This window comes from Oncorhynchus nerka, linkage group LG21 (genome assembly GCF_034236695.1).
Source record: "Oncorhynchus nerka isolate Pitt River linkage group LG21, Oner_Uvic_2.0, whole genome shotgun sequence".
In the NCBI taxonomy this organism is placed as follows: domain Eukaryota; kingdom Metazoa; phylum Chordata; class Actinopteri; order Salmoniformes; family Salmonidae; genus Oncorhynchus; species Oncorhynchus nerka.
In genome coordinates this window covers 34,160,995-34,233,083 of record NC_088416.1, presented here as the reverse complement: position 1 = coordinate 34,233,083, position 72,089 = coordinate 34,160,995, and the positions used below count along the sequence as shown (strand labels likewise).

Here is a 72,089-nt window from a genome sequence, read left to right as displayed (position 1 = left end):
GAAGTTGCACTTGGACACAAGGATAAACCTTCCCCTCAGACTGACATTCAAAAAGCATTTGAAAATAAAAATACATCCACTTACAAATCTATTTAGAGAAGCCATTGTGACAGAGGCCATGTGTTCAATATATACCAAAATGTTGCAAATTCCCTTTAAAAGCAATACTTTAGAGTGAAAACTTTATATTACTTTCTACATACTAACACAGGTATTTTTCTAACAGTTCCCTGTTAATGTAAATTCTGCTAGGCTAAATACCCCACAGAGAATACTAACAGGTAACAGTCTAGCTGCCATATTGGATTTTAAGCATGAGGCAAAATAGGCCTCCTTTGTCTTTATTAGGCTTCAACATCTGCACTGCCTTAGCCACCAAGCTGTCATTGAAGGTTAGCCCTGACTAAACTCAGAGCACTCCGTGCCCCTTTTGGTGCATACAAGTCATCGAGGCCTGTAAGAATGAGGAGGGATGGTAGAGCACTTTCCCATGAGAACGAGGGACCTTCTCCACAATGCTGATGGGCATGTTGGATCAATACCATCGACTGGACCCACCGCTCACAGGGGGATTAGCATTTCAAAAGCTTCTATAGTTACGGCTGGGGGGGGGGGGCACAGTTTACAGTGTCGAGACAAACAACCCCTCCTCCCCACACGGTTGGTAATATACTGTACCCTTTGACCTCTAGTGTCACAGGCAGACCTTTCCTCACTTCATGGGAATCCTTCAAGAGTATAAAACTACAGCACTGGCATGATAAAGTGTTGTTGGTCAGAGAACAGAGATATTTACAGGCAGAGATACGTACTTCTGTGTTGCCTGCACCTTGTTTATCTCTTTGACCCCTTATCGATTGCTCTTATTTCCCATGGCTCAGGAGGGTCTGACCCTTTGATACCATTAGCCTTTCTCTTAATACCTGGAATTAGAGGTCAGATTCTCATGAAGCACAATCATTAACTTGCAGTATATTGCTTTACCCGACGTGGACAGCTTGCAACCTCTGAATGAAACTCTCTCAACCCCACTTTGGTGCTGACACCATACCGGCTTTATTGCTTTTAAGGGGATTACATAGAGCAGAAAGGATGGCAGACAATAAAAGTTTGTTAACCACCAAAGGCCATTCAATCTTTTTGTTTGGGACTCAGAGTGGACTGAGGTCTGTGTGAACGGGAGTTGGATGTATGGCAGTCCTCTAAAATCGTATTGTCTTTGCTAAATTCATTTTCAAGTGTAAGGCTGCAGAGAACATCGGCATCGGCACTCTTGAAAGCGTCTTGACCTCAAATGACATCTAAGGGATGCTGACAGTAGCATAGGTTGAGCTGACTAGAGCTTCTCAGCCTCTTGCTCCACATGTCCACCAACACTGGGGCCAAGTGGTGCAACTGACAGTAGGAGTATATCCATGGCCCATCTCAACCACTATGGAAGATGTCGAGTCACCACCGACTAATTAAATGAAAATATTTTGAATCTTCTAACTTTAGAATCTTCCGGAGTGAGTTCATCTAGGACTCTGATGGTGCCATACGGGCATAGCCTCTGCCATAAAGAAAGTCTTCTGTTCTGCCTGAATGGTTGTATTTCTCATTGAAAGAACTGCACTCATGCAGAACAGCAGTGACAGAGTTTAAACTGAGATGACACCTACAGGGCACGTCCCAAAAAGTTACCTAAGAAACTCACTTTCAAAAAGGCTATTTAGAGTCCCTGGAACTCAAAACTGACTATGACCTGGAATCAAACCTTTTTCATAACTCTGTTTGCATAATGATTCTTATCTTCTCTGTCGAAGATCCATTCAGGGTTTGGTTTTACCCATGATAGTAACCACTCAGCTAGAGAGAGAGAAAAAAATGCACTGACAAAGATGTAGAGATGGGTCTGATCCTTCACCATTACTAATAGATAAGGCCAGGCTCGTAAGAGATTTAAAGATTCAAAGAGGATATAACGAAAGACAGCTTTCTTAAACTTAATCCTCAGTGAGCCCCCATACTTTAATATAGAGCCAAACCATGTGGCCAGTCTCAGTTCAATCGGAAGCCATCAACAACCTTCAATGAACAATCCAAGGCAGACATCAGCGCAGAAGGCAAACAGAGCACCTTGAGATCATCCAGGGAGTGTGGCGGGCTCCATCCCTGCCAATTACCAGACTGAGAAAACAAATCTGTCAGAAATAAGACCTGCCTGAGCTATTGATCTGTTTATACAATTCACACCTTCCCAACTGCATGCATTTAGTGCTCTCTCTCCCTCTCTGTTACTCCCTCTGTCTCTCTTTCTTTCTCTCTCTTTGTCTATCTATCTCCCTGACACACTTTAGCAGGGGTGGCACAGTGCAAGACATTGACTTCACAATAGCATGGGAGCCAGGAACAAGAATCATCAGGAAACTACATGTGCCCTCCTTTGAGTGCAACCTGGTCTTAAAGCATTTTGCATTATTCCTTACGTAAACCCATGATAATCCATTTAGTATGATATGTTACATTTAGTATGGTATGTATTCATTTGTGGATGTCCATCACCCATTTCGTATGATATGCTATGAATTACAATTTGTATTATATGTTACGAATTTGCTAAACTTATGATATGTTATGAATTCTAGCTAGGTCGATAACGTCAGGGTTAGGGCTAAGGTTAGGGTTAAGTTTAGGAGTTAGGTTGAAGGGTTAGGGTTAGGGGAAGGGTTAGCTAAAAGGGTTAAGGTTAGGGGAAGGGTTAACTAACATGCTAAGTAGTTTCAAAGTAGCAAGTAGTTGAAAAGTTGCTAATTAGCTCAAATGCTAAAGTTGTCCATGATGAGATTTCAACATGCAACCTTTGGGTTGCTAGATGTTTGTGTTATACACTTACCCATCCACCCCGACAAACCACCCACCTTAAGTTTTTGCCTTCAGTAACCATCTGTCTTGTGTAACCATACCAAACGTAACCTATCATACTAAATGGAGTGTCCCAGATTTACATACACAATAATACGAGACTGTTGAGTGGTGTGCTACGTGTTTCTCTTCAGTAGCGATTAATACATACGAAGGCCTTGTCAAAGGATATGGGAGAGAATTAGAGTATAAGTAAATCCAGCCTACCAAATAAATGTAATATGATCTATTTCCTTTGAGGAGAAGGTGAGACAGAGGGGACATGCCGAGTTTGGATCAAATAAGTATAGGTGAATAAGAGACAAATGAATCTTCAAAACCTGAAGGGTCTCCTCCCATGCAGCTTCTCTCAGCAGTCGAGTGGACAAGTTGAATTAATGCTGCGGCTGTTGTTTGCCATCAACCAGGGTGCATGGCTCCTCCTGTGGGCCTTTCTAGCAAATGATGCAAACTTGCCATAGAGAATAATTAGTCACCTGGGTCTGCAGTGATAGTGAGACAAATCAATGTATTCTTCTGAATGCTATTTATGTCTGAGGCTGAGTAGATGTAGCTGACTCTGGAGGGTTCATCGATATTTAATGATGAGCTGTTTAGGATCAAGAGTCAGTGTTACTTTATTCATCCAAATGTATTTTTCTCTTTCATCCTCCCTCCGCAAAAAAACAGGGAGTCTTACCATGTATCTTTGATGCGCATGTCTGCAAATAGTGTACACACTACAATTGACCAGTCAACAGTCATGTCTTTTCTCTCTTCATCCATTTATTAACTAAGTTTATTGATAGAATATGAGGTAATAATAAATGACTGTCCGTGTGTGACTACTCTAGGTGTCTAAGACCAAAGTAAATGGACCATTCAAGATAGATTTAACACATCATAAGCAGAAGCTGGCACATTAGAGGCTAATACATGTCTCACATATAGAGGTGCACAAAACTGTTACATTCTGAGTAGTAATTCTGCTAGGTAGAGGACGCAAGTATGAATCCTGGTGCACAATCTCTAATGCAGAGCCGAGATAGCAAAACCTAGTAAAGACCAGCATTGCCCTCTAGTGGGAAATATTGCCTACTGCACCACAAATACATTATTGTATTATTGTACAATATGGTATTTTTGCTTAACATTGTAAGAACACACCCAGCACGAGTCATTCACATGGTGCAGTCACGACTCACGACAGAGAAACATGAGAATAATTCAATGGAGAGCACTTGTGCAAATTGAGCTTTTCTATAGCAAATTCTAGCCAATTCGAATGAGCCCTTTTCCCTGCCAAGGAGCTCTTTGTGAATCCTGATTGGATTAAACAAAGGGATTATGTTGCAAAAATCAATCGTCACCAACTGTCACCAAGTTTTTTCCCAAGTCAACATACAATGTGCCAATCTAAACTAACTGTAAGCGATGAGATCATAACTTCAATGGAACACCAATGAGGAAAGAATGTATACGACTCAACAACCTGACGAAAGTCAATTGTTAGCTATAGATGGGTGCATTGCAAAGAGTTTAGACAATGATCAAGTATTGAAAATAACATTACCTACACTCTAACAGAAAACTGGCATTTATACCCTAATTTTTGTTATTATCGACAGTAAAAAAAAACTGAAACATTTTACTGCATCATACTCTAAATGATGGTGCATTGTGGGAGGCAAAAAACGTCTGACCACTAGTGGGTGCACGGTATTGTTGTTTCTGGCTCATTAACACATTATGAGGCGGGTCTTGTAAGAGGCTATATTTATTGCACCCACGACTGAGAATGCTGTACCAATATAACTCGTATGTGGTTATAATGCCCTATGAACTTAAAATGTTTAGGGGACAGATTGGAGTCTTAAACCGAGTGACTGTGGAATCAATCAATCACATTTTTATTTGTAGTGGGTGAGACTATTTTTACAGAAACCTATGGAAACTTCCACCTTCTCAAGAGCAGTAGTTTGCCCAAGGTCTAAACTAGATCGTTTTTGTTGTAGACTGGTGGCAAGATGGCAAGATGCAGTAGATGATATCCTTTGATGGAGTCACTGTTGTTGTTTTTGGTGATAGTGTGATAGTGATGGCGTTAGGCTACCATAGATTGTGTAAGAAGTGTGGTAGTTGTGGCTGGTAACGTTAGTGTGGGTGCTGTCTCTGTGTTTTTCTTTATTTTTTTGTTTAGTACAATGTTTTGGAAGATTTTTTCCCCAACTGAAGGCCCAATAGCGACAGTTTACCGCTGGCATTATGCTCTTGTGTTGAGTGTACACGCTGACTACTTCCTAGTGACCTCTTGCCAGGTCCCCCCTGCCAAAGAGGTTTCTAACCTCAAGGGTATTTTCCTGGTTAAATATAATAAAATAAGAACTACTAGCTGATTTCCATACAGAAGCATTGAGAAGTCACAGTGGTGGGTGATGTCAGCCATTTCCAGTGCCCTGCCCTGCTTTCCCCTCTCATCTCTAATAGTCTTCCTGTACATTGATTTCTTCTCTCTCGCTCTCTCTCTTCTGGTCAGTTATAAAGGCTTTCAGACATTCAGATCAACAAACACTACCCTGTGGATCTGGGGAAGAGGTTTCTCTAACCACGACATGCATCTTCACATGAATTCTGAAGGCTCAACTCAATACTTGGGAGACTGGATGAAATCTCTCTAGGGACAGCAAGGCAAGCCCCTAGCCAAGGCAGGAAGCATCATCAGTACTAATTTAATACCAGCCATGGCAGATGCTGTGAGGGCTAGCATGAATAGGAGTCAGAAGGGTCTGTTGAGGAGGTGGAGAAACCATAAGTGGGGGGAGGGGGGGGGGTTGTTTTCTGGAGGTTATCTGCAGTGCATTCAGCTGGCCACACTGGGCTTGCGGTCCACAAACATCCACACCCAAAGCTTTTTATTAATTTTTTTCTCTCTTTTGGAATGGTCTCTAAGATCACTGAGATACTGTTACCACCGCAGGGATAACATCAAAGCTGCAAGTTCCTCAGCATCTCAAAGGTAGGTCTTTATCTGATCTCTTTAGATTTTGGCCTTGAGTTGTATTTTCTCAAGACTTGCCAAGAGCAAATACATTCTAAAAGTTGGTCATATGCTCTGTGCTCAATTTATGGCTTGGAAAGCAAGACGCAAACTTGAATTTGCAATCTGTTGTATCGTATTATCTCGCCCCTTTATCATGACATTGAAGTATTAAGTGAAAGTGATATGATACACTGATGTGTATCACTGAGGTGATATGATATCGGCTTCATGTTGAACTCAGAGGAGAGATCCAAGATAAAATAGGGTGCGTCCAAGAAGCACAAGAGGCCATTTCCTCTTAATGGATGCATTCTAACGCACTGGTGCCGTTCACATTTTTATTAGATTTTTTTTTACATACCTTTTATTTGAAACAACAAGGAATGCAATGTGAAATGCAGACTTCGAAAATATGACACCATATTATTGTTTAGAGTAGAAGCTATTCCAACCTGGATCCCTTATCCTTTAGGTAATAATTAATTAATTAATTCCACTCTAAATTCCAGCATCAGGTAAAAATAGACAGAAAGAGATAGGGATGTATGGGTCATTGTTGAACCTTCACCTTCTTCCACTGACTCCCAGGTGAGGAAGGGTAAGGCTAAAGGCTATGCCTGGACTACCAGAGAACATCCCCCTTGGGGAGTGCACCCTGCACTCCCAGTCCCAGGAGCAGCTCACTCCCCAGACAGAAAGCACCGTGTTCAGCCTGTCCCGTAGCGAGTCCCTCTGGACCAACGAGTCGGCCCGCAGCACATGTGAGATCTACTGGTTCCCATTCCACCTCATGTCCACTGGGGGCAGCATCTTTGCCTGCGGCTTCATCCTGAGTGGCCTGTATTTTGCTGGCTACTGCAGGAAGGCCACCAACATCCTGGGCCCGGCCTTGGTATCCATTGGCCTGATGGTGCTGGTGGTGGGCGTGGTGCTGATCCCCATCACCAAGGAGAACAGGAAGCAGCCCACCATGAAGAAGCCCTTCAGCTACTACAGGCAACCAGTCTTTAAATTATGAAGTGGGCCGGGCGGGGTATCCCTGTCTTGTATGCTGTGATCCTGGATAGTCCTCAGGCTCAAAGTCTGGTTGTCAGACCATTTAGTTTCCCAAAAGCACAATGGAGGATTTGATACTTACCTGTTGAGCATGGCTACACGTTCACATGATGCATGTTTGCTCTAAAGACAATTAACTTGTAGGGGAACATGAACCATTCTACCTTCTTCCACCACTACGGATGTATACAGTATTTTAATATCTGCATGACAAAGTATACATTATAACCAAGTTACAGGTGGTTCTTTGGCATTTGTTCTTAAGCATTTGAAAGTACTAGAAAATTACCATGCTGCCAAATAACACAATTATCAATGTAGTCCACTGCTTTTATGCATAATTGAGAAGAAAGGTGTGTGCATGTACATTGATGAGAGCAGGATTGAGTATTGACCGCATGCCTTTGTGGTAGGCTACTGATTCATGAATAATTAAATAAATAACACAAGTGCTTATTTTGGTTGGCCTAGTGGTTAGAGTGTTGGACTAGTAACCGAAAGGTTGTAAGATCGAATCCCTGAGCTGACAAGGTCAAAATCTGTCGTTCTGCCCCTAAACAAGGCAGTTAACCCACTGTTCCTAGGCTGTCATTGAAAATAAGAATTTGTTCTTAACTGACTTGCCTAGTTAAATAAAGGTAAAATAAATAACATTTGGTGATGGATGCATTTTCTTTTCAGCTGCAGGCTATACTCATCACATCCACAGCCATGACAGACTTCCAGTGATGTGTGTGTGTTAGATGTCATCTCTGTGATGCCAGTGTGACACTTGACTGGCCCAACAAATGTAATGTTTTTAGTGCCAAGAGGAAGTGAAGACATCGCACTTTTCATAGCATTTGAATGTCCTTCTCGTGACTGGACTGAAACTTTGATTTTACACAACCTCAATTTTAGAGTGACTATAAAATACCATTAGAATAATTGTGTTTCTGTTTCTGTTCAGAATGCCGTATGTGACTGACTAGGTTTGTCTAAATGTGGCAAATGATATCGACGTGGTCAATTTTGTTTATGTATAGGGTAGGCAGATTATTATTTCCACAACATTCCCTTATGTATTTTCACTTGTAGGTGAATACTCATTTGACTGGCAAATTACATTACGTCGAAAGAACTGAGTTGGCCTGCACACAAGCTGCATCATTTGCATCAAGCAACAACACCATATGCAAGACAACCACTTCTGGTGAATAGGCTACTGTAAAATAAGTGCGCCATAAGAAAGTATAGCTCTTTTTGTTTGTTTATTTTATGTGTTTACTGCTCAATTAAATTATAGTCTGTTATCGTGACAAAATAACTTTTTTTTTAAAGAAGAAGAAAATAATTGGTGTTCTGTCTACCTTCCGTTCTGAACACGTCACGTTGGGGCGGCTCTCACAGCAGGTGTGCTCTCTGGGTGCGAGAAGAATAGAAGGAACAGAATAGACGCACCTTCCGTTATTTTCAGGGTGTATCGACACAATGATGGACTTTAGACGCATAGGCGGGTGTGTGCCGTTATTTTTTCTGGCTATTGGTTTTGATGTTATTGGTTTTATTATCCTGTTCATTGGAATTTTTGCCAATTTGCGTATCGATGGCAGGTTTTATGGCGATTTCTTGATTTACAGTGGTTCAATTATAATTTTCATAAGTTTGGCTTGGTGGATTATGTGGTACGTGGGAAATATACAGGTCTCAGAAGACAGCTTTGGAACAAGCTTAATGAAAAATAAACAGAGTTTTGTACAGTTGGCCAGAAAGTTGTCAGAGAGGCTTTCCAAAAAATGCAAACATGAACATGTAACCACAAAGTATGCCGAGGAAAACAAGGTTAAAGCTGTGACGCCTTCACCTGTCCACGTCGCCTCTCGAATAACCTGGGGGAAATATCAGAATGGCGGCTATGACTCCAGCTTGGACTCCTTTCAGATGGAGAAGGAAAAACAGACACCAGATATACAGAACTTGGATGTGCAGACCCTCTCTAGGGGTAATGTTGAAAGGCTGTTCTGATTGTAAGTTTTGGGATAAGATGTAGGTTTCTAATAAATTGTGCATAATTTCAGGAAAATAAACGATGTTTCATTTTCAATAATGAAAAAGAAGTCCTCTCTGATAAACACACAAATCTCATTCAGCTATTTTGCTCAAAAAACATCATAAAACCGGTAGGCCTAGGTAACAATATTAGCTTTACTACAGGTAACTCATATTAGGGCAAGGGTTCCCAAACTCGGTCCTGGGGCCACCCAGGTGCACGTTTTGGTTTTTGCCCTAGCACTACACAGCTGATTCAAATAACCAACTATTCCTCGAGCTTTGATTATTTGAATCAGCTGCTTAGTGCTTGGGCAAAAAAACAAAACGTGTGTGTGTGTGGTGAGGGGGACCCTGAATTAGGGGACTGTATTGCCTAATTGTAAAATGTAAAGTAAAATGATAATCTGGAAAATGTATACACCTGTATTCGGGATGAAACATTTTCAGTCTATTGATTTGGTATTTTCTCATTTGAATTTCAAGGTTCTCCGTAACACTTTCTGATCCCAAGACTACCTTCAACACTGTACACTTCACGGAATGGGACTACAGACAATTCAGGACATTAATCAGTACTGGTCTGGACGTTAGTTCTTGACAACAAAGACTCATCATTATGGGGTGAAATGACCCATAGTCCTAGGGATATAGGCCTACTGTAGATATTGCTCTAAATGCATGTTACATTGTTTTCGTTTTTTATTTATATATGAATTATTAATGTAATCTCCATGTGATGTTATGTGAACTTTTTATGTTCAAGGATCAATATTATGTGGAAAGGCTATATTTTGTCATATAAACATATCGACATGTTAAGGTTCATCGTAGCCATTTTCTAGAATAGTCTCCGACGGAAATCCTAGAGGCCCCTGTCTGAACGGCAGGTATTTGAACACAGACTCTCCCCAAGCCAGACCCAGAAATGCAATCACCTGCATTTACAATTGTTTTACATAAAAACAGTAGTCAGGCAGGTTTGCCTGTGCCACAACAATTATATTGCCAAAGCAGGCCGTAAACAAAACGTTGTGTGGCCTGGGGCACTGAGCTTGGTTTCACCTGTATGTTGACATTACATGGACATTTGGGCTATACTCTTTTAACTGTTCACTGAGTAGGCTGATTTAGTTTTTATTCATGTGCGTAAACTCCTAAAATGTATATTCCACCAGACTGCATTTTTTTTAATGTTGTGAATGATTTTATATTTTATTTCTTAATATTCTTTAGATTTCAGTTGCCTTAACAACATATAGCTTTTGTCTAACATGACTGATAATGAGCGTGTGCATATCAAGTCATTGTACTCAGGGCGTTGCCTGTCTGTATGCTAAGTATGACCTAATCCTGGCCTGTTGACTCTGCTTTGCGGTCCGTGGTTGAATAGGTGTTGCACAGAGGTAAACCAAACTCCCACGACTGTCTGACTGGTCAAACCAGGTACTTAAAGGGTGAGGTTTTTCACTGCAGTTCCTCTTTCTGTCATGATGTAGGAAGCATGAAATAATAAATAATTGTGGAATGCGTCCAGTAGGCCTTCTGCAGGCTAAATATAAACTGCTGATAAAATCACTGAAATATATCTTCCCAACATACAGTATCTTTTCCCACACTGTTCATAATGTTAGATGTTATACATATATGCTGATGTCATAATATTCATATGAAATGCATTATTATTTTATACACAGAGGCATGGTGCATTAGTTATGTATTTTAAATATACATCCAATGATCTTGATAAGCATACAAAATAAAAATAGTTATCTAATGAGATCATCCATTTTAAGCACTGTCATTACATTGCTGCAAGTCAGGGATTGCTAAGGAATGAGGTTGGACCATTTGGCCTTTAAGTTTTAATGGATCATTCAGAGTAGTACAACCTGTTGTGGTTGGATACCAGTTCTGCTGCTGTTTCCTACAATGGAAGAATTTGAAGGCTTGCTGAAAATCCGAAGAATGCGACTTGCGTTTTAAAAAGGTTGTGGCTGTAAAGGCCTCTCCTCATTCTTGTAAAGTCCTCAGCCGGCAGGAACCCAGACTGCGTTCATGTCCCTGCTATGGATACCTCTTCTATGGGTCGCTGTGTTTTCTTTCTCATCCTGGCTTTGGTCTTTGATGTTGTCGGTCTGATCCTATTTTTCCTGGGGATCTTTGCTCCTCTGAGTTTCTGGGACTTCTTTGTGCTGTCGGGGCCCCTGCTCATCTTCCTCAGCCTGGTCTTCTGGATATTCTGGTACCTGGGGAGTCTCACAGTGCCTTACGAAGAGCTCATCTTGCCAAAGTGACACCCAAACATGGTCAAAGGTGACCCACCTGACCAATGGCTGGTCCCCTGGACTGACAGCTTGACCCTCACAACTTTAAGGAGTTGACAGAATTCTGGATTATGGGTGTTTGACCATGTTTCTCATTGGACTGTGAACCGGAGACCCTTGTTTTCTTTAAAGAAGGTTAGAGCTTTAGTTCAAGCGGTGTGTGTTTGTTTCTAATGATGATGAATAATGATGAAGACATGGCTGTTGTTTCAAAAAATACATATACTTTCCTCTGTCCAGGAACCTGTTGGACCCTGGAACAACTCCAGTTGGAAGTGAAGAATGGCATATGCACCCTATTCTACCCCTATGATGAAGAATGACAAGATGTCATGTACAGACAGCCAGGATTTCATCTGTGCTGGGTTGAAGTGGGACATGAGCTCGAAAGCACTTGTGTCCATCCTTAAAGACTGCATCAGCACATATAACTCATTTTATAGTATGTGTAAAATAATAAATATTTGTTCAAATAAATGTTTATTTTTTAATGTTTTATCCTCAAAAATAATATCAGAACGAGAGGCTTCAAAATGTGACAGACTCAACATTTTGAATGACTCATTGATTCATGAAGTGCCTTGAGAGACTAGTCAAGGATCATATCACCTCCACCTTACCGGCCACCCTAGACCCACTTCAACATGTCCACAGACGACGCAATCATCATCACACTGCACAATGCCCTATCCCACGGCTGCCCCAGGTGGTGAAGATAGGAAACAACATCTCCACTTTGCTGACCCTCACTGGGGCCCCACAAGGTGCGTGCTCACTGCACAATGCCCTATCCCATCTGGACAAAAGGAATACGTACGGTAACTGCACCACCATCAACCGCAAGGCTCTCCAGAGGGTGGTGTGGTCTGCACAATGCATCACCGGGGGTAAACTACCTGCCCTCCATGACACCTACAGCACCCAATGTCACAGGAAGGCCAAAAAGATCATCAAGGACAACAACCACTTGAGCCACTGCCTGTTCACACTGCTACCATCCAGAAGGCGAGGTCAGTACAAGTGCATCAAAGCTGGGACCGAGAGACTGAAAAACAGCTTCTATCTTAAGGCCGCCAGACTACTAAACAGCAATCATTAACTCAGAGAGGCTGCTGCCTACATTGAGACTCACTCACTGGCCACTTTAATAAATGGATCACTAGTCACTTTATACAATGCACTCTAAATAATGCCACTTTAATAATGTTTACATATCTTACATTACTCATATCACATGTATATACTGTATTTTATACCATCTATTGCACCTTGCCTATGCTGCTCGGACATCGCTCATCCATATACTTACATGTACATATTCTCATTCACCCCTTTAGATTTGTGTGTATTAGGTAGTTGTTGGGGAATTGTTAGATTACTTGTTAGATATTGCTGCACTGTCGGAACTAGCACAAGCATTTCGCTACACTCACATTAACATCTGCATGTGACCAATAACATTTGATTTGATTTTGATTTATTTGAAGAAGATTAGTGCTAAATGTACACCCTCCTACATATTTATTCATTGTAGTTAAAACTTTTAGTTTGGCTTTATACTACAGATTTTTGGATCAAATGTTTTATATGAGGCGACAGTATAGAATGTCATCTTTTATTTGAGGATATTTTCATGCATATCTGTTTGACCATTTAGTAAATGAAAGAACTTTATGTATCTAGTTACCCCATTTGAAGGTTTCATAACTATTTGGACAAATCCACATTAATGTAAAAGTGTTTAAAAAACATATTATATTCTTATTTACAATAAAAGTGACTCCAAAATGACACAATACAGTACATTACTTACCAGTCATTTCTATTGGGCACAACATTATCTGAAACACATCCAAAACAATCTGCATTTAAATCCAACAAGTTCGCAGAGTCACAAGCTTAATGTAGTCATTGTGTGCTAGGAATATGGGACCAAATACTAAAGTTTTGACTAAATGTAAAACACTATAAATCAGGGGTAGACAACTAGATTCAGCCGCGGGACAAATTTTGTCGGTCGGGGGGTGAAACATAAATATAATCATTTGTCAAATTCTAATTGATTACAAGAAGGCCCAAAAAGAGATTGTATTTTCAAATACAATCATTTCATACCTTGGTTATATTGAGACACGATCACATATGTCTCTCTTTTTAGGGGAATAATTGGAAACAGATAATAATTGGAAACAGATAATTGGAAACAGATTTCTACTTTAAACACGTTTTTATTTATTTTTTAACTTGGGGGGGGGGATAAATCACTTGTGGGCCAGTTTTGGCACACGGGTCCGCCTGTTGCCGACCCCTGCTACACATTAATTTGTCCAAGTACTAATGACAACTCCTAATGGGGGAACTAGGCACAACCTCTTTCTTTCGTCTAATCGGTAAAACAGATATGTATGAAGATACCCTCAAATAAAAGGTGGCATTTTCTGTCACCTCATATAAAACATTTGATCTCTAATCCAAAATGTTGGAGTATAGAATCAAATTAAAAGTTTTAGCTTCACTGTCTAAGTAAATACATACGGGAGTGTATTAGTAGTGAGGCTGTCTGAAACTAGTCTAACTAGCAATGTAGGTTCTGCTTTAGGATGTGACAGTAGATCCACCCAACCAAGAGACAAACAAAAAGAGTAAACATCATTCTCCAGCAATGACTAAGGATTTCTAAAAGGACGGCGACAGAGACAAGTCTAGCTGAATAAAGCAGGGAGACTACAGAATCGTTTGACTGACATATCAACCCTAGTGTGCACTGTTTTTAGTGACATAAAAGTATATTTGTGTGACATGACAGAGACCACAAAATAGTGTTATAGTCAAACTTATTATCTCAAAATGATATTGAAAAAAATATATAAACACAACATGGAACATTTCAACGATTTTACTGAGTCACAGTTCATATAAGGAAATCAGTCAATTGAAATAAATAAATTAGGCCCTAATCTATGAATTTCAATTGACTGGGCAGGGCTTCAGTCATGGGTGGGCCTGGGAGGGCATAGGCCCACCCACTGGGGAGCCAGGCCAAGCCAATCAGAATGAGTTTTATTACAGACAGAAATACTCCTCAGTTTCATCTGAGTGGGTGGCTGGTCTCAGACAATCCCACAGGTGAAGAAGCTGGAATGGAGGTCCTGAGCTGGAGTGGTTACATGTGGTTGTGAGGCCGGTTGGACGTTCTGCCAAATTCTCAAAACGACTTTCTAGGCGGCTTATGGTAGAGAATTGAACATTAAATTATCTGGGAATAGCTCTGGTGGACATTCTTGCAGTCAGCATGCCAATTGCACGCTCCCTCAAAACTTGATACATCTTTGGCCTAATGATCATGCTGTTTAATCAGCTTCACACCTGTCAGGTGGATGGATTATCTTGGCAAAGGAGGAATGCTTACTAACAGGGATATAAACAAATTTGTGCACAACATTTGAGAGAAATAAGCTTTTTGTGCACATGGAACATTTCTGGGATCTTTTATTTCAGCTCATGAAACATGGAAGGTACACGTTGCGTTTATATTTTTGTTCAGTATAGTAGCATCTATTTTAAGTACAGAATATTACGCAATAGACGGTATACAAACATTCAGAATATTGATTCAGTCAAACTCAAACAAGTAACAATTACATGTGTGCTTGTGTTAGTTCTTGTATGTGTGTATACAATGTGTGTTCCCTTTATTCACTCTGAGTTGAAGTTTGACTAAGGAGAGGAAGTTTTCATTATGCCTATCCTCTGCTTCTCGCCCCCTGGGATTCCCCTTGCCCTAATCAGCACTCTGGGCAGCATTAGCTCCCTCTGACGCCCTCATGGAGAGTGTTATTAATGAGTCCATTTGGCTGTCGCCCCGGCCAGAGGAAATGGAGGAGAGGCATTAGAGCAGCTTCTCCCCAGGAGCAGTGGTATGGAGTCCACGCTGCTCAGAGCCTCGCGGGACCCTGGGTTTCCTGCTAATGCTCGATTTCAGGTTGTCATGGTGGCGTGAGTCATAAACATCAGTAGCACATTATCACTTCACACTCCAGTGGCAGAATATTATAAGGCCTTGACATGTTGGAGAGGTGAGGCAAGAGTTATGTTGCCTGTTTTACACATTGTTTACAATTGTTTACAATTATGGGCTTGTCCATCAACCTACCACAAATACATACTCTAGCATATTCTCACACAGGTGAGGCAGTCTTTTAATACACCTGCGTATCACTCTTTGGTATACAAGCAGTTTGTATACAAATAAGTACAAGCTGTTACATACGAACCATAACAAAACAGAATAATCCTTTCACAAATATTTGCTCTTGTACAATGAAATATCAAATCATTTCGATGGTATGATTGCCAAATCTATTGAAAGGGTTACTGCCTACTGTATGTTGCTAGCATGTAAGAGATCCATATAGGAAAAATAAACATGTGTTGTAATGATCAACATTGTTCATATGGCTTCTGACTCAAACACAAACAGTTAAAATGGAGAGTGCACGTCACATTCTATGGCCTTCTAAAACAAACAGGTTTTTAGCTAAACACTAGCTGATGCAATAATGTTGTGTTTTTCATGTTACAAAAACAGTAACATAAGTCTTCAAAGCATTTCATGTTCATAAATAATGTTATGAAATGACTGAACATGATTTATCAAATCAGTTATTATGCCAGGATATGCATTATTCCTGTAAACCTCTGGTACAGTTTACCAGCATTCTGCTGCGGTTCTCCCATCTTGTGAATATTGTTAAGGAAGGTGCATGCCTCCCTCCAGTGGTAGCTGGATATTCATATAGTTTATTGGTGCATGCATCTAGAAAGAATAGTTTCTGTGGTGGTCTGTCCAGAAACAACCACTCACCCCTACCCCTTGGCACTTGTGTAGCTCTTAAAGAATTTAGGCATTTGTCAAATAAGAGACTTTCTCTGCATCTTGGAAAAACAGAATCCATCGGATTTGGTTCCAGAGTAAAGATTTCAAGGTTCCCTGGTTTAAGTGTCAAAGGGGGCTACTCGTGGTCTGCTACCACGGGTTTGAATTGGATAGGTAGGACTGGTGATACTATGGACATGAAAGCTTTAACAAAGATAAACCAAAAAAGTACATTCCTAGCTCAGACCTAAAAATGACTTTATAGTGACTGTGGCATGTACACCGGTTCAGTGTCACCTTAATTATGCATGCACATAATGGTTCACCAGCATCCAGAAACATCTAAAGAATAAGCTACAGACCAGCCAAAACAACCATGTAAGAATTGTTCTTAACCCAGAGCCTCTGATATTGATTGTTTAAAACGAAAGCGTCTATACATAAGAATACCTTTCTATATATGGAGCTGTGGAGTGGAACAAACTACCACAACAACTTAAAGCCATACTGACCATAACTTAATTTAAAAAGAACCTCAGGCCTCCTGGGTGGCGCAGTGGTCTGCATCGCAGTGTTAGCAGTGCCACTAGAGACTCTGGGTTTGAGCCCAGGCTCTGTCGCAGCCGGCTGCGATCGGGAGGTCCGTGGGGCGATGCACAATTGGCCTAGCGTTGTCTGGGTTAGGGAGGGTTTGACCGGTAGGGATATCCTTGTCTCATTGTGCACTAGCGACTCCTGTGGCAGGCCGGGTGCAGTGCACGCTGACCAGGTCGCTAGGTGCACGGCGTTTCCTCTGACACATTGGTGCGGCTGACTTCCGGGTTGGATGCGTGCTGTGTTAAGAAGCAGTGCGGCTCAAGGTCATCTGTGGCCAATGACCTTGAGCCTTCTTGGATGGGCACTTATTATGTAACTCTATGGCAGCACACAAGGGGCTTGAATTTTCAAGCTCTCCCCGTGGATTTTGTGGTTACGTAGTGTCCCCATGAGTGACAGAAGACTGAGCCAATCACGGCGCAACTAGAGAACATTACCAACCCCTACGCCATGTATTTTCCGCGGACTGTTCCACCACCACAGAAGCACTGAGCTAGGTTGAAACACCTGCTTTTTGGAGCTGCCTTACTCAAGAAAGCAAAAAAGAGACAATGTTTGAATGTGGCTTTATTAACTACATTTAAAAAATTGTTTTAATTTAAAAATATATATTTTTAGCTAAACAGGTGGGGCTCAAAACAGGTGACCTGCAATGAGTGACGGGTCGTCACTGATTCAGAATATAGGATAAGTGGAAGCAATATGGCAGAGACCCACCCAGGGGATTTGCTTTGTGGTTCTTCAATATCAATGCTCTAAAGGCAAAGATAATTTGCCTCTTTATCTCTGCTAAAGGTGAGGAATAAGGCTTAGGCCTGGTCCAAAAACAACCCCTAGCCCCATACCTTAGGCACATACCTTAGGCACTCTTGACCTTCGTCTCTCCCAAGCCCGTACGGGAGTTGTAGCGATGAGACAAGACAATTGGATACTATGAAATTAGGGGGTAAAAAAAAAGAACCTCAAAAGCTAGCTGATGATTGAACAATAGAACGATCTTAATGTCTGTACCTATGTATTTATGTCTACCTATTGTATGCAAGAATGTTTCTATGTCTGTATCTACTGGTTGTAATGTTTTTGCACCATGCACTTTAGGGACCTCAATGGAAATAAGGCATTGACTTTTTAAAATTTTATTTAACCTTTATTTAACTAGGCAAGTCAGTTAAGAACAAATTATGTGCCTAAGGTATGGGGCTAGGGGTTGTTTTTGGACCAGGTCTGTCTGTTGCCAGTTTGTCAAGCTTAACAGTGTTTGTTCTGTCAGTTTCTGTCTTTTTCACTGCCTTGCTTTTGATCGTCCTCCTGGTTTTTGACCCTTGCTTGTCCTGACCTTGTACTCGCCAGCCTGACCACTCTGCCCGTCCCTGAGCCTGCCTGCCGTCCTGTACCCTTGTCCCACCTCCGGATTATTGACCTCTGCCTGACCCTGAGTCTGCCTGCCTTGACCTGTCATTGCCTACCCCTGGTGTTACAATAAACATTGTTACTTCACACGGTCTGCACTTGGGTCTTACCTTGATTCCTGATATCATGTCAACATCACACTTTCAAAATCTTAGCTAGCAAGCTATACAAGCAGTCCTCATCATGAATCACGTTGACAATCTACCAGCAGATCCTTTTCAATCCTTGTTATATGAAGAGAAAGTATATATAAAATATATTGGTGCTCAGCGGCCATTGGACATAAACATTACACAACAAAAAAGTGTGGTTTGGAAGGAATCAGTGGCTAACTGCAAGCACTGCAAAGCAATCAATAGCCTGCTATTCAGTGGAGTGGGTGAGTGGTCCAAGTCTGGGTTTAAAGGTATCTTTTCCAAGCTTAAAATTATAAACATTGAACATCATGGGCCAGATAAATTTGAATACATTGGCAATGTTGTCAATCCTGTCGCGTTCAAAATTGGAAATTCAGAACTGGGTAATCTCAGACTTCAGTGAGTTCAAGACAACTGGTAACTCTGGATAAAAACAGGCTCCGACTGGGAAAATACGTTTTGAACGGCCATCCAACACAAAATTCCAAGTCAGGAACTCTGGCCTCTTTCTAGAGCTCCGACCTGAAGATCACCGACATCATGATTCGACTTCGTTTTCTTTTCAGTGTTCCCAGTTGTCTTGAAAGCACCATAAATCCAGAGAATTCCTGTACGAAAGACTATTAAGAGTAAATATTAGTAGGACATAGGAGAACTGTAGCTCCGCCCACCGGTAATGTGGAGCAGAGTTTGCTGGGCAATCTCTAACAGAGGAGAAGGAAGTAACTAGAGAAAGTACACAAGCCAAGTGATAAGTTCCAGCCATCTCCTCTGATTGCCTATAGTTAGCATTCTTTGTTTTAGCCAATGCCATTGTGTGTCTTTCAGAAATAACCACACACACTCTTGGTTAACACAATTGTCAAGCCATACACTGTGCTGTGCCATTCCTGCTCTATGTGAATCAGTGTCATTAAATGACTTCAACTGGAATATTACCGGTATGTCATCTGTGCCCTTACAAGCACCTGGCACAGTGCTAAGAAAACACTAAGAATAAACAGTCCAACACTACAATGCCAGACTTTGATGACAACATTTTCCCACAAGAACCACAGCGCCACCTTCCTGTTTTTTAAATTGTACCTTTATTTAACTAGGCAAGTCAGTTAAGACTAGTCCAACAGTTAAGACTAGTCCAACACTCTAACCACTAGGCTACCATGTACATTTCAAAAGTACTGAACAAATAGTTATATTGACTACGTCCGCCCTAGCTCGCTCATTTATGTCTTAATCGGAATTAAGGATGGCCCTTTATCAACTCGTCGTCCCTTTATGTTTGTACATCTCAATTGTCAGTAGAAACCACATTTGTTTAAGGAAGTCAGCCATATCAGCTATGTCTTTAAAAAAGGCAGTAAATGAGGTTGAATTAACTGTTTTGCTGCCAGACAAGTCTCTGCTGAAGGCCAGGTGTAGCAGTGGTATGGATTCACTCCATGGTGCTGAAAAGAAAACAGTTTGTGGGAACCGTTTGTCACCGTTATAATGCAATTAATGTATTGTTTAGTGTTGTGTAGTGGCTTTGCTGGCCTGTATCTAATAACAAATTTGGGAGTTTGCCCCACCAAGATTTACATGCTAAAATCGACACTGTTTTGAACAATTAAGGAGAGGAGAGATGAGGAAAGCCACTATAGTATACTCCGATAGACCCCAGGAATGGTGTTCCAAGGCGATCATGTAAAATGCCCGTTAAGAAAGATATATGTTACACAAGGTATAATTCAGTATAAAGCAGGGGTGGGCAATAATTTAGGCTCCAGGGCCACAATTGGAGGTCAAAATTCAACGGAGGGTCGCACATATTTATTTTTGGCCCAATTGGTTTGTCAAAAGAAATTCGGGGGCCAGAAAGAAAGGCACTTAGGCCTATTTGAAAAGAAATAAATCCATTACAATTCCTACATACTTTCTATCTAGTTTTAAATGTTTTAGAGTGTGCAGGAGTGTTTTTGTTTTAAATATATAAACAAATTATTATCCCCCTCCATTAATTTGTACAAAGAGCCAAGAAATTGTGTGTAGGGTTGTCTGAAAAATCAAACATTATTTCTGATGTAATCTGATTCTTCATGAAAAATATATTTGTCTCTTATTTGGACTGGTGAAGGACAAGTTAGATTTTTTTTTCTTTTGGAAAAGTTGTATTAACACATTTCCTTTAAAAACAGCTCATATTTTTTTGAACATAATTTCATACACATAAAAACGGCAATAAAGCATAAAACACAGCATTTGAAAGTTACATTTAAATTAGTTAAAAAGTACATGTTGTTAAAATCAATAAAAACAACCATGAATAACAGTACTTTCCTTGTAGACATCAAATCTGTAAAAGCCATTTAAAATGTGTACTAATGATCTAACAAAGGTAAAACATTTTTAAGACATGAAAAACATGTTAAAAAGTCACTTTGTTAAAAGGCTGTCTTCGGTCCCTTGCACAGGAGAGGGTTGAGTCCTTATCAAACTCGCCTCATCCTGCTCCTCTGAATAAATTACCGTCCCGTCTGACAAGGTAGATATGCAATCCAAAGCCATACTGATAGATATGCAATCCAAACCACTATCAGTACTTGTCACTAGAGGTGTGATCATGGTCTTCTTGCAAAGAGGTGTTGATGTCTTCACCCTCCCCTCCACCACCATCCTCTGTTTACAAACAACCCTGGATTGGGCGGGGCATTGATTCCAATTGGTGACGTCATCATGAAACGCACATGTTTTCATGCTGCAAGGCCACAGCGAGTCCCAAAAGACGTTGTAAAATAAACGAGCATTCGGTCCAGTATTCTTACCTGGTGTTTGGGTCGAAATTATATACTGTATTTTCGTAATGAATGTTTCTAAAATGATGTTAAAGCTTTCAGACTGCTTTGACCTCTATAATTTACGAGAGGGGTCTCAGGGCATTCTGGGTACCATAACACAAATGGGCAAACTGCTGCAAACGGTGTCCTATCCAATACCAGGCATGGAATCCGTAGTAATCCTGGTGGTGGATCATAATGTATAGGCGTTGGATAGTGACTATTGTGGAAATTGTCTCAGTGTTTATTCTCGTCCTATACCAGCCATTCTTCCGATTGGCAATTTGTTCATCCAAAATGTCAAGCTTGTTCATACTTTCGGTTATATGGGACATGTTGCTTTGAATATGTAAACATGCAGTGCAAAATCACAACGTCATCATCAACATAAATGTTGTTTTACGAATAATCCAATTATATGGTAACAAAAAGAACACTCAAAAAGCATGGAATCGTTGTCATCTTGGCAATGGCATCGTTTTAATTTTCTTTTAAAAACGATAGTGCGGGGACTTTACATCTCGCCACGCATAATACAAGTCGTCACTACATACCACAGCCACAAAGTCATAAGCCCCGCCCGTTTCTACAATTTATCTTTTTTTAAATGTGATTTTAAACCTAACCACATTGTTAACCGTATGCCTAACCGTAACATTAAATTAAGACCAAAAATTACATTTTAGTTTTCATGAATTTTTAACATATAGACAATTTTGACTATATGTGGTAATTATTGACAATACAACGCGCGTACGCTACAGTTCAACCAACCTTGAGTCAATGATCAGCGGTTTCTTGTGTCTGATTGGTCTTCTCTTTGTAGCGTCAAGTGCCTGTTAATTCTTTATTGGGTTATTGGATTGTCAATCGTGGTATATCCACATGTTGTGTTGTTTGGTTGGAGCCTTCTCCTACCCTTTCTCTCTGTGTCGCGGCGCTGGGTTGGAGCCGCTGTCCCTGGTCTGGCACGTTCCCTTAAATTTTTGTGTTAAATTTGATGCCCCCCTTTTTTTGATTCGACAATTTGCGACGGCATTTGAAATACCTACACGGGCATCTCCATACCGTTGTTTTTTTAATAAGCATTTGTCAAATATACCCTTTATCTTGTAAAATGGCGGTGTTAAGCGGGTCGTCTGGGCCGGTTGCCCGGCTTGAGGGCCGTGAATTCGAATACTTGATGAAAAAGCGCTCGGTGACTATCGGTAGGAACTCGTCTCAGGGCTCGGTGGATGTGAGCATGGGTCATTCCAGTTTTATTTCTCGAAGACATCTCGAAATATTCACTGTTAGTGACGATAGCACTGGTGGTGGAGACTTCTACTTGCGATGCCTCGGCAAAAATGGGGTGTTCGTGGATGGAGTGTTCCTCAGACGGGGTGCCCCTCCTCTACAACTACCACGAATGTAAGTTCAACATGTATCTGTGTTTAGAATAACTAGCTAGTTATCTTTGTTTTGAATTACCACAAAGCACGTGCTGTTGCAGCAAGACTAAGGGGTGGTGTTTGCCATGTAGGTTCATCTTTGCTAGTTAATTAACGTCAGCTAGATAGTGTTTGTCAGATACTAGTAGCTACATGTTATGAACTGCCCTCCCATTGTTATAAAATATCTTCTGAATTAAGACAGACAAATGTAACTAGCGATATTCGAACTTGATTCTACAGCACATTGTCTGTCGGCCAGCTTTCAGTTGATTTGGGTTATTATTGTAACTAACTAGCGGTGTACTTGGTCATACAGGTAAACAATGTCATATAGTTCTGTGCAAGTGTTTTGTTAGTCAGGTAGATATGATCGATGGTTTGTGGATGGCTACGTTGCTTGTAGGCCTGTATCTTTATAACATGTGTGATGTGCATCACTAGGCCATCACTCAATTGAACATTTCTGATCCGGGCCATTACGGGTCAGCTTTGCACAACTCGGAAGATATATGTTTTGGTTTAGTTTGCTCCATTCACAAAATTATAATGGCAGGTCACAAAGGCTAACGTTACAATACATAACAAATGGTCTCCTCAAAATATTCACTGTTTTCCTCTTGCCATCACGGTAACATTACTCTATTCTCTTAGACCGATTTGAATTCCATAATACTAAAATGAGATTCTATTTCTATGCCAAATTCCCGGTATGCATAGATTGTTTTGTCAGATTTGCCCCATTTTATTCTGAAGAAACTTGCAAGAAACTTGTAAAATACACTCCAATCCAACTCAACCATTAAATCTGAAGACAACCCTGTATTTAATTAGGAAAAGTCATTATTGTGCCATAATCCACTTTTGAATGTTTGATGCATAATTCGCAACAAAATTTAGTGGGCTGCTGGGGCTCATTCATTCATTGGTCAGTTGCATACAAACACAAAGCTGCATTCTTAAAGCAGCAGTCAGCAGTAGAAACAATAACAAAGCGGCCTCCGCAACCCTGTTTCGGTAAAAAGCTACGGGATGGGGCTGGAGAAATCTAAACACTCTCAAATTCATATATAGAGCTATGGATGCAAGGACTGACAATCCAAAATTATAGTTTTAAACATGTTTTGAGGGTATGGGTGTGTTCGTATATTCACCCTGGATTGCCAGAGTGCGCACAAATTCAGAGTGTTGTCAGCGCACACTGGACGCTCTGCCCGAGGAGTAGGGCTGATCCAAGCGTTCTGACCTCACATCAGTCAATCACCCAAACTAACTGGCTAAAGTTGGCTAACTTGCTAGCTACTTCCAGATACAAATGAGAGAACACATCACTCTGACCATTTCTAGCGCCCTAGCAGATTTAGAGCGTTGGTGACTGTAACCGCTGCTGTCAACAATTTTAATATTTTTATTGCCAACGTTTACTGACAGGTCATATTCAACTGATGTTGCACTGTTTGTAAATTCTTCAGTTATTCTGCACTCTGGTACACTACAATGAGCGTGCTCTAAAATTGGTGTAAAAAGCCAGAGTGAACACCCTATATAGTGTTTGCTTGCATTTACTTTGACAAACATGAGTAAAACATGTTTATATTTTGGGTTGTGATGGAGTACGACATGAGACAAGTTATATTATTAAAGAATCAGTGGGGTACATATAATTCATTTATACGTTCAAAAAGGGATGTAGCAACTGCTCATTGCCCCTTTAACTGACCACCCAGTCTTCTTACCCATTCATACACTGTATCACAGCATTTTAGACTGAAGAGATGTTGATTCCTAACTAAGAAGCACAGTGGGCTCAAATTCCCTTATCGATCAGGTTGATGTGATTTAAAGAGCTTTAAATCAGGGGTGTGTTTTATACGCTCACATCTACAGCTTCAAGAAAACCTTGTGATGTCCTTATTTTGGAATTGGGCTGTATGTGTATAATGACTATAGTAGCCCACCCTACCTAAGGCAAAGAATGATCAGGGAAGTGGACAGACAGTCTTGGCTTGGAGAGCTCTGGACTGGGGTTCTTTATGTCCGCTAGATTCCAACAGAATGACAAATTGCCAGAATGAAGCAGTCACTGCTGCCCAGCCCTCCATGTTGTTGCTCTCACACGCCTACATAATTACTCCATGGCATAGTCTTGCCATGACTGTTTACATCCTAACTGAATCTGTGTAAAGTGGTTATATTAGTTTGATGCTCATTGTTTTGTCTCATTGGGATGTTGTGTGTTTTTAGGATAATCTGCAGGGATGATTATTTTGGGGGTAAAAAAGGGAAAGTAATAGAGAATAATTATTCTCTCTGCTGCCCTGAGCTTGGATATTTTTTTAATCTTTTGAGGGTCCATTGTGTTCTACCTCCTGGCATAACATAGCAACTGCATTTGCTTTTACAAAATGTTTGGTCTCATTGAGCAAGGAGGGATATTGGCAAAGGAGCCTGAATGTTAAAAAGCATTGAGGCTGTGGGAAAACTCAGCTCTTTGCAAAATGACTTTGGATTTCCATGCAAGCTTATCATCTTAACCAAGCTTCTTTTGTTGTTGAAAACATTTAAGTATGAAATCATTGAAGCAGATAGTAGACTATATAATAACATTAATTGTCTGGTAGGGGGGTGGGTTTTGTGGTCTAGTGGAATTCTTTACCTCAGGTAGTACAGATTGGGGGTCTGGTGGCAAAAGGAATTCTGTTTGTTGTTTTGTATGCGTCTGTGCCTGACTGATAGAGGATCAGTGAGCCCCCAACACACACACACACACAAACCGAACGTTGTAAAAGCAATGTGTGTTGCCTTTGGTCACACACAGCACTCTGTGAGGAATGTGATGTCTCAGAGCTCAGCATTCCTGTATCAAAGACACCCTGATGGTTGCCATGTGAGTGTGCTGTGCTGAGCACAATGTTGATGGTGCTGTTCTTGCTATTAGGTGATTTTCCCCCTCCCTCAATAGCAGGAACAACACCAACAGTGGTCAGAACCAAGTAATATCAGGATGTAAGATGGCACATAAACCCAACAACTTAAACAACTAATTTCTCTGAACTAGAGGTCGACCGATTATGATTTTTCAACGCCGATACCGATTACTGGAGGACCAAAAAAAAGCTGATGCCGATTTTCGTGTGTGTAATAAATGACAATTACAACAATACTGAATGAACAATGAACGCTTTTATTTTAACTTAATATAATACGTCAAATCAATTTAGTCTCAAACAAATAATGAAACTTATTCAATTTGTTTTAAATAATGTAAAAACAGTGTTGGAGAAGAAAGTATGTGCGATGTAAAAAAGCTAACGTTTAAATTCAAGAACATATGAAAGCTGGTGGTTCCTTTTATCATGAGTTTTCAATATTCCCAGTTAAGAAGTTTTAGGTTGTAGTTATTATTGGACTACTACTGCCTATACCATTTGTATTTCATATACCTTTGACTATTGGATGTTCTTAAAGATAGTTTAGTATTGCCAGCCTAATCTCAGGAGTTGATAGGCTTGAATTCATAAACAGCGCTGTGCTTCAAGCATTGCTAAGAGCTGCTGTTTGAATGAATACTTACGTGCAGTGCTTGCTGCTGCCTACCACCGCTCAGTCAGAATGCTCTATGAAATATCAAATCATAGACTTAATTATAATAAACACACACCAATACGAGCCTTAGGTCATTAATGTGGTCAAATCCGGAAACTATCACTTCGAAAACAGAACGTTTATTCTTTCAGTGAAATACGGAACCGTTCTGTATTTTATCGAACGGGTGGCAACCCTAAGTCTAAATATTACTGTTACATTGCACAACCTTCAATGTTATGTCATAATTATGAACAATTCTGGCAAGGTAATTACTGTCCTTGTTAGGAATAAATGGACATTCAACAGTTCGCAACGAGCCAGCCGGCCCAAACAGCTGCATATACCCTGACTCGCTTGCACTGAACGTAAGAGAAGTAACACAATTTCCTAGTTAATATTGCCTGCTAAACATGAATTTATTTTAACTATGCAGGCTTAAAAATATATACTTGTGTATTGATGTTAAGAAAGGCATTGATGGTTAGGTATGTTATTGCAACGATTGTGTTTTTTTTTTCGCGAATGCACTTTTGTTAAATCATCACTTGTTTGGCGAAGTTGAAGTAGGCTGTGATTCGATGATAAATTAACAGGCATCGCATTGATTATATGCAACGCAGAGCAAGCTAGTTAACTACACATGGTTGATGATATTACTAGTTTAACTAGTGATTATGTGAAGGTTGATTTAAAAAAAAAATTTTTTTTAAAAGATGTTTAATGCTAGCTAGCAACATATCCTGCAGCCACAACGTCCTTTCGATGCTGCGCTCTCGTAACAGCTGGTTACCCCGCCACGCAGCCTCCTCGTGGATTGCAATGTAATCGGCGTCCAAAAAGGCATATTACCGATTGTTATGAACACTTGAAATTGGCCCTAATTAATCGTCCATGCCTCTACTCTGAACATCACCAAATTCACTGAGGATACATTACATAGGATGAAGAAACAATACACCGACCTCAGCCCCTTACTACATGGGGAACGAATACTGTATACTCGTTGTTGCGTGGGATCTGCATGGTGTGTGTGTGTGTGTGGGGGGGGGGGGGGGTACTTGGTGACTTTACACCATTTCTTTGGATTCCTCATGTCTAACTCATTGTTAGAAAAAGTTTGATCCGAATCAAATCTTAGGTGCTATATTTATTGAATATTATATGAATCCTCTAAATTAAAATGGCCAGTTGGGTTCAATCGATTAGCTCAATGTTGCAGGAATGCTAATCTTCTTTTTTCAACTTTATTTAACCAGGTAGGCAAGTTGATGCCAAGATAAAGCAAAGCAGTTGGACACATGGAATAAAACAAACATACTGTCAATAATACAGTAGAAAAATAAGTCGATATACAATGTGAGCAAATGAGGTGAGATAAGGGAGGTAAAGGCAATAAATAGGCCATGGTGGCGAAGCAAATACAATATAGCAATTAAAACACTGGAATGGTAGATTTGACAGATGAGTGTGCAAAGTAGAAATACTGGGGGTGCAAAATAAATAAATACAGTAGGGGAAGAGGTAGTTGTTTGGGCTATTTATACATGGGATATGTGCAGTGATCTGTGAGCTGCTCTGACAGCTGGTGCATAAAGCTAGTGAGTGAGATAAGTGTTTCCAGTTTCAGAGATTTTTGTAGTTCGTTCCAGTCATTGGCAGCAGAGAACTGGAAAGAGAGGCGGCCAAAGGAGGAATTGGCTTTGGGGGTGACAAGTGAGATATACCTGCTGCAACGCGTGCTACAGGTGGGTGCAGCTATGGTGACCAGCGAGCAGAGATAAGGCAGGACTTTACCTAGCAGGGTCTTGTAGATGACCTGGAGCCAGTGGGTTTGGCGACGAGTATGAAGCGAGGGCCAGCCAACGAGAGCGTACAGGTCGCAATGGTGGGTAGTATATGGGGCTTTGTCGACAAAACGGATGCCACTGTGATAGACTGCATCCAATTTGTTGAAGTAGGGTGTTGGAGGCTATTTTGTAAATGACATCGCCAAAGTTGAGGATCGGTAAGATGGTCAGTTTTACGAGGGTATGTTTGGCAGCATGAGTGAAGGATGCTTTGTTGCGAAATAGAACGCCGATTCTAGATTTCATTTTGGATTGGAGATGTTTTATGTGAGTCTGGAAGGAGAGTTTAGTCTAACCAGACACCTATGTAGTTGTCCACATATTCTAAGTCAGAACTGTCCAGAGTAGTGATGCTGTACGGGTGGACAGGTGCGGGCAGCGATCGGTTGAAGAGCATGCATTTAGTTTTACTTGTATTTAAGAGCAGTTGGAGGCCACGGAAGGAGAGTTGTAATTGCATTGAAGCTCGTCTGGAGGGTTGTGTCCAAAGAAGGGCCAGAAGTATACAGAATGGTATCGTCTGCGTAGTCGGAATAGAGACTCACCAGCAGCAAGGGCGACATCATTGATATTTTCAGAGAAAAGAGTCGGCCCAAGAATTGAACCCTGTGGCACCCCCATAGAGATGGCCAGAGGCCCGGACAACAGGCCCTCCGATTTGACACACTGAACTCTGTCGGAGAAGTAGTTGGTGAACCAGGCAAGGCAATAATTTGAGAAACCAAGGCTGTTGAGTCTGCCAATGAGGATGTGGTGATTGACAGAGTCAAAATCCTTGGCCAGGTCAATGAATACGGCTGCACAGTATTGTTTCTTATCGATGGCGGTTAATATATAATTTAGAACCTTGAGCGTGGCTGAGGTGCACCCATGACCAGCTCTGAAACCAGATTGCATAGCGGAGAAGGTACAGTGGGATTCGAAATGGTCGGTGATCTGTTTGTTGACTTGGCCTTCGAAGACCTTAGAAAGAAGGCTAGGATCAATATAGGTCTGTAGCAGTTTGGGTCAAGAGTGTCTCCCCCCTTTTGAAGAGGGCGATGACCGCAGCTGCTTTCCAATCTTTGTGAATCTCAGATGACACAACAGAGGTTGAACAGGCTAGTAATAGGGGTTGCAACAATTTCGGCAGATAATTTTAGAAAGAGCGGGTCCAGATTGTCTAGCCCGGCTGATATGTGGGGTCCAGATTTTGCAGCTCTTTCAGAACCTCAGCTGACTGGATTCGGGAGAAGGAGAAATGGGGGAAGGCTTGGGCGAGTTGCTGTGGGGGGGTGCAGTGCTGTTGACCAGGATAGGGGTGGCCAGTTGGAAAGCATGGCCAGCCATAGAAAAATGCTTGTTGAAATTCTCAATAATAGTGGATTTATTGGTGGTGACAGTTTCCTATCCTCAGTGCAGTGGGCAGCTGGGAGGAGGTGTTCTTATTCTCCATGGACTTTGCAATGTCCCAGAACTTTTTGAGTTTGTTGCAGGAAGCACATTTCTGCTTGAAAAAGCTAGCCTTGGCTTTTTTTAACTGCCTGTGTATATTGGTTCCTAACTTCCCTAAAAAGTTTCATTTCATGGGGGCTGTTCGATGCTAATGCAGAACGCCACAGGATGTTTTTGTGTTGGTTAAGGGCAATCCGGTCTGGAGAGAACCAACGGCTATATCTGTTCCTGGTTCTAAATTTCTTAAATGGGGCATGCTTATTTAAGATGGTGAGGAAGGGATTTTTTTTAAATAACCAGGCATCCTCTACTGACGGGATGAGGTCAATATCCTTCCAGGATACCTGGGCCAGGTCGATTAGAAAGGCCTGCTCGCTGAAGTGTTTCAGGGAGCGTTTGATAGTGATGAGTGGAGGTCGTTTGACCACGGACCCATTACGGATGCAGGCAATGAGACAGTGATCGCTGAGATCTTGGTTGAAAACAGCAGAGGTGTATTTAGAGGGCAAGTTGGTTAGGATGATGACTGAGGGTGTCCGTGTTTACGGCATTGGGGTTGTACCTGGTAGGTTCATTTATAATTTGTGTGAGATTGAGGGCATCAAGCTTAGATTGTAGGATGGCCGGGGTGTCACAGTTTAGGTCACCTAGCAGCACAAGCTCTGAAGGTAGATGGGGGGGGCAATCAGTTCACATATGGTGTCCAGAGCACAGTTGGGGGCAAAGGGTGGTCTATAGCAGGCGGCAACGGTGAGAGACTTGTTTTTAGAGAAGTGGATGTTTAAAAGTAGAAGTTCAAATTGTTTGGGTGCAGACCTGGATAGTAGGACAGAACTCTGCAGGCTATCTCTGCAGTAGATTGCAACACCGCCCCCTTTGGCTGTTCTATCTTGTCTGAAAATGTTGTCGTTAGGGATGGAGATTTCAGAGTTATTGGTGGTCTTCCTAAGCCAGGATTCAGACACGGCTAAGACATCTGGGTTGGCAGAGTGTGCTAAAGCGGTGAATAAAACAAACTTAGGGAGGAGTGATAGAGGAATTCTAAATTCCTTTATGCTTTAATTGCCAAAATCAATTAGCACTCATTTCTAATTCATTAATGAATTGTACGTTCATTAATTATGCATGAAGTAGATCGAGACCAGTCTTAAAAGCCAGGTAAAGAGCGTTTAATTCCAGAGAGTACTGACCCAAAATACAAAGAACATTACATTTTAAAGAAAGAAGACATAAAATGACGTCATCAGTTTCACACCCTCTCCCAGCCTTACAATGGCGTAGTATTCGGTCCTGGAGATAGGTTGGAATGTAGTTTATGAGGGGAGTGAAACTGTCTAAAGGATATACTTCTCTCCACTAATGGAATCCAACCAAAACATTCTTATCTGTTTGAAAAACTATCTTATCCCTCCTTCTTAAATTCCCCAGGAGACACAGACAATTAATTCATTTCTGCTTACATTTTCATTAACAGCTCAACTAAAAACTCACTTTTCAAATCATAACATAATAGTATTAGAATAAATGGTTCTAATCATTAATGTATACATAATTGATCATCTAAATTATAATTTCCTCTAACAGGAGGCTTCTAACATGCATGAAACCAAGGCTTTTACTGTTACATCAGTCATCAAACGAGAGCGCCTGGGGAATAGGAGTGGAGCTAGGCACTGCATGGCCTTGATTCATCTCTACATCGACAGAGGAGGAGTAGGATACGGGTACGGCTAAAAGCCATGAGAATTGGTCGTCTAGGACGTCCGGAACGGAGAGTAAAAGTAGCAGGTTTCTGGGGGCGATAAAATGGATTCAAAGTATAGTGTACAGACAAAGGTATGGTAGGATGTGAATACAGTGGAGGTAAAACCTAGGCATTGCGTGATGATGGAAGAGATATTGTCTCTAGAAACATAATTGAAACCAGTTGATGTCATCGCATGTGTGGGTGGTGGACCTGAAGAGTTGGATAAGGTATAATGAGCAGGGCTTGAGGCTCTACAGTGAAATAAGCCAATAAACACTAACCAGAACAGCAATGGACAAGGCATATTGACATTAATGAGAGGCATGCTTTGCCGAGTGATCATAAGGGTCCAGTGAGTAGTGAGGTTGGTTGGGGTCACGGTGATTCAGACAGCTAGCCGAGCCATGGGTAGCAAGCTAGCAGAAGATGGTCAGTTTTTAGACACCCCGTGCATTTCCATTGGTAGATTAGTGGGTTCCGTGTGTTAGATGGGACCAATCCAATTGTCAATATAGTTGTAGTTATAGGGGCCCAAGAAGATTGTTCGATAGACCTGTTCAGATAGCAGCCGATATGTTCAAGACAACTTACGATTAGCGGGCTGCATTTAGCAGATAGGCGTTCAGGTTACGTCGCGATGGAGGGGCCAGTTGAATAACTCCCTCGGGCAGATAATGTCGGAATTCCAGTCATGAAGGCCCGGTGGGGCTTCGCATCGGCAGTAAAACGGGTCTGGATCGGTTATTGTAGCCCAGGAGTGGCTGATGGAACTCTTCAACTGGCTAGCTCTGGGATAATTGGTGTTTGCATCAGCGAGTGCTCTGGAAAGGCAGCTTGCCAGTTACAGCAGTGCATCCCCTGAACGATAACGAAGAGTTAACGTTAGATGAGAAGCCTGACCATGGAGACGGGGGTGAGAAGGTGATGAATTGTACTTCATGAGCTGTAACCGAAAAACTAATGGCATTTGGAAAGTTTGTGTTGAGAGAGAAAGTGTGGTGGAACAAGTATTAGCATTGTTAAGTATCTTGCTAGCTGGATCGAATTCTCAGTTAGCTATCCAGAGAAATGTTGAGCGACATTAGCCAACTTATCTGATCAAATTATTGAGTTTATGGTGTGAAAATTAGCTTGCTAATAAAGTAGCCAGCTAACTTTACAATATCAAATGAGCTAACATTAGTAACCTAACCAATTCTCTATAGTATTAACTGGTGTATGACTCCTTGCCGTTCCTCAAGTTATAACGCGTTAGTTGCTTACTGGACCCTGGCAATCTATGTGAAATGTTAACTAGCTAAAGAACTAACCACTATCTGTTAACCACATACTGTAGAGGGAAAACAATAGTTAATTTTCAGAATGAGAGAATTAGGTGAAAATGAGGCGTTGCTTGTTAAACAAGTACATTCAGGGTGTGGAGCTGGGCCTGGTTTAAGCTGGATGCCACTATAGAGGTGAAAGGAACACCACACACTTTCCCTCTTTCTCACTTTTGCTGGCACATTGTAGAACAGATGTCCCACAGGCAGAACGTGTACAATGTAATAATGTGCAGTGCGGCCCAAAGATATTGTTTTTGTTGTGTTGAACTTGACAGTAACACATGTGAGGGGGATTATAATTTAACTCGGTGAACTTATTTTTGCACACATGTAGCCTTGTGCACTTGATCAATGTCTATTGTGACTACTATAATAGAGCAAAAACAGAATGCCTGTTTCATTCTATGTCTACTTTAAAATGTTTTTTTCCCATGTGCAATATGTGTGTGTGGTCACAAGCATTCTATTATAAAGGCTGTCATGGCTAACTGCAATATTAGTGTATTGTTTTTTTTTTCTCAACTTGAGTGTCATTTGCAGTGAAGTCTAGGCAACATAACATTGGATTTCTTTCTTTACATTTTTAAGCTGGGAGTTAGGTTCACTTTAACCACTTTATTTTACACTGAGACAGATCATTTTCTTGTTAACCTGCATTTCTCCCTAGCAAGGATGTTTTGCATGTTTCAGTGCCCTCACAAGTTTGCATCCCTGAGTTTGCTGGTAACTAGTTTTGAAAAAACATGTTTTCCCACTAGACACTAGCTACGTGTGGTCTGTGTAATGAGGTCATCAACACCCCCCTATTTCATCAAGTAATTTAGTTTCCCATGCTCTTTGTTGACAGGGGTGTTACATTGGTCCTGAAAGGGTGTTGGAGTGCATATGCATAATTGAAGTGTCTGGCTTCACCAGGCTGGTTCCCAGCAGTTTTTCACCCTCTGAGTAGCAATGCTAATTTGAGACTTGGGTGTCAGGGACACTGTCCTCTCTGAATGTGCTCTATGCCAGCTCTGTTGGGGCTTGACAACAAGTGCTGCAGCACCTGGCATCCGGACCAAAAGAAAGCAGGGCTGGCATAACAATCTGGGCCTCCATCTCTCTCTGGGATGAGGTGATGGAGCCTGATCCTGCACTGATTGTATATGGACATCTCCATTCTAGGCATTCACACTGCTTGTTGGTTACCCCACAATGAAAATGTGTGTTTGATTCGGCTACCACAGCCTATATTTAGCCTGAGCCTCTGGAAGCAACGTCAGCACAAGAACCGTTTGTCAGGAGCTTCATAAAATGTGTTTCCATGACTGAGCAGCCTTACACAAGCCTAAGATCACCATGCGCAGTGCCAAGTGTCAGCTGGAGTGGTGTGAAGCTCGCTGCCATTGTACTTTGGAGCAGTGGAAACTCGTTCTCTGGAGTGATGAATCACACTTCACCATCTGGCAGTCCGATGGACAATTCTGGGTTTGGTTGATGCCAGGAGAACACTACCTGCCCCAATGCATAGTGCCAACTTTAAACTTTGGTGGAGGAATAATGGTCTTGGGCTGTTTTTCATGGTTCAGGCTAGGCCCCTTAGTTCCAGTGACTGGAGATCTTAACGTTACAGCATACAATGACATTCTAGACTTCTGTGCTTCCATCTTTGTGGCAACAGTTTGGGGAAGGCCCTTTTCCTGTTTCAGCATAACAATGCGAGGTCCATATAGAAATTATTTGTCGATCGATGTGGAAGAACTTGACTGGCCTTCACAGAACCTTGACCTCAACCCCATCAAACACCTTTGGGATGAATTGGAACGCCGACTGCGAGCCAGACCTAATCACCCGTGCCCAACCTCACAAATGCTCTTGTGGCTGAATGGAAGAAGTCCCCGCAACAATGTTCCAACATCTAGTGGAAAGCTTTTCCAGAAGAGTGGAGGCTGTTATAGCAGCAAAAGGGGAACCAGCTCCATATTAATGTCCATGATTTTGGAATAAGATGTTCGATGAGCAGGTGTCCATATAATGTAGTGTATAACGAAAAAGACATTACATACCAAATACTTTTTACAGTTTACATACATTTTTAACAACATTAACATGTAGTGTGTGGCTGCTCAGAGGCCACATAGACTGGAAGGTTGCATTACATTGTGTGGTAGGTGAATTTGAACCTTTTCTCTTTTTCTCTGCAGGTGCATTTTCAGGTTTCCCAGCACAAACATCAAGATCACATTCACAGCCCTGTCCAGTGGAAAGAGGGAGAAGCGTGAGGCGCCTGAGTCTCCAGTAAAACCAGTCCACATCTCTCCACTCACCATAAACATTCCAGACAACATCGCCCACCTCATGAGCCCCCTGCCCTCACCCACCGGCACCATCAGGTACAGTAACAGTAGGCCTGGGCCTCAGTTAACCTTGAGATTACTTATTATCATACTGGCCTGGTGGCTAATGCTTTGTTTATTGAACTCTAGGGGAAGCTGTGAACCAGGCTCAGGTTGCAGCTTGGGTCACCTCCTAACCTACACAATCTGTCCAACACAGCTTTATTGTGTGTACTTGTTAAGCCTATCTGTGTGCAGCCTGTGGCAGTCTTCACTTAGCTGCTGTGTGCGTGTTGTCTGAAAAATACATGGCTTCTAGCAATGTTAATTTTGACAGCTGTTTTAGTTTTAATACCTTTTATTCTCAGTCACAGTTGAATAATTTCATCCTTTGTTAGTTATTATTAGTAGACTAAAACTCTGGGCAGTTTATCTAGTTTAAGTCACAGCCGTTTAAGTCACATAGTAAGTGCATTTTTTCCCGATTCGAAAAAATATATATAATTTTTTTTTTTTTAAATTAGGAATATTTAGGCTACCTCTAACTTCCATCATGTGCACATTCCTTGAAAAGGGGGGGAATTGAGCTTTACAAAATGCCAGGAGTATTACTGTACTACTAATATTCAACAAATAGCATTTGTTTTTTCCATAGCAAAGGTTAGTTCAAGTCAAGAGCCCTGTAGGCTTGGGTGGTATACTGTATAACGGGGTATTTGGAAGAAGCAACGGGAGGATTTTTCAAAACCGTCAACTATTTATTTGACGTTTCAGTGAATTTGAATATTTATAGCTACTTTTTATGTTAATACCTGCAGTCAATTTGTGCAATACATTACGAGATAAAGCATATCGCATTCTTCATTTCACCGGTCACATTATTTTACGTGATGTAGCTTACCGTAGTTCCCCAGAACAGTTGAGCCAGTCATGTGTTTGTTTGGAAGTAGCACAATTGGAGAAAGCCATGTGGTGAGTCCACAGCATTCTATATTGATCGGCGAGTCTCTGTTGTGCGGCGCACATGAGGTGACGAAGCCATCAGATATCTTATATTGACTTTCTGTCAGAAGTCAGAGTGCTAGATGAGTTCTGTACCAGATGTCGACTGATTATGATACTGATTATTGGAGGACCAAAAAAGCCGATACCGATTAATCGGCCAATTTTTTGTTGTTGTAATAATGACAATTACAACAATACTGAATAAACACTTATTTTAACTTAATATAATACATCAATAAAATCAATTTAGCCTCAAATAAATAATGAAACATGTTCAATTTGGTTTAAATAATGCAAAAACAAAGTGTTTGAGAAGAAAGTAAAAGTGCAATTTGTACCATGTAAGAAAGCTAAAGTTTAAGTTCCTTGCTCAGAACATGAGAACATATGAAAGCTGGTGGTTCCTTTTAACATGAGTCTTCAATATTCCCAGGTAAGAAGTTTTAGGTTGTAGGAATTATAGGACTATTTCCCTCTATACCATTTATATTTCATTAACCTTTGACTATTGGATGTTTTTTCGGCACTTTAGTATTGCCAGTGTAACCGTATAGCTTCCGTCCCTCTCCTCGCACCTACCTGGGCTCGAACCAGGAACACAACGACAACAGCCACCCTAGAAGCAGAGTTACCCATGCAGAGCAAGGGGAAGAACTACTAGAAGGCTCAGAGCGAGTGACGTTTGAAACGCTATTAGCGCGTGCTAACTAGCTAGCCATTTCACTTACGAGCCTGCTGCTGCCTACCACCGCTCAGACTGCTCTATCAAATATCTAATCATAGACTTAATTATAATATAATAAGCACACAGAAATACGAGCCTTAGGTCATTAATGTGGTCATATCCGGAAACTATCATCTCGAAAACAAAACGTTTATTCTTTCACTGAAATACAGAACCGTTCCGCATTTTATCGAACGGGTGGCAACCTTAAGTCTAAATATTACTCTTACATTGCACAATCTTCAATGTTATGTCATAATTATGTACAATTCTGGCAAATTAATTACGGTCTATGTTAGATAGAAATGGTCTTCACACAGTTTGCAACGAGCCAGGTGGCCCAAACGGCTGCATATACCCTGACTCTGCTTACACTGAACGCAAGAGAAGTGACACAATTTCAGGCACCGCATTGATTATATGCAACGCAGGACAGGCTAGTTAACTACACATGGTTGATGATATTACTAGTTTAACTAGTGATTATGTTAAGATTGTTATGAACACTTGAAATCGGCCCTAATTAATTTGCCATTACGATTAATCGGTCGACCTCTAGTGCGAATCACCCATGAATTCCTACTAGCACATCTGCCAATCAGCTACGGCGCATTGCACCAATGATGGAACTGCTCCAGATACATTGAAGAATGGGAAAAATATTGTTTTCATTTGATTCTAGCCAATCATCAGTGTTTATCTCCAGATTGTTCATGTTTGCTTCAGCTAATGACAAATCCTTAAGCTTTTTCTTCTGTGTTAACTCTCAACTCAATGCCTCATGAAATGGTTTTGTTCTCCTTTCAATATGAGTTAGATAATGTGAGTATTTGCATAGGTGGTGTGTACCAGTCTGACTGCAGGCTACTGCAGGAAAGGGTACAGATAAGCTGAGCCAAGATATTTATTTTCGTGGGGCCCCTATTCCTCAGAATAGCTTGGCTAATTGTAAACCATTGCTTGATTTCAGTAGATCAATTAGGCAGTTTAGTTTGTAGCCTAAAAGTTATTATTCTTAGTCAGATAATTTTATATCTACTGTGTTTGTCATCATGCTGACTTGATGACTAACGGTCTGGTCTTCTTCTTCCCCACAGTGCTGCCAACTCGTGCCCCTCCAGTCCCAGGGGAGCGGGCTTGTCCGGCTACAGGATGGGTCGCATCGTCAGCTCTGCAGAGCTACAGCTCATAAACGACAACTCCCAGTCAGAGAACGACAAGGAGGCCTCAGGAGGGGACAGCCCCAAGGTGAGCACCACATACAGAGCATCTCCATTGAACATGCTTTTAGTCTAAGGCTAGGCTTAAATTCATCTGTGTCTGAAACTGGCATTTTTAATTTAGTGGCAATCAGCAGTTGAAAACATAAAATGTTATCCCTGCCACTGTTTTGGTAAAAAGCTGAGGGATGGGGCTGGAGAAATGTAACCGCTCTCAAATTCATAGATGGAAGAATTGACCAACCATGATATCAATATAGCTTTAATGTCATGAGGGTGTACAGTGTTTGTTTACATTTACTTTGTTTTAGTGCTGAGTAGGGTTGAACATTTTGGGGAATATTCAGAGGTGGAAACTTTCTGTGGGAATTAACGGGAATATATGGTAATTAACGGATATCTATGCAAATTAATATCAGTACCATTTAAATGTTTTTTTTGTTGCCTTGGATATATTTACCATATCATATGGAGACAGAAACATAAACCATTTACCTCATCATAAGTAAACATAATTGCAAATGGTTAAATCCTTCCAATAGAGAGAATTATGAATTGAACTTTAATGAAAAAAGTTGACTCTTCACATGGGATGATTTCACTGAACAACAAAAGAAAAGGAATATTTAATGATCCCCAATGATCCATCGCATCTCCCAAAAAAACATTTTCAACCTACATCTGTAAAATGATAGTCTAGAAACTAAAGCATTGGTTGTCTTCCTCTCATGCTTCCATGTCTTCTCCCTGGACCTCCTCCATGTCCACCTCTTGAACATCAGACTCTGAGGCCTCATCTTTACTGTCACTTTCCAACCTTGTTGAGGATGGCTTGTTGTCAGGCTCAAAAAGCCTCAAATTTGCCTGGATGGTCACCAATTTTTTTTCAACCCTTGTATTGGTCAGCCTGTTGCATGCTTTGGTGTGTGTGTGTGTGTTCTCAAACAAAGACCAGTTGCGATCTAAGATGGCTGATGTTGGTGGAATTTGGAGGATGATGGAGGCAACAGTGAAAAGAGCCTCATATCCACAAAGTCCTTTCCACCAGGGACTGATGAGATATGTTGGCATGACTGCCATATTGCATCTCCATGCCAAAGCCCTTGCTTGGAAGTTTACTTCACCAGACTGCAAATAACCTTGCCCTCATCAAGGCCAAGGTGGCGAGACACTATAGAGATGACACCATAGGCCTTGTTGATCTCTGCCCCCGACAGGATGCTCTTGCCAGCATACTTGGGGTCCAACGTATGCGGTGGTGTATATGGGCTTTAGGCAGAAGTCTTCACGCTTTCTGATGTATTTCAGAACTACAGTTTCCTCTGCTTGGAGCAACAGTGAAGTGGACAGGGCAGTATGGATTTCTTCCCTTAGATCTGAAGGCTGAGTCTGACCATCAGACTGGCATTGTCTCCCTCAATCCGTGCAATGGCTACTGTTTTAGGTTTCAGGCTGCTTAACACTCTCTCCCAAAATACATTACCCAGGAGGGTCCTCTTGAAGGGGCTGTCTATGTCGGCAGACTGTGATATATTCTTGGAGAGACTCCTTCCCCTCCAGGAGACAAACATGTCAAACACCATGACAACAAAACCCCAACATATGTTGCCAGGAAGCTTCAATGTGGTGCTCTTATTCTTCTCACTTTGCTTGGTGAGGTAGATTGCTTCTATAACTTGATGACCCTTCACATACCTAACCATTTCCTTGGCTCTATTGTAGTGTGTATCCATTGTTTTCAGTGCTATGATGTCCTTGAGGAGCAGATTCAATGCATGAGCAGCACAGCCAATGGGTGTGATGTGAGGGTAGGACTCTCCACTTTAGACCAAGCAGCCTTCATGTTTGCAGCATTGTCTGTCACCAGTGCAAATACCTTCTGTGGTCCAAGGTCATTGATGACTGCCTTTAACTCATCTGCAATGTAGAGACCGGTGTGTCTGTTGTCCCTTGTGTCTATGCTATTGTAGAATACTGGTTGAGGGGTGGAGATGTAGTTAATTATTCCTTGCCCACAAACATTCGACCACCCATCAGAGATTGCAATAGTCTGCTTTCTCTATGATTTGCTTGACCTTCACTTGAACTCTGATCTCTGCATCCAGCAATTGAGTAGATACAGCATATCTGGTTGGAGGGGTGTATGCTGGGTGAAAAACATTCAGAAATCTCTTCCATTACACATGGCCTGTGAGCACCAGTTGCATACACAGCTCGAGCAAGAAATTAATCAGCATTTCTCTGACTACGTTCCTCCATTGAGTAAAAAAAACTTCTGACTCCAGGAGGAATTGTGTTAAGGTGTCTGATTCATAATTTTCATCTTGAATAGTAGTAGAGGGACTTTTGTCAGAGGTTGCTTGTGATTGCTAAGGAAATGTTATGAACTTGGCCAGATGATTCTGCTTCTTTGGTGCATTCTTCACATACGATATGGCAAATGTACACAGCTTTTCCTTCTACATTAGCTGCAGTGAAATGTCTCCAAACGTCAGATAGGGCCTGTGGCATTTTCCTGTAAAGATTCGGGGGGGGGGAATTCCTTTTAAAAAAACAAATACAATTCCAAGTACAGATAAATACTTAGATTAAACAACTCCTTTTGTAAGATAAATGTTTATGGAAACAGGTGAATTAACACTCCTCGGTTAGCAGGCTCAAGCAAGCTAAAACCCACATGGTAGCAAAAACTAACTAGCAGAAATTGTTAAGTTAGAAATGATTTAAACGCTTTGTTGTAGGCTACCATTTACTAGTTAACAAAAAATAATGTATGTCATGTAAAATATATTCAATAGCATCTCATTAGTGTGCAAGATCTTGAGAATCAGCTGTACATGTGATGGAAGAATGCACTGTGCATGCAGAGGGTTGCAACTCCATTGACTTGGGGATAGTTTAACCAAAATATGCCACAAGACCTAGAATTGCCTTGTGTATCCTTCAAAAAGGTTCACTGTTCTAAGCTGACTTTAAAAAAATAATAATAATACAATTTAAGCCCAGGAATTTTGGGAATTTAGCTTATCTTCCCATGGAAAGTTTCCTTCGCTTTGCAACTCTAGTGCTGGGTGATTAGTGCTTTTTGGGCTCGTTTTGGTTCTATTATTAAAAAAGAATCGTGATTGTCATAACGCATACTGCATTTAAGGACAATTGTATTATGTGGATTGAATGATGTACCAACACAGAATAAAACATTTAACAAAAGTCCCATGATGGTAGTGACTGCCCATTACTGCACTTATTAACCATAATTTATTTACATTACTATTTACTTTAGAAATATTTTTTAATATTTCAGTTGTTGGGTATATTACATTTTGTTTTATTTGACTTTTTATTATTTAATTCCAAGTTATCTCATCTCTATAGCTGCTGTCTGACAAAATCAGTATTTTAATCGTTCTTGAGTAAATAAGGCATACTTTTACAACTGCTCAGTATCAACTATCAATCACTTAGATCATGTATTTTCAGGTAGAGATGCCTCTCAAAGCAACTGCTCCCTATGCCTCTCGCTCACGTGTCTTCTGTCTCTTCTCTCCCTCTGTGTGCCCCACACAGACTGGACAAGTAGGCGTGAAATTGTTTATGGTCATGTTGGTTAATTACTGCGCTAATCTATGTAGAATATTGGCCAGTAGGAAACTACAACTCTACTATATCACACAGTTTGGACGTGATCTGATTTATCTCTATTGGTTTAAGGAAATAAACATGTCTGATGTTAACACTACTTTGTTTACAAACATTGGAGTAAAACGAGTTTGGATGGGGTATGACATTTGTACTAAGCTCAAGGCATTTATAAGTTGTATTCTTCAAGAATCAATGGGTACTGCAACTGCTGATTGCCCTTTTTAAATAAGTGCACACTTGAATTAATTGGAGAGGAAAGGTAGTCATGTGTCTGCCTGTTTTGGCATTTTAACTGATGCATGTGACAAAACAAACTCATGGTTTGTTGTCATCAAATGTAATTTGTCACATGCTTCGTAGACTAACAGTGAAATGCTTACTTATGGATTATTTTCCAACAATGCAGAGTTAAAGATGAGATGAAAAATAATATACAAAATTGAGAGACACGAAGAATAAAAACCCAGTGAATTAGAAATAGCATGGCTATACATATAGGGAGTACCCGTACCGAGTCGTACAAGGGTACGAGGTAATTGAGGTAGCTATGTAATGTACACACCGGTAGGGATAAAGTGACTTGGCAACAGGATAGATAATGGGCATCAGCAGGTGTGCAAAAAATGGTAAATGCAGCTAGTCCTGGTAGCCATTTGATTAGCTATTTAGCAGTCTTGTTTAGATGTCTTGTGTCTTGGGGGTAGAAGCTGTTCAGGGTCCTGTTGATTTCAGACTTGGTGCATTGGTACTGCTTTCCGTGCAGTAGCAAAGCGAACAAGTCTGGCTTGGGTGGGTGGCTGTCTTTAACAATGTTTTGGGCCTTCCTCTGACACCGCCTGGTATAGAGGCCCCACGCGATGGTGCAGCTGTAGAACTTTTAGAGGATCTGAGGGCCCATGCCAAATCTTTTCCGCCTCCTGGGGGGGAAGAGGCGTTGTCGTGCCCTCTTCACGACTGTTGGTGTGTTTGGACCATGATAGATCCTTTGATGTGGATACAGATGAACTTGAACCTCTCAATCCACTCCACCACAGCCCTGTCGATGTGCATGGGGGTGTGCTCACCCCTACGTTTCCTCTAGTCCATGATCAACTCATTTGTCTTAGACGTTGAGGGAACGGTTGTCCTTGTCCTGTGAATTGGAGTGTGTCCAGGGTTTCTGAGATGATGTTGTTGATGTGAGTCATGACCAGCATTTCAAAGCATTTGATGGCTACAGATGTGAGTTCTACGGGGAGATTGTCATTTAGACAGGTTACCTTGGTATTCTTGGGCACAGGGACTATGCTGCCCTACCAAGCAAAAAGGCAGTAACTGCTCATAGCGTGGAACTGAGAAATATGTTTATTTATTTATGTTGGTCTCACAGTAACTTTATGCAGTTACTGCTAACATGACCCCCATTTTCTCAAAAACACAATACAATAGAGGCAGGATGATTTAAGCATGTATTTAATGTAGCAAAAAAAAAATAGTTACTGCCTTTTTGCTTGGTAGGGCAGACTTGTGGTCTGCTTGAAACATCTATGTATTACAGGGAGAGGTTGAAAATATCAGTGAAGACCCTTTCCTGCTTAGCAGCTCATGCTCTGAGGACATGTCCTGGTAATATGTCTGGCCTTGTGAATGTTTACCTGTTTAAAGGTCTTACTCACATTGGCTATGGAGAGTGTGATCACAGTCATTTGGAACAGCTGGTGCTCTCACGCATGGTTCAGTGGATCTTGCCTGAAAGCGAGCATAGAAGGCATTTAGCTCATCTGTTAGGCTCATATCACTGGGCAGCTCATGGCTGGGTTTCCCTTTGTTACCTGTGATAGTTTGTAAGCCCTGCCACATCCGACGTGTGTCAGAGCTGGTGTAGTAGGATTTGATCTTAGTTCTGTATTGACACTTTGCTTGTTTGATGGTTCGTCGGAGGGTGTAGTGAAATGTCTTACAAGCATTTGGGTTTGTGTCCCGCTCCATGAAAGCACCAACTCTAACCTTCAGCTCAGTGCTGATGTTGCCTGTAAGCCATGGCTTCTGGTTGGGATATGTACGTACGGTCATTGTGGGCACAGCGTTTGAGTTTGTTTTATTTTTACAGGGACAGTGCACATTAATCAACGTTTCAGTAAAAGTGCCGGTTTTAGCCAGCCGGCTAATTTTCAACCGCAGTCCCTCGGCAGGTTGTCGATGCACTTATTAATGAAGCCAATGACTGATGCCGTCGGATGAATCCCGGTACATATTCCAGTCTGTTCCTTCAAAACAGCCCTGTAGCTTAGCATCCGCTTCACCGGACCACTTCTGGTCACTTGTGTGAGTCACTGCTACTTCCTGTTTTGAGTTTTTGCTTGTAAGCAGGAATCGAGAGGATAGAGTTATGGTCAGATTTGCTAAATGGAGAGAGAGATGTGTATGCATTTCTGTTTGGAGTAAAGGTGATCTAGAGTTTTTCACCTCTAGTTGTACAGGTGACATGCTGGTATAAATGAGGTAAAACGTATTTCAGTTTCCTGCATTAAAATCACGGCCACTAGGAATGCCACCTCTGGGTGAGCATTTTCTTGTTTGCTTATGGTCTTATACAGCTCATTGAGTCCAGTCTTATTGCCAGCATCGGTTTATGGTGGTAGAAAAATATAATGATAACTCTCTTGGTAAATAGTATGGTGTACAGCTTATCATAAGGTATTCTAACGTGAGCAGAACCTCGAAGAGACGCACACCCCCTCCCCTGAGTTTCCCCAATGCTGTCGTTCTATCATGCCGATGTATAGAAAAACCAGCTAGATTAATATTTTCCTTGTTCCACCACGACTCGGAGAAACAGGGTATTACAGTTCTTCAGATCACGTTGATGGGATAGTCTCAAACAGAGCTCGTCCAGTGCACGTTAGCCAGTAGCGCCGCCTACTCAGTGTCAGGGATTTGGACCTGGTCTGGGATAATCAATATGTCCTTCGACTCATTGCCGTAAAAGTCCTCATCCAAATCGAGGTTGGTGATGGCTTTTCTGGGTTCCAGAAGCTCTTTTCGGTCATCGAAAATGATGGTGTAAACATTATGTACAAAAAAAAGTTAAGATCAACACCCAAAAACACAAAATGGTTCAATTGGCCAGGGGCCTGTGAAACGGCTGCTATTCCCTCCAGTGCCATTGCTCACAATATGTGCTATGCTACCAAGTAAATGACACCCTTTCTTCCTTCCTCTTCTTCCCTTTAGGATGATTCCAAACCGCCATACTCATATGCACAACTGATTGTCCAAGCCATTACAATGGCACAAGACAAGCAGCTCACGCTAAATGGAATATATACTCACATCACCAAAAACTACCCCTACTACAGGACTGCAGACAAAGGCTGGCAGGTGAGAAATGGCGTCTTTCAATACAAATAATTTCATTGAAAATGGTGCATGTGAGGGAAAAGATCTGAACCTGTTTTGAATAGCATTAGGATTCCACCACATGGTTTTATTTGAAATGCCAGAGCATAGCCCCTTGATTTTTTTTCTCCACATTTTCTTGTTTCAACATCCACAATACTAACTTAATTGACAGAGGGAAAATAAGTCTGTACAGAATAAAAATATACCTAAACATGCATCCTGTTTGCAACTAGGCACTAAAGTAATACTTGGCAAAGCAATTAACTTTTTGTCCTGAATAAAAAGTGTTTGGGGCAAATCCAATACAACACATTACTGAGTACCACACTCCATATTTTCAAGCATAGTGGTGGCTGCATTATGTTATGGGTATGCTTGTAATTGTTAGAACTGGGGAATAAATGGAATGGAGCTAAACACGGGCATAATCCTAGAGCAGGGGTACTCTTACCGTATGAGGTCCAGAGCCTGCTGGTTTACACTTCTACCTGATAATGAATTGCACACACCTGGTGTCCCAGGTCTAAATCAGTCCCTGATTAGAGAGGAACAATGGTTTTGAGGTCGAGGGTCCTAGAGGAAAACCTGTTTCTCTCCGACACTGGGAGATGAATTCACCTTTCAGCAGGATAGTAATCTAAAACACAAGGCCAAATCTTCACTGGAGTTGCTTACCAAGTAGTCCGTGAATGTGGCGGAGTTACAGTTTTGACTTAAATCTGCTTGAAAATCTATGCCAAGACCTGACAATGGTTGTCTAGCAATGATCAACAACCAATTTTGACAGAGCTTGAAGGATTGTGAAAAGAATAATGGGCAAGTGTTGCACAATCCAGGTGTGGAAAGTTCTTAGAGACGTACCCAGAAAGACTCACATTCCTAATTGCTGCCAAAGGTGTTTCTACAAAGTATTGACTCGCTTGTGAATAATTATGAAAATTAGATTACTATTTAATTTTCAGTCGGTTAGCAAAGATTTCTAAAAACAGGTATATTGTGTGTAGATGAGTGAGACTTTTTAAATACATTTTGAATTCAAGCTGTAACACAACAAAATGTGGAATAAGTAAAGGGGTATGAATATTTTCTGAGGGCACTGTATATTAAGATGTGCTTTGACTAATATGCAACCTTGTAAAAGTACACATTCACTTTGGCTTCAAACTGAAGGGTGGTACATGGCTTATCCCATCTGTTTCCTTGTTGTTTTTGAGCATGTGCCATTGATGAACTGTGATGTGAATAACAGCCTTGGCTGCAGTGTGTTCGTACTAACACGACGGCGTATTCTGTTGTAGAACTCGATCCGTCACAATCTGTCACTGAACCGCTACTTTATTAAAGTAGCCAGATCGCAGGAGGAACCGGGCAAGGGCTCGTTCTGGAGGATAGACCCGTCCTCAGAGGGCAAGCTCATGGAGCAGGCCTTCAGGAAACGAAGGCCGCGGGGTGTGCCCTGCTTCAGGACCCCCCTCGGACCCCTCTCCTCCAGGTATGGACCTACTCACTCTCTCAGGTTTCAGTCACACGATGAGCTCGCTGCATGCTTTACTGCAGGGGTCTCCATCCGGTCGCTCGCAGCCCATCTATCCACATTGACATTATCCCATCCCTAGTTAGCTCCAGTTGGCCTAAAAATGCCAAATGTAACACTCTCTGCCAATTCATTTCCAGCAATAGTTCCCATGTATGTCTGTGTAGTGCACACATTTCTCTTCCATTCACTTTGTGTAGCCAGTAAGACAGAATGATAACTGTCTTCTGGGTAGACAGTAGGCTTGGGCGGCATACCGTATACCGGGGTATTTGGAAACAGCCACGGCATGGTTTTTCAATACCATTGACTATTTCTTTTAAGTTTTTCAACATTTTTTTCAATGTTTTGTTACTTTTTAACCTCTTGCTTATACTTGGGACGCTTGCGTCCCAACTAGAGCTCTGGAAATGCAAATGCGCTACGCTAAATGCTAATAGTATTAGTTAAAACTCAAAAGTTCATTAAAATACACATGCAGGGTATCAAATTAAAGCTACACTCGTTGTGAATCCAGGCAACAAGTCAGATTTTTAAAATGCTTTTCGGCGACAGCATGAGAAGCTATTATCTGATAGCATGCACCAATACACTACAACACAAAAGCACAGCAGGGGACGTAAACAAAATAATTAGCATTTCGGCGTTACACAAACTGCACAATAAAATAGAAAACAGTCATTACCTTTCACCATCTTCTTTGTTGGCACTCCTAGATGTCCCATAAACACTATTGTGTCTTTATTTCGATTAAATCAGGCCATATAAAGCCAAGATATCGTTATATGTAGACTGTGTGATAAACGAAAAAACAGCGATTTCACAACGTAACGTCATTTTTTAAATTCAAAAAGTAGACGATAAACTTTCACAAAACACTTCGAAATACGTTTGTAATGCTACTTTAGGTATTAGTAAACGTTAATAAGCGATAAAAATCATCCTTAGGCGATGTAAAAATCATTAGCTGTCGTCTTGGAAAAATTTCACGAGAGAGCTCTTCCGGAATGATCTGGGCGGAGACCGGAGGTAAGTGGTGCCCCTGTTTCGGTTCAACCAAGAATCAAAGATGATTCAATTCACAAGACTCTAGACAACATGGGGATGCTGTGGGAGTTGAATGCTCGGTCTTATCTAATTCGGCTCACTGTTAACAATTGCTGTAAGTGGCGCAAGGATATTTATTTCCATTTTCTGTGATCAGGTTTTCCTGCGCTTTCCGATGTAACGCACGTTATGTTATAGCCACAGTCGTGATTTAACCAGTTTTAAAAACGTCCGAGGGTTTCCTATCCACACATTCTAACCATATGAACGTACTATATTCCTGGCATGAGTAGCAGGGCGCTGAAATGTTGCGCGATTTTTAACAAAATGTTCAAAAAAGTAGAGGGTAGGAGCAACAGGTTTTAAGTAAATACCTGCAGTCCGCTTGTGTAATATGTTAGGAGATGAAGCACATCGTGTTCTTAATTTCACCTGTCACATTATTTTACATTATGAAGCATAGTTCGCAGAACAGTTGAGCCAGTCATGTGGGGGCGGCAGGTAGGGGGTTAGAGTTGGGCCAGTAACCGAAAGGTTGCTAGATCGAATCCCTGAGCTGACAAGGTAAAAATCTGTCATTCTGCTCCTGAACAAGGCAGTTAATCCACTGTTCCTAGGCTGTCATTGAAAATAAGAATTTGTTCTCAACCTCTCATTTTCTCTGTCATAGTTGACGTGTACCTATGATGAAAATTACAGGCCTCTCTCATATTTTTAAGTGGTAGAACTTGCACAATTGGTGGCTGACTAAATACTTTTTTGTGTGTGTGTGAGAACATAAGGTTGAATATATTATTATAGACCTGCTAGATCTACTGTCTCCATTTCACTTTGGCCATTGTTGTGGGCCTGCAGTCCCCTCAACAGCCTAAAATAGGCTATTTCATTTCACAAATAATATTTTATATTATTAATTTCAAACAACGGCATTAGCATGAGAAGAACTTACCAGTCCAAAACGATGTCCTCTCCGTTCATCTGTGTACATCTGTATATCTAGACTTAGATTTAGCTTTCCCTGACTTAGTCGCCATACTGATTGATATATAAACAGCTGAAGATGCGCTTTACCAAAACAATGCTGTGCGTAACATGCGTTGCTCCTTCCGGTATGAAACTTCAATGGCGAATGACCCTCTTTACGCCGGAGTTTACTACATGGGTTGGTCTTCCAACACATAAACATTACATATTGCCTTTTACCTCAGCTCATTGGCTATCTACCCAGCTAGATTTCAAGGCGATCAGTGGTCATTGGGTTCAAATACAGTCAATCAACGAAACAGTGGGCAAATCATTGGTGCACAATGATGTCATTACTTGTCTTCAAATCGGTTTCTTTCAGTCAATACGTCCCACGAAATGACCCATTAGGTTTGGTTGTGTTACAAACAAACCAGTTGATTGCAATGAAACCAAACATGACTGGAAAAGTCACGTTTACTGTGCGTATTTACCTCGAGTGTGTCGTCAAATGGAATGAGACGGAATTCACAAAAAAGCGGTTCACAAAATGTTTAGTGTTAGGCTATAATGGATTTTATCAAACAAAAGACCATTCATTGTGTAACAATGAGCATTGGGATTGCAAACAGAGGAAGATCGTCAAAGGTAAACAATTTATTTTATTGGAGTTTATGATTTTGTTACGCCTGTGCTGGTTGAAATAGTTGTTTTTTATCGGGCTCTATCCTCAGATGATTGTAATCTTTCGCAGTAAATCCTTTTAAAAATCTGACAACGCAGTTGGATTAGCAAGATTCTAGGCTTTCGAAACATGTGAGACACTTGTATTTTCGTATGTTGTCGAATTTCATCCCGCTACCGGTTTCCGTGCGCAGATAGGTTAACTGACTTGTCTAGTTAAATAAAGGTAAAATAATGGGAGAAAGTGTGAGCAGTTGGTTCCAGCTGTGTATTGACAGTCAAGTGTTTTTTTTTGCTTCAATAGAGGGATCAGGGATGTGCAACTATAGTGTTCGTCCTTCACAGAAAACACATTAGTGTTCGTCCTTCACAGAAAACACATTAGTGTTCGTCCTTCACAGAAAACACATTAGTGTTCGTCCTTCACAGAAAACACATTAGTGTTCGTCCTTCACAGAAAACACATTAGTGTTCGTCCTTCACAGAAAACACATTAGTGTTCGTCCTTCACAGAAAACACATTAGTGTTCGTCCTTCACAGAAAACACATTAGTGTTCGTCCTTCAGACAAGCATGTTTCAAAACTTTGTTCATTTGCACAATGTCTCACATTTACATTTGCTTGTAAATGTCCAAACTCGCCAAAAATGCCATTCAGTAGCTCCTATCTAGGCAATCCAGTTCATAAAGTTATTTGTGTATGTCTTTGCAATTCATTTATATTAGTTTGTGCTCTTTAGCATATTTAGTTGGCATCCTCCATGGAAATGTTTCATTACTTGTGCGAATTTTGTTAGCATTCTCTTAATAGATGGCCAATAGTTGTTTTTGTTTTTTTGGTGCGGCCTTGTGTACTAAGCCGGTAATACTGTATATCCCTGAATGCGATCAAGATGGTATGAAAGTATGGATACCGCCCAACTCTAGGAGACAAAAATACTTTCCCCAAAACCTTCTCAATTAAATGTTATCCGCAAAGCATGCTTACCTGGCAGAGTTCTATCATGATTGTTTGATCAATTGGGTGGGCTCTTTTCATTTGTATTTTATTTAGCAAACTCTGTCATGACATGCAGCAGCAAAAACATTGCTAGACCAGCACAGTCCTCTCTCGCAAAATTCTCAATATAAGTGCTATTGCATGCAAATTAAAATGTATTTTTTCCAGCCCCCAAAAATGGTCTTCAAATGTGATTTTAAGTATTGGTGTGTACTCATAACATCACATTTCATTCTTTCTCTAAGAATGGTTGTAATTTTGAGTGAAAAACTATTTAAAAAAATCCCAAACCAGGAAAAATATAACGGTATGAATTTGGGAAAATACTGTGTATTTGAAGCTAGGAAAAAAAATTGTATTTTGTGATATGTTTCATAATTTTAAAGTAGCTCTCTTGATATAAAAGGTTGGACACCTCAGCTTTACTGTTAGATTGGCATGTTTGTGCCATCACCTTGTGGCCATATGTGGTCACTATAATATTCCCATTGGGAAAGTGTGACTAGGGTGGTAAATTTCAATGCATATGTAAATCTACAGTATTTTTTAAAATCTGTTTTTCCCTTTCACAGGAGTGCCCCAGTCTCCCCTAATCACTCTGGGGTGCTCTCGGCCCACTCGAGTGGGGTGCAGACCCCTGACAGCCTATCCCGAGAGGGTTCCCCTGTCCCCATGGAACCAGAGCCCGCTCCGGCCCCGCCCCCTGCCACAGCAGTCCAGCCCAAACTAGCTGTCATCCAGGAGGCCCGCTTTGCACAGAGTATACCAGGTGAGAGACGCCCATTTTTGTCCAATCACTTTTTTTTATTACCTTTTATTTAACCAGGAAGGGCTCATTGAGATTTAAAATCTCTTTTTCAAGAGCATCCTGGCCAAGATAGGCAGCACCAAGTCATTACAAAAATTACAGACAAACAACATGAAAAACTACACGTAATCTAGTAAAAACCATATAATTCACAAGAGTATAACAAAATCAAAAACTGCAAATTAAAAACATTGACAGGTCAGGGAATCAGTCTCAAGATCATTCATCAGTGATTTAAAAATCCAGATCGGGACAAGTTCTTCCAGTTTAAAAGTATTTTGTAAGGCGTTCCAAGACTATGGCGCAGAGTACATAAAAGCCCTTTTACCAAACTCAGTTGGGACATTTGGAACAGTTAGTAGGATAAAGTCCAGCAAACAGAGTACCCACCACATTTCTGAACAATAAAAATGCCCAAATAACAAGGTAGTAAACCAAAAATGGCTTTGTAAATAAAAGTATACCAGTGACTAGAGAAGGCCAGCCAACCCTGGTATACAAAATGCAGTGGTGCGTAAGGGTTTTGCAGTTTAAAATAAATCTCAAAGTGCCATGGAAAAGGGTGCCAATTGATCTCAAACGCTGAGCGGAAGCATTCATATATAAGATATCCGCATAGTCTAGTAACAGCATAAAAATGTAGCTGATTACTAGCCTCCTTCTGGCTTCAAAAGAAAAACTAGGCCTTATTCCTAAAATAAAATCCCAATTTCAGCTTCAATTTTTTTTAAAGTTGTTGAATATGCAATTTAAAAGAGGCTGTCATAAATTAAAATTCCAAGATATTTCTAAGATGTTACAACCTCAATCTCCTTGCCCTGACAGGTAGTAATGGGTGAAAGGTTCAGAGGTCTATTTCTTGCTTTAGAAAACACCATTAGTTTAGTTTTGTTAGTATTGAGGATAAGCTTCAATTGACACAAGGTATGTTGAACAGTATAAAAAGCAGTTTGCAAGTTCTGGAAATCTTTTGTAAGAGACGAGGTACAACAGTAAATAACAGTATCATCAGCATAAAAATGAAGTTGCGCATTTTGGGCATTTTTGTCTAAATCATTTATATAAATAGTGAATAAGAGAGGACCAAGTACAGAGCCTTGGGGCACACCATTAAAGACAGACATTTAACAGACATAAGCCCATCAAATTGAGTGCACTATCAGACAGTTAGCAAACCATGCAACTGCATGCTCTGAAAGACCTACACTCGACAATCTCTGCCTTTTAATATAGCATGATCAGCTGTATCAAAAGCCTTAGAGAGATCAATACAAAGTGAGACACAATGCTGTTTTTTGTGAAGGGCTTCAGTGATATCATTTAAAACCTTCATGGCTGCTGTAATTGTGCTATGCTTCTTCCTGAAGCCCGATTGGTACATTGATAAAATAGAGTTAGTAAATAATAAATTCTTAGCTGTTCACACACAAGGGTTTCAAGTATTTTCACCAAGGGTGACCGCTTGAGATTGACCTATAATTATTTAAAAGAGTTGGATCTCCCCCCCTTTAAAAGTGGTAGGACAAATGCTGATTTTTGGAATTTCATTACATTCCAGGGTTAGATTGAACACATATGTAAGTGGTTCAGCTATGAAATCAGCTGCCAGATTTAAAAGCAGGGATCCAAAAGATCAGGACCTGCAGGCTTTCTCTGATCTAAGGATTTCAGGGCTTTATGTACTCCTGCACTGAGAATGGCAAAAGCTAAACGTTTGACCAGATCTCACTGGTTCATCCACACAGGGTTGTACAGAAATAGAGGACACTGAATCAAACAGCCTACCAGATGATACAAAGTGCTTATTGACACAATTCAGCATTTCAGTTTTGTCATATACAGCAACAGAGTCCTTCAAAACACATGACGTTAATTCATTAACATTACTATTACCAGACATAGACTTAATAGCCTTCCAAGACTTTCTAGGGTCATTCAGGTTATCAGTGGGAACTGACATAAAATATTCAGACTGTTGGACTCTTCTCCAATCCTATGTACAAATGTGCAGTCGTCACATGTGGATCCTCCGTTAAAGAAAGCTATTGTTTTTCCAGGCTCCCCTCTCAACAGCCAGCCGGTGCTCATCACGGTTCAGCGTCAGTTACCTCAGACCCTAAAGCCGGTGACCTATGCCATGGCCACGCCTGTGACTACCAGCACCTACCAGAACCAGCAGCCCGTCATGCAGACGGTGCACGTTGTCCACCAGATCCCTGCCATGTCTGTCACCAGCATGTCCGGGCTCGGCACCGCCAACACCTACACAGTGGCCACCCCCACCATGGTCACGCTCCAGGCTGAACCCCAGGAGAACAGAGACTACTCAGAGGCCAAAGGTGAGGGGATGGTGTAGTGTGTGTGTGGTTTCAGCCAGGTATACGTAGGTCTGTTTTACATTTGACCAAAGCATCTGTGTCTGTATATGTGTGTCTTAGTAAATGTATCTCATGTTGATCAGTTATTGTAGTGCTCGTTTGGTGTTATGTTATTAGAAGTCATTGACATCTCCTTTTTTTCTGTTTGTCTATAGTAAAAGTAGAATCTGTTCCAACCATCTCCCACGCCTCTATAGGCGGTGGCAGTCGCATCATCCAGTCGGCCACGCCCTTACAGACGCTAACCTTAGTGCAGCAGCCCCTGGGCCAGCACCAGCTCCCCATAAAGACCATCACACAGAATGGCACCCACCTGATGCCAATGCAGGCTGCTGCAGGTGAGACACTGACTTAGAATGGATCCTGTCAAAGCTCTTTATCTGCATCTGTAGTCTACCACTGCTCTGACCCCATCTGTAGTCTACCACTGCTCTGACCCCATCTGTAGTCTACCACTGCTCTGACCCCATCTGTAGTCTACCACTGCTCTGACCCCATCTGTAGCCTGCCACTGCTCTGACCCCATCTGTAGCCTGCCACTGCTCTGACCCCATCTGTAGCCTGCCACTGCTCTGACCCCATCTGTAGCCTGTCACTGCTCTGTCCCCATCTGTAGCCTGTCACTGCTCTGGCCCCATCTGTAGCCTGCCACTGCTCTGTTCCCATCTGTAGCCTGCCACTGCTCTGGGCCCATCTGTAGCCTGCCACTGCTCTGGGCCCATCTGTAGCCTGCCACTGCTCTGGGCCCATCTGTAGCCTGTCACTGCTCTGGGCCCATCTGTAGCCTGCCACTGCTCTGACCCCATCTGTAGCCTGCCACTGCTCTGACCCCATCTGTAGCCTGCCACTGCTCTGGGCCCATCTGTAGCCTGCCACTGCTCTGGGCCCATCTGTAGCCTGCCACTGCTCTGGGCCCATCTGTAGCCTGTCACTGCTCTGGGCCCATCTGTAGCCTGCCACTGCTCTGATCCCATCTGTAGCCTGCCACTGCTCTGACCCCATCTGTAGCCTGCCACTGCTCTGGCCCCATCTGTAGCCTGTCACTGCTCTCGGGTCCCATCTGTAGCCTGTCACTTCTCTGTCCCCATCTGTAGTCTACCACTGTTGTGAGTAGTCCCTGTTTGTTTAATTAACTAGAATTCATGCAGCGTACATGTCAGTGCTGCTCTGCAGTGTGTTTGTGTATCTCGAAGTGCCATACGAATCCCTGTCTGGCTGGAGTTTCCTACGCTGTTTTGAAAAGTACGCTTTTTATTGGCATATGTTCTAAGACATTAGATTACTTAGCACAATATTCCATCAATTCCGGCACTGAAATATTTATATGTTTTTCCTCATCTTCCTCCCCATGTTCAGCCACAGCTGTTGCGAGTCCTCTCCACTTGCTGGCCACTCACGCCTCCGCTTCAGCCTCCCTCCCGACCAAACAACAGAACGGAGCCCAGGCGGCCAGCGATCAGCCCAACGCTAAGCGCATCAAAACAGAGGAAGGGGACAGCGCCACCCGCGCAGCAGATACGGACTCGTCGGCAGCCAATGACCAAGCCAGCCACCACAACTAGTCTTCTGCATCATCACCACCATCTTGTTTTTTCTCTCTCCTTTCCTACCATTTATTTCTCCCTTCTTCCATTGACTCCCAAGGTGCCAAAAGGAGAAGATTTTCAGTTGGTTTAACCATTGTAGAGGATTGGAAAATATGACCACCCCTTAAAAAAAAGACTGAAGAGAACATTTAGTTGAGATTTGAAAAAAGGACAAAGTAGAACTCTAATTTGAAGGTCCCCTGTGAGACATCGCCACGGAGGAGGAGGACGACTCCAAGACCACAGGAAGCCTTAACAACAATTAACCTTTAACGTGATGAGCTGAACTTTGACCACCTGCAGCGAGCAGTTTGACTGAGGCCCATGTTAGCCCGGCGGTCGCACGGCATCTCTGTCTCAACTACCTCAGTGCAGATTGGGGGCCACGGTCAAGGGCACCACTCAACGGACCCATGGGATGACTGGATGAGGTGACCAACTAGCAGCATGACAAGCATTTGACGCAGACATGAAATATCAATGAGTGCATTCAGAAAAGGGGATCAAAACAGTCGGAGCCAATTCCTGGACCTTTGGCAGCTAGCCGTTCATATACTGACCTAGCCTTATTGCAGCTCTAAGTAGTAATGCAGTATTTTGTTGTTCATATGTGGACCATAGGATCTGTTTTGGATGTATTTTCATTTATATAGGTAAAACAAAAAAGTGCTAATAATTGAAATAAAGAAAGCATTTACAGCAGTGGGGTCTGACATTTCAATCAGTCCACCTGAACTTCAACATTCTCGCTGTTACTTTGTATGTGGACTTTTTTTCTGTTCAGTGTCGTTTCTTTTTACAATTCTATCAATTTAGTGTCCCCCCCACTTTCAAATCCATGTTCTGTCATATCCAAATCAATTTGCTTTGTTACACTTACATATTTTCATACTTGCACAGATAACCAGTAAGAGATAAACATATTAATTCCATGTGTAGTTGGTCAGATGCCTCCTCATCGAGCTTTCATGTAACAGACTACAGAAAAGTACCCGAGCCGTTAACGCTTGAATCCTTAGTTGAAACTATACCAAAGGGGTCATTCCACCTCTGTTTTTGGTCAAAAGCTGAGGGATGGGCCTGGAGAAATGTAACCACTCTCAGATTGACAGATGGGGCTACGGATGCCAGGAATGACTATCCATGATATCAGAATTGTGGTTTTACCCATGTTTTGAGACTATACCGTGCTTTACATTTACATAGTTTACAAACATAGAACATGTTTATATTCAGATGGGGTACGACAGTTGAACTAAGCTCATTAGGCGTTTTTATAAGTTATTATTCAAGAATCGATGGGTATATATCATTCATTTAAGTCAGAAAATGGATGTAGCAACTAAGGATTCTAGCTTTTAACTGTACATTTAACAGAAGAAAATAGCTGTTTAAAACCAGACCAGATCTGCACTTGGTAAAATGTTAATTTTTTTCTCTCGTTATCCTTGGCTGTGGTGACTTTGTGGTGTGGACAGACCCTTTGCTTGATTATTTTATTCTGTTCCGACAACCTGACGAGTCTGTCTTCAGATTGTATATGTTCCAAACTAAAGAAGGTACAAGTGATGGATATTTGTTCCACTTCAGTGGATAAATGAGTTTTTATTTTTATTTTATATAAATTAATTTAAAACCTTTCACTCTATTTTACTTGTCCAATGGTTTCACCACAACAGTGATCAGATCTTTGCTCTCAGTACGCATTTAATTCACAGATGTTTCAGAGACAACATGCTAGAGCAGCTGATGGCAGACTGTACCTAGAAGCAGCGTGTGACCAGTCTATTGCCTCTGGCCAGATTATCCTCCTTCAATTATACATGTTGAATAGCTGCTGTTCATCAACACCTAGCAGGTGATTGCTAACAGACCGCAGCCACCCGTTCCTTTTAGCCCTGAATCTTTCTGTGAATCAGGGTTTTGACAGTGCCCCAATTGACCACAGCGGGGCAGTAATTGGCATAGTAAGGCAAACCTGCCTTCACATCACATACACTGCACAAAACATAAGATCACCTTCCTAATATTGAGTGGCGGAACCCTCCCCACTCAGGACTTTGCTCTCAGAACAGGCTCAATTCGTCTGGGCATGGACTCTACAAGGTGTCTATCGCGTTGCACAGGGATTCCACAAGCATTTCGCTACACCCGCAATAACATCTGCTAAATGTGTATGTGACCAATACAATTTGATTTGATTTGGTCCATGTTGACTCCAATGCTTCCCACAGTTGCCAAGTTGGCTGGATGTCCTTTTTGTGGTGGACTATTCTTGATACACATGGGATATTGAGCATGAAAAACCCAGCAGCGTTGCAGTTCTTGACAAACCGGTGCAACTAGCACTTACTACCATAACCTGTTCAAAGGCACTAATTATCTTGTCTTGCCCATTCACCCACAATGGCACACATACAATATGTGTCACAATTGACTCCAGGCTTAAAAAATATTCTTTAACCTGTCACCCCCCCCCTTCATGTACACTGATTTGAAGTAGATGACAAGTGACATCAATTAAGGAATTGTAGCTTTCATCTGGATTCACCTGGTCAGTCTGTAGTGGAAGGAGCAGATGTTCCTAATGATATGTACACTGTGTATATCATCACCTGTGACATGTAAAACCAGCAACATTTGCATGCTGGACTGAAATATTTCACTCATTAGTATGATTCTGTCATACTCTATTTGGCATGACATTGTTGCATTGTCATAGCCGGGGTTTGTTAGAATTCCTGCTTGGTATTGCGTGTGTGTGAGAGATTCAGTTTAGCTTGACTTTCTTTCTGATTGGGCATACCCCTTGAATGCTCCTGTCATATTTGTATGACTTCACAAGCAACGATTAATGCAGTCATGACACGCATGCTAAATGAAACTCAATGCTTGTCTTTCATCCTAATAGCAAAGCTATTTTATTTTATTTTTTTAACTCTCAATCTACACACACTACCCCATAATGACAAAGCAACAAACGACCCCTTCTTTACTTAAGTATTCGGACCCTTTGTCATGACAATTAAAATTATGCTCAGGTGGATACTGTTTTTTGATAGTCCTTGATGTTTCTACAACTTGACATGAGTCCACCTGCAGTAAATTCAATTGATAGGACATTAATTGGAAAGACACACACACCTGTCTATATAAGGTCCCACAGTTGACAGTGCATGTCAGAGCAAAAAACAAGCCAAGAGGTCAAAGGAATTGGCCGTAGAGGCTCGAGATAGGATTGTGTCCAGGTACGGATCTGGGGAAGGGTACCAAAACATTTCTGCAGCATTGAAGGTGTTCAAGAACACATTGGCCTCCATCATTCTTAAATGGAAGAAGTTTTGAACCACCAACACTCTTCCAAGAGCCGCCAGGTTAAACTGAGCAATCGGGAGGAGGGCCTTGGTCACTGACAGAGCTCCAGAGTTCGTCTGTGAAGATGGGAGAACCGTTTTCACACATAGCACTACTAATCTCAAATGATTAGCTGTCTCAAAAAAAATGGCGTGTCTTGAAGAAGCAGTGGTCAAAAACAACATGAAGATATGGGCTTCATGTTCTTACTACCAACTGGTAAAAGCACTCATTGCTGTAAAAAGATTGCTCGTTGCTGTAACAAGAATGTGACTGATCGTTTAGGCTGCTGGGACCGCAGTGTTTCCTCAGCTGTAACGCTTGTAATTTAGTCGGCAGTGTTAACAGATGCTGTTTACCAACTAATGAAAAGAAAACAATGAGCTTAGATATGTCCTTGTGATGCAAAACTTTCACTTTTGTAAACATAGTCTACTGAGAGCTCAGAACAAAACAAGTCAGTTTGGTCTTTTTGGGACTCATAACCTTAAAGATCAATAATAATGCAATGAAAAAGAGGATAATCTACATTTCACGAACCTGGGATGTTGTGTCTTATCAAATGTGACCCAGTTATTTTATGAGGGTAATGGCTGTTGTGTTGGGAGTTGCATTTCTTCATTGTCCTGTTGTACGTCAGTGGTTTCATTTCAGATAATGCAAACAAGGCCTGCCAGAAGCCAGAATAGGCCTGATACCCCTAAAAGCTCTAAGTAACTAGGTGTGGACCCCAGGACGAATAGCTGCTGCTTTGGCTAAAGATGATCGGGATCTGAATAAACCAATAAATTAACATTTTGATAACTCCATCAAATATATTTTTTAAGAAGAGTAGTATCTCTATTCAAGAAAGGATTGACACAAAGTTACTTGATCATTTTATGATGTCAGAACAAATGTTATACCATAGGCCTATCCTAGTTTTGCTAGGTTGTTTAATGAGCACCAGACCAGAGATCACATCCTCTGGTTCTGCCTCCTAAGGAAAGAGAGAATTCAGAAATATGCAAAAGGGGGAGTGCAGTTATGAATTTCTTTGACACAGAGCTCCCCAGTAATTCAAATGAAATCCAATCAGGTGTAATAGTCTGTATATGATTGCCAATGGTGATAATCATCTACTGTATAGTGCTCCTTTTTTAATTAGCATTATAGGTTGGCGGTGTTGGTAAACACAGTTAGTGCAGAGACAGGTGGGAACCAAGAGCATTCAAAGCAACAGAGGCCTAATGAACACATCTCTGTTGCCTCAGCTGGCTGTGTAGGTGGCGTTTCCATAGAAACCAGGAGCTTGGAGCAACTGCTTTATTGAACATGTGATCCACTGTCATTTTAGTTGGGGGATGGATATGGGATTTGATTGATGGAGGGAAGTCGTCTGAAAAATAGATCCTGGAAGTCAGATTTATTTATATGGATATTATTAACATATTTTCGTGTGTCTGCCCAAAAAGAGAGCAAACATTTCCTGAAAAAGCCAACATACATGTGAGCATTTCTTTCAGAACAAGTTAGCCAGTAAATGGCAAAGATCACTGGGACCAACAACCATTTTAAGCCCGACTTACACATGGCTTTGACCAGGAAAATAAACGTGTAAATGGTTCTCTTGTGTCGTTTTCTCTAAGAATGTAACTATGTTAAGGTTCCAATCCTCTGATACCTTCTCATCCTGCTCCATAATGAACAGCTCTGTGGATTTCTAGTCAAATCCATGTTATGCACAATGGTTATGAACAAAGTGTGATAGGATTAATTAAACAAATAATCACCTCCCGTGTTCAGACTAACGATGTACTGTTAGTGCTTCTACCCTTCCAAACACATCTATCAGCTTCATGGAGTTTTCATTGTGATCCTGCTATTTTAAAATACAAATCCAATCAAATGTTATTTGTCACATACACATGGTTAGCAGATGTTAATGCGAGTGTAGCGAAATGATTGTGCTTCTAGTTCAGACAATGCAGTAATAACCAACAAGTAATCTAACTAACAATTCCAAAACTACTGTCTTATACACAGTGTAAGGGGATAATGAATATGTATATAAAGATATATGAATGAGTGATGGTACAGAGCAGCATAGGCAAGATACAGTAGATGGTATCGAGTACAGTATATACATATGAGATGAGTATATAAACAAAGTGGCATAGTTAAAGTGGCTAGTGATACATGTATTACATAAAGATGCAGTAGATGATAGAGTACAGTATATACGTATGCATATGAGATGAATAATGTAGGGTATGTAAATATTATATTAGGTAGCATTGTTTAAAGTGGCTAGTGAAATATTTTACATCATTTCCCATCAATTCCCATTATTAAAGTGGCTGGAGTTGAGTCAGTACAATACAATTATTCACTTGGGGTTCTTGTTGTGAAGTAACAAATGCAGAACAATAATCCCTTTTGTGAGCGCCATGTAATTCTCTGGAATTCACAGCGAGAGACAGCATTCAGAGAGCTCCAAGATCAGAGAACCAACTGGTCAAGACTGGTTGGTTGTTCAAATGGATGTTGTTGAGATTACATTACATATATGATTTAAGCTATTATGAGGATATGTTCATGCTAACTGGTTTTGGCATTTAAGTTTTTTGTTTGGTCTTGTCATTAGAGAAAGTCAACTTTCTTTGGAACCACTTGTTGGATTTTGATAATGCATTCTCCCTGATTTGAGGGCAACCTCACAGCACAGGGTCTATCGGGCTGCAGTTCCTCCCTGTACCACATGGTGGCAGTGCAGAGCAAGGTACACAAACGCCTATCTGACCTACATCCATGTGCAGAGATTCACAATATCTATTATGCTGTGTGCACTCTGTCTTTCTCAAACCCGTGCACACACACTCACATACACCCGAATGACAGCATATAGACCGTGCTTAGAACACATGAAAGTGCCAAGAACATGTATCTCAGCCTAATCTCAAAATTGGATTTAGATCCTCGATACATGTCTTTCACCCATGAGAAACAGAGGGAGAGATCGGTGAGTGGGTAGAGATGCAGTGGAGAGATGGGGAGTTTGTGTGGGTGTGCTCGGTCATCAAGCCCTCTGAAGAACCCTGCCAGAAACCGGTTTAGAGATTAGAGTAGATGGCTGCCGCTGATCTTGTCTTACGGGCCCTGGGTAAAAAGGCGACTCTCCAACTGACCTGGACAGAATCCTAAAGCCCTAGATGCAGGATTGCATACATCTCTGAGCTTAAATACGCCCTCACAACACCCAGAGATGGGCACTAAGAGAACTCAATGACCATCCCTCAATGAGCCTAAGGGCCTTGAGTAATGTATTGAGTGTATACTCTGTATTAGACCAACCATGTTATAGTGGAGCCCTTTACACTAGAAATGTGAAGTATGAGGAGGTTTGTTACCATGTTTTGACTGACTCCACATTGTAGTGCTTTACTGGCTGAGTCATTCGGGTCCTCTCTCGGTAATGGAGAGCATGGTTGACTGGGTTCTGACATGCGCTCTGCAGCATCCTGCGCTCTACTGGAAGGCTGTTGGTCAAGCAGTGCTTCTGGGTCATCACGGAGTGGTCTGAAAACATCACATGAGCTCCACATGGGCCTTCATGTTAGACCGCGTTAGTCAGGCTCTTATAACGTTTTGATTGTGATGCTTCATAGCTCTTTTGTAATGCTCCAGAATGCATTTGGGTCCGTGACTATCAGAGTAACAACAGTGAGAAACCACGAATACTCTGAAAATGTAAAGGTACCACTGTGTAAAACACAGAACAACCTCTTGCAATCTTTTTGGAAGATGTTACTAAGTTACAGTTCATATAAGGAAATCAGTCAATTGAAATAAATTCATTAGGCCCTAACCTATAGATTTCACATGATTGGGAATACAGATTTGCATATGTTGGTCACAGAAAGCTTTTTAAAAAAGGTAGGGGTGTGGATCAGAAAACCAGTCAGTATCTGGATTTGGGCGGGAACTGGAACACACTGTCATACCCGTTGATCCAGAGCATCCCAAACATGCTCAATGGGTGACATGTCTGGTGAGTATTCAGGCCATGGAAGAACTGGGACATTTTCAGCTTCCAGGAATTGTGTAAAGATCATTGTGCCATGGGCTGTGCATTTACATGCTGAAACATGAGGAGACATGAGGTGATGCCTTCCAGGAATTGTGCTGTCTTAATCAGCTTCTTGAAATCCCGCATCTCTCAGGGGGATGGATTATCTTGGCAAAGGAGAAATACTCACTAACAGGGATGTAAAACTAATTTGTGCATAACATTTGAGAGAAATAAGCTTTTTGTGCATATGGAACATTTCTGGGATCTTTTATTTCAGCTCATGAAATATGGTACCAACACTGCGTTTATATTTTTGTTCAGTATAACTACCTTTTGGAAGGTTTCCCAGTGTCCCCTAATTTGCTCCAGGGGTGCCGTACTACTATAGCTGACCCTGTAAAACAACACGTGACAATAAAACATCCTGTTTTTATTTACTTTTGTGAACCATAACCATGTCAATTCAAAGTATCACTACTCCGTTTGTTAGGGCAATAATTCAAATAACTCCAATGTCACACAAAACCCTTGTAAGATATTAGTATCTTTTAGAGAGAAAGATGACCGTGTCATGGGTGAAGAAGTGGTTTAGAATGCCCAAATCATGGCTATTCCCCACCATTTATTTTCTCACTACTCTCAATCATGTTAGCCCCCCCCAACACACACGCACACCTAGCCCTCAGTGAGTGTGTGCAGCAGAACGGCCTGGAGCTTTCATCTCTGGGTCGGGGAGAAGTAGGCTGTGTCCACTCCTCTAGCCACGGCTTGAGAACTACAGGCAACAGCCAGAGAGGACTGTCGGAGGGAGGGGACACACAGTCCCCTGTGGCCAGAAACATCCCTTTCATATAACATCAACACTGACCACTAACCAGCAGCACCCCATGTCTTGGCCCATTCACAAATACACTGGGTGTGTACAAGACATGAACACTTTCCTAATATTGAGTTGCAGTTATTGACACAAACCAGTACGCCTGGCACCTACTACCATACCCCGTTCAAAGGCACTTCAAATGTTTGTCTTGCCCATTCACCCTCTGGATGGCACATATACACAATGCATGTCTCAATTGTCTTAAGGCTTAAAAATCCTTTAAACTTCATCTACACTGATTGAAGTAGATTTAACAAGTGACATCAGCAAGAGATCATAGCTTTCACCTGGATTCACCTGGTCAGTCTATGTCATGGAAAGAGCAATTGTCCTTCATGTTTTGTACACTCAGTGTATTTGCCCATGCACAAGAACAGGCTGGAATCTGTACCATAAGAAGAGTACAGTGCATACCAAGGTTAGGAAGTGGTGTTTTGACTGAGAGTAAATGACTCCTGACAGGTGCTGCAGGTGCAAGGTGCTGTGGGTGAAAGCTTGTGTTGGTGTACTGAGGACAGCAATGTCTCACCATGCGGGTAGAGACACATTATGAGAAAGTTAACAAGAGGTTCCTGCTAGTCATTTTGGATTGGCAGCAGTGTTGCAGAACTTGGCTCTGCATCCTGATCAATCGAATGTACTTCAAATCAAGAACCTGACCAAAATACCTGTTTAGTTGGATATTTGTGGATGCTTTTTCTAATGAAAGACTGACTGTTTGGTGGTAGGGGATGACAGATCTCATTAGCCGTAATTGCTTCTGGTTCGAATTACATAAAGTCACACAACCTAAAAAGAGCAGTGGGAGATATTGCTGATTTTGCCTCCTCTCCTGTTGTGAGAGCTGTTTCCTGCTGGGTTAATTACTGGAGGATGCTTCCACAACTGTCTTTGTGTTGTTAGTTAGGCTACCTTTCAAGTATAGTAGCTACTCTCATTAGAATACTTTCCAAATATGTCATCATTGTACTTTTTATTATTGTTTTACCTGGACAAATTGCCTCTGTAGACTAGAGAAATATTGGTAGCTATTTTATGAGCGACCTGTGTGTGATGCGACTATAAACTGTTACGTACGCTCATAGCGAGTTTTGTAATGTTCAACTCAACCTGTGGGTAAATGTACTGCAGTTGTTGCATCCCCTTCATATGGGCTGGTTCAAGGAGCCATAAATTGCAGTGGATTATTATGGCAAGTGTGCATGAGGTGATAGAATAAAATAGAGCATTCGTTATGCACAGGTGGTTCAGAAAAAGTGGTACTGAAATATTTGGATATGCTTGTGCACGATAAAAGCCGTCAAGAGCTCCAATGGTTAATATTTTGTGTCTAATTCTCTGCATGCGTTTGAATTGCATTCTTCAGTAAAGTGATTGAAATGGCTTTATGCTGGGTCATTTGTGCAGGGCGTCTGAGAGGCACAAAGCCACCCGTCCTTCAGTGTTCTAATTGGTCATCAGTTTTATTCCCCCACCACTCTGCTTCTGACAGGCCTTACAGATGGAAAGCCTGTCTACTGTTCCCAAGGAAACAGTAAGACCTATTTAACGCCAAGGTAGCACTCTTAGTCTCCCATGTTTCACACTGTAGATGAGGTGGAATTGGAAAAACAATTGTTCTACACACTGGCTGGTTGGTGAATGATCTTGATATAAAAAAATATGTAAACGCAACATGTAAAGTGCTGATCCCATGTTTCATGAGCTGAAATAAAAGATCCCAGAAATGTTCCATGTGCACAAAAATGTATTTCTCTCAAATTTTGTGCACAAATTTGTTTACATCCCTGTTAGTGAGCATTTCTCCTTTGCCAAGATAATCCATCCACCTGACAGGTGTGGCATATCAAGAAGCTGATTAAACAGCATGATCATTACACAGGTGCACCTTGAGCTGGGGACAATAAAATGCCACTATAAAATGTGCAGTTTTGTCCACACAACACAATGCCACAGATATCTCAAGTTTTGAGGGAGCGGGCAATTGGCATGCGGACTGTAGGAATGTCCACCAGACCTGTTGCCAGATAATTTAATGCTAATTTCTCTACCATAAACCGCCTCCAATGTCATTTTAGAGAATTTGGCTGTTTATCCAACCGGCCTCACAAATGCAGACCACGTGGAACCACGCCAGCCCAGGACCTCCACATCCGACTTCGTCTGAGACCAGCCACCCGAACAGCTGATGTAACTATTGGTTTACACAATGTCTGCACAAACTGTCAGAAACCGTCTCAGGGAGGCTCATCTGCATGCTCGCCGTCTTCACCAGGGTCTTGACCTGACTGCAGTTTGGCGTCGTAACCGACTTCAGTGGGCAAATGCTTACCTTCGATGTCCACTGACACGCTGGATAAGTGTGCTCTTCATGGATGAATCCCAGTTTCAACTACACCAGGCAGATGGCAGACAGTGTATATGGCGTCGTGTGGGCGAGTGGTTTGCTGATTTCAACGTTGTGAACAGAGTGCCCCATGGTGGCGGTGGGGTTATGGTATGAGCAGGCATAAGCTACGGACAACGAACACAATTGCATTTTATCAATAGCAATTTAAAAGCACAGAAATACCGTGATGAGATCTTGAGGCCAATTGTCGTGCCATTCATCCATCGCTATCACCTCATGTTTCAGCATGATAATGCATGGCCCCATGTTGCAATGGTCTGTACACAATTACTGGAAGCTGAAAATATCCCAGTTCTTCCATAAACTGCATAGTTACCAGACATGTCACCCATTGAGCATGTTTGGGATGCTCTGGATTGACTCGTGTGACAGCGTGTTCCAATCCCCCCCAGCAACTTCGCACAGTCATTGGCGAGGAGTGGGACAACATTCCACAGGCCACAATCAACAGCCTGATCCACTTAATGTGAAGGAGATGTGTCGGACTGCATAAGGCAAATGGTGGTCACACCAGATAACTGACTGGTTTTCTGATTCACACCCCTGCCTTTTTTTTTAAAGGAATCTGTGACCAATAGATGCATATCTGTATTCCCAGTCATGTGAAATCCATAGATTAGCACCTAATGAATGTATTTCAGTTGACTGATTTCCTAATATGATCTGTAACTTGCATGTTGAATTTATATTGTTCTTCAGTGTAGAATCAATGCCCTCCATGAACTGATTCAGAACACTGCATGGAGACGGTAGAGGCTTTTCCCACACAGAAAACGTCCTATTATTCCTCAGTTGACGTGTTCACCACAGGGTTACATGGCCGCATGGACCTGAGTTTGTGCCATCATGTCTCCAGGGCTACCCGTCCTTATCTCAGTAAAGCCATATCATATCACTGTACCTTTTATAGCAGGAGAGTTTAGACCACACCTGGCTGTGCCTGACTGTAAACAACTAGGTGCCATTCAATAATGTTACCCTCTGCCTTATCAGAAAACCTTGCCATAGTCACGGTGGGTAGATTATAAAATGTGGCAAAGTATCAGGATCAATATGTTTGCAACCTGGGACGTGAATGAACAGCACTGATCAGCTGGTGTGAACAGTGTTGAGTGGACTTCTTAGAACCTGTGCTTTGTACCATGCACTTCAATCTTTGCAATTATGTTCATTAACGTTACAATGCATTAGGTCAGTGGTTCCCAAAACTTTTCACTCATGCCCCCCTTTCGTCATTGGGTAGCAGTGTATTTGAATGATATTCACAGTGTGTCCTTACAGAGCCCTTGAGCTCCCACCACACACAGGGCAGTGTTCTGAATCCGTTTTTAGATGGCCACCCAGACTATTTACATTGACCCTTTTGTTTTTCCACTGCTTCTACTCGCTGTTTATTTGTCTATGTCTAGTCACAAATGACCTCGACTAACCTGTACCCCTGCACATTGACTCGGTACCGGTACCCCCGTATATAACCTCGTTATTGTTACAGTATGTACATTATTTGTGTTACCTTTTGATTGATTGGATTTTTTAGCTTTAGTTTAAATAGTAAATCTTTTTTAAACTCTATTTCTTGAACTGCACTGTTGGTTTAAGGTTTGTAAGTAAGCATTTCACGGTAAGGGCTACACCTGTTGTATTCGGTGCATGTGACTAATGAAACTTGTCCTTGACTTGTATTTCCCTCAGTGACACACTAGGCCCTACTCCTCCATGGTTCAGACCTAGTCTGGTGGTCATCTTATTCAGCAGCTGGTCCCTTGGTTAGTGAGTTCAGACGATCATCTCCAGTCTATAGTCTGAGGTGTCTTACATCTTTGTGAATAGAGAAAAGGATTTGAAGAAGACAACAAAGCTGGCACACTATAACATTTATAATACCACTTGGGAAGATGTCTGAGGATTGTTCTTCGTCAGGTCAGAACCGGATGTACCATTTTGTGATCAAATGATTTGTGAAGGATAACCTACTTACCCTACCAGTTACAGTATCACTAGCAGGTACAGTATCTCTACCAGGTACAGTATCTCTACCAGGTACAGTATCTCTAACAGGTACAGTATCTCTACCAGGTACAGTATCTCTAGCAGGTACAGTATCTCTAGCAGGTACAGTATCTCTCAGTATCTCTACCAGGTACAGTATCTCTAGCAGGTACAGTATCTCTAGCAGGTACAGTATCTCTACCAGGTACAGTATCTCTAGCAGGTACAGTATCTCTAACAGGTACAGTATCTCTAGCAGGTACAGTATCTCTACCAGGTACAGTATCTCTACCAGGTACAGTGTCTCTCAAATGTGACATGAGTCTTGAGCAGGAAAAACCCCTGGCCCTGATATAGTATTACATTTAAGGAGGTTAGGGATAGGCCCGCTAGGGTTTCCCTTTACTATGAGGACAGTAGCAGGGGGCTTTGACAGTGACAGACCGATGACACAGTGGCCTATCACAGTTCACCCACTCCACATTCAGTCTGTACATTCACTCTATTTTTATACAGAGTGAGACCTCAGAACAGGGATCACAACAGCAGGGACATGGCCTGCCCTACATTTAGTTCTGCTTACGGATGTGCATTTTTCATTTTCCCTTCTGCTCTGTCTAGTTTGCACAAACCTCTTAAGTCAAACTGAGTGGGAGAGTGCATAAAACGAAGATCGACTGTGGTAAAATACATCTTTACAGTGATTTATAAGTAAAACTTCATACCTAACCACTGAGCAATAAATACTAAAGATTTGTAAATAGCTCCACTCATGAGCTCTTGATTTGCTTGTTATGTCCTTCCTCAAATCTGTATTTTGCCATATTTGGTTTTTGTGTGTGTGTGTGTGTGTGTGTGTGTGTGTGTGTGTGTGTGGTGTGTGTCTGTGTGGTTATAGTTATCTTTGTTGGAACATTTTGACATACATCTGCTTGTCATCTCACTTCACAGGGTACACCCTGGCAACAAGTAGACAATAGGAGACAACTGGGACCACAAAACAGGGGTCAAATGAAACAAAAACAAAAGAGAAAATGGATAGAACATTCTGCGAAAGAGTAGGATCAGAAGGCGTTGGCCTACATTGCCCAGATTGATGATGTGACACATGTGTGAGGCCCTCTTTCTATGAAATGCATTCCTTGTGCCTGGAGGCCTTCAGGATAGGGGCTAGTTGTGGTATTCTTGTGCCTGTGTGTTTAATCACATTACAGAAGCCAACAAGCTGTGGCTGGTACACAACAGCCTTCTGGACTGGAGTCCCACTTCTCATGGGGGCTCCTGGTGTAGACCCCGCCTGGTGAGCTCCATTTAGACAGAGGGTGTATACTAAGCCTTTCACACCCGCTACTGTACCAGCCTGTCAGCGCCAACACAGCAAACCCGCCCTCTCCCTTGTCAATGCACTCTAGGTCCTCTCTCCACTTCCTCAATCCAGCTCCTTTCCCCAGACTCCACTTCGTGTTTTCTCTCTCTCATGTTCCCTGCTTGAAAAAGTAGGTCACTGTTTGCTTTGTATTATTCAGCAACTGGAATGATTGAGCAGCAAGCCTCCTTGCTCCTGCCTGTGATCTGGGTGAGGTGTGGTGTGGCCAGGTTGTGGTGTGTGTGCAGGGCTGCGAGAAGGAGACCAGCAATATCGTGGCTCGTTAGGGCATCTGACAGCTTATCGGGGAGCTAATATAGTGTTTGACATTTGGTGTTTGAGCGGCCTCACTCTGTGTCCCTGCTACAAACAACTTGGCTGTATCCTGATGTGCCCTCCTGCCCTTCAGCCTGCCAGGCCCTCCCCACTAATGTTCTAATGTGTAATTGCCCTATGTTCCTCTCCTCCCATTATGTATAATACAGTCCTCTGTTGATGTGAAGGAAACAGAAAACAGGAAGAGAGGCTGAGGAAGCTCAACAGAGATGTTATTATTGTGGGAATGGGCTATGTACACAGAACAGAAAGGAAGTAACATTCACTTTGGGCTACTGCATTTTTTAAACATGTTTGTGTCAGAAGATCAAAATGAGATACATCCTAAATGAGAAGAAATTGAGTTATGGTAGATAATTGGGAGCTACAGTGGGGCAAAAAAGTATTTAGTCAGCCACCAATTGTGCAAGTTCTCACACTTAAAAAGATGAGGGAGGCCTGTAATTTTCATCATAGGTACACTTCAACTATGACAGACAAAATGAGGGGGAAAAAATCCAGAAAATCACATTGTAGGATTTTTTATGAATTTATTTGCAAATTATGGTGGAAAATAAGTATTTGGTCATCTACAAACAAGCAAGATTTCTGGCTCTCACAGACCTGTAACTTCTTCTTTTAGAGGCTCCTCTGTCCTCCACTCGTTACCTGTATTAATGGCACCTGTTTGAACTTGTTATCAGTATAAAAGACACCTCTCCACAACCTCAAACAGTCACACTCCAAACTCCACTATGGCCAACACCAAAGAGCTGTCAAAGGACACCAGAAACAAAATTGTTTACCTGCACCAGGCTGGGAAGACTGAATCTGCAATAAGTAAGCAGCTTGGTTTGAAGAAATCAACTGTGGGAGCAATTATTAGGAAATGGAAGATATACAAGACCACTGATAATCTCCCTCGATCTGGGGCTCCATGCAAGATCTCACCCCGTGGGGTCAAAATGATCACAAGAATGGTGAGCAAAAATCCCAGAACCACATGGGGGGACCTAGTGAATGACCTGCAGAGAGCTGGGACCAAAGTAACAAAGCCTACCATCAGTAACACACTACGCCGCCAGGGACTCAAATCCTGCAGTGCCAGACGTGTCCCCCTGCTTAAGCCAGTACATGTCCAGGCCCGTCTGAAGTTTGCTAGAGAGAATTTGGATGATCCAGAAGAAGATTGGGAGAATTTCATATGGTCAGATGAAATCAAAATATAACTTTTTGGTAAAAACTCAACTTGTCGTGTTTGGAGGACAAAGAATGCTGAGTTGTATCCAAAGAACACCATACCTACTGTGAAGCATGGGGGTGGAAACATCATGCTTTGGGGCTGTTTTTATGCAAAGGGACCAGGACGACTGATCCATGTAAAGGAAAGAATGAATGTGGCCATGTATCGTGAGATTTTGAGTGAAAACCTCCTTCCATCAGCAAGGGCATTGAAGATGAAACGTGGCTGGGTCTTTCAGCATGACAATGATCCCAAACACACCGCCCGGGCAACAAAGGAGTGGCTTCGTAAGAAGCATTTCAAGGTCCTGGAGTGGCCTAGCCAGTCTCCAGATTTCAACCCCATAGAAAATCTTTGGAGGGAGTTGAAAGTCCGTGTTGCCCAGCAACAGCCCCAAAACATCACTGCTCTAGAGGAGATCTGCATGGAGGAATGGGTCAAAATACCAGCAACAGTGTGTGAAAACCTTGTGAAGACTTACAGAAAACATTTGACCTCTGTCATTGCCAACAAAGGGTATATAACAAAGTATTGAGATTTGTTATTGACCAAATACTTATTTTCCACCATAATTTGCAAATAAATTCATAAAAACTCCTACAATATGATTTTCTGGATTTTTTCCCCTCATTTTGTCTGTCATAGTTGAAGTGTACCTATGATGAAAATTACAGGCCTCTCTCATCTTTTTAAGTGGGAGAACTTGCACAATTGGTGGCTGACTAAATACTTTTTTGCCCCACTGTATGTCCTATTCTTCGCTGAGGTGGGGAACGGAATGGTCACAGCGGCTTAGCAGGGATCAGGTCATCTCGGTGTGTTCACAGGAAAGGAGGATATGAAAAGGGAACTGTTTCACAGTCAACCACACATGTTGTAGTACAAAGAAAAGGTTAGGTGTCACATCAAGTTCATCGTTGCATTGGATGCTGAACATCAATAAAACCACGGGTGTGTACTTTTGGGATATTCAAACAGGAAGATGAACCCCAAGTACAGCTGTGTGTGTGCGTGTGTGCGTGCGTGTGTGCGTGTGTGCGTGCGTGTGTGCTTGCGTGCGTGTACGCGTGTGTGCGCGCGTGCGTGTGTGCGTGTGTGCGTGCGTGCGTGCGTGCGTGCGTGCGTGCGTGCGTGCGTGTGTGCGCGCGCGCGCGCGTGTGTGTGTGTGTGCGCATTTACATTGCAATGGCAATTGGCCCTGCTGTCATCCTGGATTGGAAAGGTATTATACAACTTTAAGGTCCCCAGATGAACTCTGGTTAGGGCTTATCGTGACAGGCTGTTTGGCATGGCTCCACCAGAAACAGTTACTGCACTGGCTGCTCCATCAGCATCTGTCTGTGGTCTGGCTGTTTATGGTTGAACATGAGTCATTGTGGGCCTTCGCTTCGCTTGTGATCAGATCAACTACCGTTGTCACGACCAGTGTATTCTTCCCATTTAAACATGATGTCTCCCTAAACAGACCCCAGTAGGTAGCTACTATTGATGTTGACTGATTACTATCGATTGGAAAACGACACAAGAATGTCCCTTTGTAGTTGGTCAGCAAGTGATACAATTGATTTGTTGGCCAGTCTTTGTGCATAATAAAACAGGAAGATATACAATGACCGGTTAGCGATTCAGAGACATCCTTAAGAATCCATTCCC

General features: G+C 41.7%; 2 protein-coding genes and 1 long non-coding RNA gene across 4 annotated transcripts; all 3 read left to right on the top strand.

Annotated features, from left to right (window-relative positions):
• Positions 1–5,752: 5,752 nt before the first annotated feature.
• Positions 5,753–7,611, top strand: LOC115110912 (phosphoinositide-interacting protein-like). Its single transcript, XM_065006781.1, has 2 exons — positions 5,753–5,899; positions 6,512–7,611. The coding sequence occupies exon 2, from the start codon at positions 6,537–6,539 to the stop codon at positions 6,939–6,941; it is 405 nt and encodes a 134-aa protein (XP_064862853.1). The 5' UTR covers positions 5,753–5,899; positions 6,512–6,536; the 3' UTR covers positions 6,942–7,611.
• A 747-nt stretch (positions 7,612–8,358) lies between these two features.
• Positions 8,359–12,022, top strand: LOC115103647 (uncharacterized). Its single transcript, XR_003859622.2, has 3 exons — positions 8,359–8,985; positions 9,494–11,469; positions 11,575–12,022. It is a non-coding gene; the product is annotated as an uncharacterized LOC115103647 (long non-coding RNA).
• A 10,060-nt stretch (positions 12,023–22,082) lies between these two features.
• LOC115104315 (forkhead box protein K2-like) lies at positions 22,083–56,471 on the top strand. 2 transcript variants are annotated; one of them, XM_029625716.2, is made up of 9 exons: positions 22,083–22,580; positions 34,725–34,913; positions 37,683–37,833; positions 44,661–44,807; positions 46,127–46,320; positions 50,629–50,825; positions 52,922–53,203; positions 53,440–53,580; positions 54,599–56,471. In XM_029625716.2, exons 1-9 carry the CDS (start codon positions 22,288–22,290, stop codon positions 54,802–54,804), a joined length of 1,800 nt encoding a protein of 599 aa, XP_029481576.1. In that variant the 5' UTR covers positions 22,083–22,287; the 3' UTR covers positions 54,805–56,471. The 2 variants fall into 2 exon arrangements, with proteins under 2 accessions (XP_029481576.1, XP_029481575.1); XM_029625715.2 differs by having other exon boundaries at positions 53,398–53,580.
• Positions 56,472–72,089: the final 15,618 nt, after the last annotated feature.

Coding starts and splice junctions, on each gene's coding strand:
- LOC115110912 (XM_065006781.1), top strand. CDS start 6,537: ATGCCTGGACTACCAGAGAACATCCCCCTTGGGGAGTGCACCCTGCAC.
- LOC115104315 (XM_029625715.2), top strand. CDS start 22,288: ATGGCGGTGTTAAGCGGGTCGTCTGGGCCGGTTGCCCGGCTTGAGGGC. Junction 34,914..37,682: donor TCACCCACCGGCACCATCAG/GTACAGTAACAG, acceptor TCTTCCCCACAG/TGCTGCCAACTCGTGCCCCT. Junction 53,204..53,397: donor AGACTACTCAGAGGCCAAAG/GTGAGGGGATGG, acceptor GTTTGTCTATAG/TAAAAGTAGAATCTGTTCCA.